This window comes from Salvia miltiorrhiza, chromosome 3 (genome assembly GCF_028751815.1).
Source record: "Salvia miltiorrhiza cultivar Shanhuang (shh) chromosome 3, IMPLAD_Smil_shh, whole genome shotgun sequence".
Taxonomy (NCBI): Eukaryota; Viridiplantae; Streptophyta; class Magnoliopsida; order Lamiales; family Lamiaceae; genus Salvia; species Salvia miltiorrhiza.
In genome coordinates, this window is record NC_080389.1 from 36748737 (window position 1) to 36820825 (window position 72089).

At 39.7% G+C, this 72089-nt stretch overlaps 1 protein-coding gene and 3 long non-coding RNA genes across 4 annotated transcripts; all 4 read right to left on the reverse strand.

The window, feature by feature from the left end:
* Nucleotides 1–21918: 21918 nt before the first annotated feature.
* LOC131016566 (uncharacterized) lies at nucleotides 21919–23068 on the reverse strand. Its single transcript, XR_009099080.1, has 2 exons — nucleotides 22768–23068; nucleotides 21919–22188 (listed from the first exon to the last, which is right to left on the reverse strand). It is a non-coding gene; the product is annotated as an uncharacterized LOC131016566 (long non-coding RNA).
* Nucleotides 23069–32294: 9226 nt separating this feature from the next.
* LOC131016563 (uncharacterized) lies at nucleotides 32295–33249 on the reverse strand. Its single transcript, XR_009099077.1, has 2 exons — nucleotides 33141–33249; nucleotides 32295–32588 (listed from the first exon to the last, which is right to left on the reverse strand). It is a non-coding gene; the product is annotated as an uncharacterized LOC131016563 (long non-coding RNA).
* Nucleotides 33250–42899: 9650 nt separating this feature from the next.
* On the reverse strand, nucleotides 42900–43855 carry LOC131016564 (uncharacterized). Its single transcript, XR_009099078.1, has 2 exons — nucleotides 43747–43855; nucleotides 42900–43194 (listed from the first exon to the last, which is right to left on the reverse strand). It is a non-coding gene; the product is annotated as an uncharacterized LOC131016564 (long non-coding RNA).
* A 24449-nt stretch (nucleotides 43856–68304) lies between these two features.
* LOC131018736 (uncharacterized) lies at nucleotides 68305–70553 on the reverse strand. Its single transcript, XM_057947443.1, has 4 exons — nucleotides 69821–70553; nucleotides 69575–69733; nucleotides 69102–69436; nucleotides 68305–69015 (listed from the first exon to the last, which is right to left on the reverse strand). Exons 1-4 carry the CDS (start codon nucleotides 70551–70553, stop codon nucleotides 68488–68490), a joined length of 1755 nt encoding a protein of 584 aa, XP_057803426.1. The 3' UTR covers nucleotides 68305–68487.
* Between the last annotated feature and the right edge of the window lie 1536 nt (nucleotides 70554–72089).

The following is a 72089-nucleotide window of genomic DNA, read 5'->3' on the forward strand; positions in this document are numbered from 1 at the left end:
TCTAAATACAAGCCCCGACTCATCACCGGCAATAAAGGGGTAAGTCAGTATCGGTTCTCTAGTGGAATGAACTGATATTTATAAATTAATTATGGTCTGGGCTGACCATAGATAAATTAATTTATTTGAGGCCCATCTTTATTCCTTGTATCTGGTCCCTGGGCTGGCCCAATGTCTCCTAGCCCTAGAAGAGCCAGAAATCGTCCCTCACAAGAAAGGAGCGCCCCATACGTATTTAATTCTCTATTAAATACAGCTGTCAGCTCTCAGGAAAATACACTGATAAAAATTAGGGTTTTTGAGAGCAGAGTGAGGCGCAGAAACGTGACTGATCTTTCTGCCTTGGGAATTTCCATAGCTCGTTGTCCATCCAACGTTGGGAATTGAGCGGGATACAGTCAAGAAGATCAGAGCTGGAGTCAGATTCTTTCGACACGATCATCAACAGTTTGTGCATCCGATTCTCAAGTAAGTTTTTCCTAACACCTGTGTGCAGCTGTTAAATTCATAGGAGCATGTTAGGATTTAATCGTTGTATGATAAATTAATAATAACCAAGAAACGATCATCGGGCAAAGTGGAACGTTAATTCAATTTAATATTCCTTCAATTGGTATCAGAGCCCATGATTAATTTCTTGGCTCTATTATTAATTTATGTACGATTAATAATGTGCGTTGTTTTTACTGCTGTTGTTCTTCGTGGCTTGTTGATTCGTGGGATACGTCGTTTTGACGTTGTAATTGTTTTTCACCACGAGAAAATCCGTGGTTAGACTAGATTTTCGAATTCTGTATTTTGTTTTCGAATGTAATCTGTAACTGCGAAGAACGAGGCGGAGAACAAGAGTTTTAGGAACGGATGCTGCTCTTGACTTTCCGGGCTCCCGCTGGTCGCCCGGCACCGGATTCCAGCAAGTGTCACCGCACCTCCGGCGAGCACCACCGCGCTGGACGCGCACAGACCCACTGGACTCGCGACTCTCTTTTTTTTTCTGCTGTCTGATATGTCGTCTGTTGCTGTGCCATTCGTCGACGTCAAGGGCTGAGGTTGCTCCGGCAATCTCTCCTTGCTTGACTGTCGTGCAACGGTGGTCGGCACAGGCACGACGTATGGTGAAAAATCGGCAGCGGAAAGGCCCTGAAATGTGGCGTCGTTTTGTGCTGCTGTTTTTGCGGCGGCGCGTCGCCACAGCAGCAGCCGCTCCGGCATGCTGTGCAGGGGTGTCGACGGTGACAGGGGCAGGGGTGGTCTAGGCGGTTGAAAAAAAAAAAGATGGCACAGCAGGATCAGAGACGGCGGGGCGGCGCCTGATATCGGCGTGTGCTGGTGCTGCTCGACGTTTGTGCAGCGCGGCGGGGAAGAGGCTATGCAGCGCCGCGGCGCGCAACCCTAGGCGGCGCCTGGTTCTCTGCAAGCCCTAGCAGATGAACAGTGTCTGCGAATTTGGGCTGCTGAATGGGCTTGGGCGGCTGGGCCGTGGCTTTTGGGCCCAAACAAGGGCTGGATCTGTTTTTCAGCCTTTTTTAGGCGTTTTTGGGCATTTTTTGTCCATTTTTTATTTATTTTATTTTCTTTTAAAATAGAATAGATGTTGGGTTTCCACGAATGGGTCACGAAGAATTTTTAATTCTTTAATTATGTTCTTTGCATGTCGTGGTTGTTAATCCCTTATGCTCTTTACCTGCTTTTGCACGTCTTTGTTTATTAATTGCGCTTAGACGAGCATGCTAGTAGGTTTATCGTTTTCCTAAGCATTTTTTAGAATTCTGCGAGCATGTTTTACATGTTGCGTTCTAGAAAAGCATGATTAGGATTATGTGCTTGAGCATGTGCAAACCTTTTGAAGTTAAAAAAACTAAGCAGTTTTAATAATTTTAAGCAATTAAAATTATTTTTAGACCTCCACATGCGGTCTCTAGACAAAGTGATTAGCAATGTGAGTAAACGTCCACCCATCGTGGCTTACTTCACATTTGTTTTTCATAAGTTTGTCAGAAGAGGTTTCTATAAAAATATTTAAACCATTAAAGTAGTGGGAGTTATGCAGTAAACGTCCACCCATCGTGGCTTACTTGTATAGTTTTCACAAGTACTTTGGAGAATGGAATTAAATAAGATAACCAAGAAAATTAAATTGAAAGCGACATGGTCCGCGTGAGTATGTTAATTTCGAGAATTTAATTTTCAAGGTTAAATTGTGGTCATTGCTTAGATATCATTTCAAGTACAATGTACAACTCCCCATCGGAGTCCCTTCTTGATAATGATATGGTCTAGTTAAGGTGCCAACTATTAATTTCCTTTGTCAAAAGGTTAAGTTGACATGTATGGAAATTAAACGACTAGGTTAATAGTCTGGTTGAGGAGTTTATGTGTAAACGTCCACCCATCGTGGCTTGCACATAGAATTCTTTGAGCCGTTGGAGGTTTCATTAATATTGTTTTATCAAAAGGTTACAATATTATTGTTACGAACTATATGAGTTTCATGTTCTTACATGTTTATTTGTTTACTTTCAGATATGTCTATGTCTCCGATAATTAACATTCTAGCAAACAATCCTCTCATCGGTCCTAATTATACCGAATGGAAACTCCATATTATGTACATACTTGACGCTGACGAGCACAGTTTTGTGCTTACCACTCCACGTCCCGCGGCCTTAACTGATGAGTTGACTGATGCGGAACGTGAGGCGCATAAAAGGTGGCACAAGTCGAATAATATGGCCAAGTGCTATATTATGATGACTATGTCGCAAACTTTGCAACTCCAGCATCAGGTCATGGATGACGCGGCGACCATCATGTTAAACCTCAAGGAGGTTTATGGGGAGTCCGAGAGGTCTGCTCGCTTTAACTTGATGAGAGAAATCTTGTCTTGTAAGATGAGCGAGGGCAGTCCTGTGCACGTCATGCATATGACAAATTTGTTTGACAGGCTTGATCTGCTAGGAGGGGGTATCGAAGGCGAAGCCAAGGTCGATATCATCCTCAACACTCTCCCCAAATCCTATGAGAACTTCCGTCTCAACGTCGTTATGAGCAAGGCCAACTATACTCTTAATGAGTTATTGAATGCTCTAGTTACGGCAGAGGGAGTCATGGGCACGCGCAATGGGAAAGAGGTCCTTGTTGCTGCCAAGGGATCTGCTTCTTCGTCGAAAGGCGGGAAAAAGAAGTGGAAAGGTCCAAAGGGCAAGCATGACCATGAGGCTAGTGGGAGCGGTAAAGCCAAAGCAGATGGCCCTACCGGCGGCGTGAAGAAGCCAACGGGCAAGGGAAAGTGCTTCAAATGCGGCAAGGTTGGGCATTGGAAGAAAGATTGTCCAGTGCTCAAGGCAAAGGGACAAGGTACGTCACAAGTTTTAGTAACTGAAACATGTTTAGCTTCGTTTTCTACTCATTCATGGGTAGTGGATACGGGGGCAACTGACCATGTTTGTTACACCTTGCAGGGCTTCAAGCCAACAAGGGAACTGGCAAGTGATGAGATCACCATCTCCATGGGCAATGCGTCGAAGGTCGCAGCTGTTGCTATTGGAGATTTATCTTTATGTTTTGGTGATGACATTTTAGTTTTGAGAGATATTTTATATGTGCCGGAGTTTCGGCGGAACATAATTTCTGTTTCAAAGTTGTTTTTGAATGGATATTCTGTTACTTTTGATGGGGGTGTCTCTATCATGAGAGATAACAAGATTATTTGTTCTGGAATTTTGAACAACTCTCTCTATACTATTACATGTCCAATGAATAACTCTGTCCATGTTGCATCTACATCACAAATTCTTCCAAATCCAAATAAGAGGAAGTATTATTCTCATGAACAATATACACATGCGTGGCACCTAAGGTTAGGCCACATCAATCTAAATAGGATCCAAAGGCTCGTTTCAAATGGAGTCTTGAAAGACTTTCAAGCTGTTCCATTTAGAACCTGCGAATCCTGTATAGAAGGAAAGATGACGGCAAGGCCTTTTAAGGCAAAGGGGAATAGGGCCTCGCATGTGTTAGAATTGATTCACTCTGACTTGTGTGGACCGATGTCCACAAAGGCTCGTGGAGGGTATGAGTACTTCGTCACTTTCATTGACGATTACTCAAGATATGGGTATATTTACCTACTTCAACGCAAGTCTGAATGCTTTGAGAAATTCAAAGAATTCAAGGCAGAAGTGGAGAAGAGATTGGGTAAATCTATCAAGTCATTGCGGTCTGATCGCGGTGGCGAATACCTCGGGAACGAGTTCTTGCAATACTTGTCAGATTCAGGGATTACATCCCAATTGACTGCACCGGGTACTCCCCAACAGAATGGTGTAGCAGAGAGAAGAAATAGAACTCTTTTGGAAATGGTAAGATCAATGATGAGTTATGCATCATTGCCTATTTCGTTTTGGGGATATGCCTTGGAAACAGCGGCCTACTTGCTGAATCTAGTACCATCCAAACCGGTTCCTAAAGCTCCTATCGAGTTATGGTCTGGGCGCCAGCCCAACTTAAGCCATATAAAGATATGGGGTTGCCCTGCATACGTGCTAGACAAGGAGGCGAAGAAATTGGAACCTAGATGTGAAGTAATGCTGTTTGTAGGATATCCTAAGGGAACGAAAGGTGGTTATTTCTATAATCCTAAGGATCAGAAAGTGGTTGTTAGCACCAACGCACGATTCTTGGAACAGGATTATATAGATAAACACAAGTCTAAGTCCGAGATTGTCCTTCAAGAAATCGAAGGCAATGGACAGGCGATTCCATCACCCCAGCCAAGTGTGCAAGTGAATGCACCACAAGACACTGCACGAACCATTGTCACAGCTGTACCACCACCGCTTCGTCGTAGTGGGAGGGTTGTAGTTCAACCCGATCGATTTATGTTCTTGGGAGAATCTTCGGATCTACTCCCTGTTGATGAACAAAAGGATGTCGACCCTGATAACTATAGACAAGCGATGAAAGATCAAGATGCAGATTCTTGGTACGAGGCCATGGTTTCTGAGATAGAATCCATGGGTGCTATGGATGTATACGAGAAGACCGAACTACCAGATAGCTTTTTAGCTATAGGTAGTAGGTGGGTATACAAGAGAAAGAGAGATTCGGATGGCGAAGTCGCAGCTTTTAAAGCTAGACTGGTGGCGAAAGGTTATACCCAGGAACAGGGTATAGATTATGATGAGACCTTTTCGCCGGTTGCCATGCTCAAGTCTATCCGAATACTCCTTGCCATAGCAGCCCACATGAACCTTGAGATTTGGCAAATGGATGTCAAGACCGCTTTCCTAAACGGTTTCCTTGAGGAAGGGACATCTATATGCAGCAACCTGAAGGGTTTGTGAAGAAGGGCGAAGAGCATCTTGTGTGGAAGCTTAAGAAGTCCATTTATGGGCTTAAGCAAGCTTCGAGGTCATGGAACAAACGTTTTGACGAGGTCATTAAATCCTATGGATTTACTCGTTGTGAGAACGAAAGTTGCGTGTACCGTTTAGATGCCAATGGTGACGTGGTTTTCCTTCCACTTTATGTAGATGATATCCTCCTCATTGGCAACAATGTTGAGCTATTATCGGACATAAAGAAGTGGTTATCCGAACAGTTTCAAATGAAAGACTTAGGAGATGCAGCGTACATCCTGGGGATCAAGGTCGTTCGTGATCGCCAGAAAAGGATGTTGAGCTTATCTCAAGCGTCTTACATTGATACTGTGATTGCTCGTTTTAGCATGCAAAATGCCAAGAAAGGCTTGCTACCTTTTAGACATGGCATTCCTCTGTCTAAGGACATGTGTCCTAAGACGCCTAGTGAGGTTGAGGAGATGAGGAAGATACCATATGCTTCCGCCGTAGGTAGCCTCATGTATGCGATGCTATGCACGAGACCTGATATTTGCTATGTCGTTGGCATGGTTGCAAGATATCAGTCGAACCCTGGACCAGGACACTGGACTGCGGTAAAGCATATTCTCAAGTATCTGAAACGGACTCGAGATTATAGGCTAGTTTACCAGTCAGACAGTCTATTTCCTTTGGGTTACACCGATTCGGATTTCCAGGCTGACCGGGATGAGAAGAGATCTACCTCTGGTTATGTGTTTACCTTGGGAGGTGGAGCCGTATCGTGGCGGAGTGCAAAGCAGAAGTGCATTGCAGACTCCACCATGGAAGCCGAGTATGTAGCTGCTTCGGAAGCTGCTAAAGAGGTTGTATGGTTCCGGAACTACCTCTTGGATCTAGGAGTGGTCCCTAATTTGCCTAAGAGTATCATAATTTATTGTGATAACTCGGGTGCAGTGGCAAATTCTAAGGAACCCAGGAGCCACAAGGCGTCAAAACACATAGAGAGAAAGTACCACATCATCCGAGAAATCGTAAACAGAGGAGATGTGCTAGTAGAAAAGATTGATACATTGGAGAACCTAGCTGATCCTTTCACGAAAAGCTTACCGCAAAAGACCTATGAGAAGCATGCTCGAGGGATGGGATTGCGGTTGATGCCACCCACTTAGAGAAAAACTTTCAGTATAAGTGGGAGAGATGAAGTGAAGTTTTGTAATAGCTAGTATTTAGACACATTGTATACTAAAAGTTTTGCTTTAGTATAAGTGGGAGATTGTTGGATTTGTATACTGAAAGCAAGAACTTTATGCTTGTATACAATGATTCCTGTTATTCACTATTCTTATCTCCTATCTGATTGTGTTCATGATTGCATATGTATGTTCTTTATCTCTGTATAAGTGGATTATATGGTGTGTTGTAGATCACAGAAGACCATATAATTGGAATAACCTTAAGAGATATAATATGATCACAGCCGAAATAACTCTAGGACAAGTTATTGGTTTAGGCTGCAGTATAGATGGAAGTAGTTTGTCTTGGCTACTTGTCTATACTGGTACGTCATTACGTATTGATAGGACCACAGTTTGAGATGTATTCTTCTATCTGACTTAAGTGAAGAATCAAGATCTCGGTGACTCATAAATCTTAATACTAATAAGTATTCAGATATATATGTTAACTCCTATATCACTTTGACTTACTATGGGTGAAAGTTATATACTAACTCGAGTACTCTGTATCTTGGGTGATAGCGGTTAATATATGATATTTGATTATCTGTATTAGTACCCGTATCCGGTATAGGATAATGACATCCCCTTAAGGAGCTCAATAAGGTTTATTGCGCTAAACCCTGCAGGTTGATTAAGTTCAGGCGTAATAATAAAGATTGAGTGGTACTGCTTAAGGAATTATTAAGAGATTAATTAATTTAAGCTGTCAGAGCTCTAATTAATTAATGGATGTCGGATATTTTAAATACGGAGATTTAATAAGTCTAAATACAAGCCCCGACTCATCACCGGCAATAAAGGGGTAAGTCAGTATCGGTTCTCTAGTGGAATGAACTGATATTTATAAATTAATTATGGTCTGGGCTAACCATAGATAAATTAATTTATTTGAGGCCCATCTTTATTCCTTGTATCTGGTCCCTGGGCTGGCCCAATGTCTCCTAGCCCAAGTAGGGCAGAAGTCGCCTATCACAAAGATTGCAGCGCCCCATACGTATTTAATTATCTATTAAATACAGCTGTCAGCTCTCAGGAAAATACACTGATCAAAATTAGGGTTTTGAGAGCAGAGAGGGGGCGCAGAAAAACGTGATTGGCTTTTCTGTCTTGGGAGTTCTCATAGCTCGTTGTCCATCCAACGTTGAGAATTGAGCGGGATACAGTCGAGAAGATCAGAGCTGGAGTCTGAATCATTCGACGCGATCATCAACCATCTGTGCATCCGATTCTCAAGTAAGTTTTCCTAACACCTGTGTGCAGCTGTTAAATTCATAGGAGCATGTTAGGAATTAATCGTTGTATGATGAATTAATAATAATCCAAGAAACGATAATCGGGCAATCGAGTATTAATTCAATTTAATATTCCTTCAGCTTTAACTTGATGAGAGAAATCTTATCTTGTAGGATGAGCGAGGGCAGTCCTGTGCACGATCATGTCATGCATATGACAAATTTGTTTGACAGGCTTGATCTGCTAGGAGGGGGTATCGAAGGCGAAGCCAAGGTCGATATCATCCTCAATACTCTCCCCAAAACTTTTGAGCACTTCCGTCTCAATGTCGTTATGAGCAAAGTCAACTACACTCTTAATGAGTTGTTGAATGCTCTAGTTGCGGCAGAGGGAGTGATGGGCCGTGGGAAAGAGGTCCTTGTTGCTGCCAAGGGATCTACTTCTTCGTCGAAAGGCGGGAAAAAGAAGTGGAAAGGTCCAAAGGGCAAGCATGACAATGAGGCTAGTGGGAGCGGTAAAGCCAAAGTTGATGGCCCTACCGGTGGCGTGAACAAGCCAACGGCCAAGGGAAAGTGCTTCAAGTGCGGCAAGGTTGGGCATTGGAAGAAAGATTGTCCAGTGCTCAAGGCAAAGGGACAAGGTACGTCACAAGTTTTGGTAACAGAAACATGTTTAGCTTCGTTTTCTACTCATTCGTGGGTAGTGGATACGAGTGCAACTGACCATGTTTGTTACACCTTGCAGGGGTTCAACCCAACAAGGGAGCTAGCAAGTGATGAGATCACCATCTCCATGGGCAATGCGTCGAAGGTCGCAGCTGTTGCTATTGGAGATTTATCTTTATGTTTTGGTGATGACATTTTAGTTTTGAGAGATATTTTATATGTGCCGGAGTTTCGGCGGAACATAATTTCTGTTTCAAAGTTGTTTTTGAATGGATATTCTGTTACTTTTGATGGGGGTGTCTCTATCATGAGAGATAACAAGATTATTTGTTCTGGAATTTTGAACAACTCTCTCTATACTATTACATGTCCAATGAATAACTCTGTCCATGTTGCATCTACATCACAAATTCTTCCAAATCCAAATAAGAGGAAGTATTATTCTCATGAACAATATACACATGCGTGGCACCTAAGATTAGGCCACATCAATCTAAATAGGATCCAAAGGCTCGTTTCAAATGGAGTCTTGAAAGACTTTCAAGCTGTTCCATTTAGAACCTGCGAATCCTGTATAGAAGGAAAGATGACGGCAAGGCCTTTTAAGGCCAAGGGGAATAGGGCCTCGCATGTGTTAGAATTGATTCACTCTGACTTGTGTGGACCAATGTCCACAAAGGCTCGTGGAGGGTATGAGTATTTCGTCACTTTCATTGACGATTACTCAAGATATGGGTATATTTACCTACTTCAACGCAAGTCTGAATGCTTTGAGAAATTCAAAGAATTCAAGGCGGAAGTGGAGAAGAGATTGGGTAAATCTATCAAGTCATTGCGGTCTGATCGCGGTGGCAAATACCTCGGGAATGAGTTCTTGCAGTACTTGTCAGATTCAGGGATTACATCCCAATTGACTGCACCGGGTACTCCCCAACAGAATGGTGTGGCGGAGAGAAGAAATAGAACTCTTATGGAAATGGTACGATCTATGATGAGCTATGCATCTTTGCCTATCTCGTTTTGGGGATATGCCTTGGAAACAGCGGTTTATTTGCTGAATCAGGTACCGTCCAAATCGATTCCTAAAACTCCTATCGAGTTATGGTCTGGGCGTCAGCCCAGCCTGCACCATATAAAGGTATGGGGTTGTCCTGCATACGTGCTAGACAAGGAAGCGAAGAAATTGGAACCTAGATGCGAATTAATGCTGTTTATAGGATACCCTAAGGGAACGAGAGGTGGTTATTTTTATAATCCTAAGGATCAGAAAGTGGTTGTTAGCACCAACGCACGATTCTTGGAACAGGATTATATAGATAACCACAAGTCTAGGTCCGAGATTGTCCTTCAAGAAATCGAAGGCAATGGGCAGGCGATTCCATCACCCCAGCCAAGTGTGCAAGTGAATGCACCACAAGACACTGCACGAACCATTGTCACAGCTGTACCACCACCACTTCGTCGTAGTGGGAGGGTTATAGTTCAACCCGATCGATTTATGTTCTTGGGAGAATCTTCGGATCTACTCCCTGTTGATGAACAAAAGGATGTCGACCCTGATAACTATAGACAAGCGATGAAAGATCAAGATGCAGATTCTTGGTACGAGGCCATGGTTTCTGAGATAGAATCCATGGGTGCTATGGATGTATACGAGAAGACCGAACTACCAGATGGCTTTTTAGCTATAGGTAGTAGGTGGGTATACAAGAGAAAAAGAGATTCGGATGGCGAAGTCGCAGCTTTCAAAGCTAGACTGGTGGCGAAAGGTTATACCCAGGAACAGGGTATAGATTATGATGAGACCTTCTCGCCGGTTGCCATGCTCAAGTCTATCCGAATACTCCTTGCCATAGCAGCCGACATGAACCTTGAGATTTGGCAAATGGATGTCAAGACCGCTTTCCTAAACGGTTTCCTTGAAGAAGGAAGGGACATCTATATGCAGCAACCTGAAGGGTTTGTGAAGAAGGGCGAAGAGCATCTTGTGTGGAAGCTTAAGAAGTCCATTTATGGACTTAAGCAAGCTTCGAGGTCATGGAACAAACGTTTTGACGAGGTCATTAAATCCTATGGATTTACTCGTTGTGAGAACGAAAGTTGCATGTACCGTTTAGATGCCAATGGTGACGTGGTTTTCCTTGCACTTTATGTAGATGATATCCTCCTCATTGGCAACAATGTTGAGCTATTATCGGACATAAAGAAGTGGTTATCCGAACAGTTTCAAATGAAAGACTTAGGAGATGCAGCGTACATCCTGGGGATCAAGGTCGTTCGTGATCGCCAGAAAAGGATGTTGAGCTTATCTCAAGCGTCTTACATTGATACTGTGATTGCTCGTTTTAGCATGCAAAATGCCAAGAAAGGCTTGCTACCTTTTAGACATGGCATTCCTCTGTCTAAGGACATGTGTCCTAAGACGCCTAGTGAGGTTGAGGAGATGAGGAAGATACCATATGCTTCCGCCGTAGGTAGCCTCATGTATGCGATGTTATGCACGAGACTTGATATTTGCTATGTCGTTGGCATGGTTGCAAGATATCAGTCGAACCCTGGACCAGGACACTGGAATGCGGTAAAGCATATTCTCAAGTACCTGAAACGGACTCGAGATTATAGGCTAGTTTACCAGTCAGTCAGTCTATTTCCTTTGGGTTACACCGATTCGGATTTCCAGGCTGACCGGGATGAGAAGAGATCTACCTCTGGTTATGTGTTTACCTTGGGAGGTGGAGCCGTATCGTGGCGGAGTGCAAAGCAGAAGTGCATTGCAGACTCCACCATGGAAGCCGAGTATGTAGCTGCTTCGGAAGCTGCTAAAGAGGCTGTATGGTTCCGGAACTACCTCTTGGATCTAGGAGTGGTCCCTAATTTGCCTAAGAGTATCATAATTTATTGTGATAACTCGGGTGCAGTGGCAAATTCTAAGGAACCCAGGAGCCACAAGGCGTCAAAACACATAGAGAGAAAGTACCACATCATACGAGAAATCGTAAACAGAGGAGATGTGCTAGTAGAAAAGATTGATACATTGGAGAACCTAGCTGATCCTTTCACGAAAAGCTTACCGCAAAAGACCTATGAGAAGCATGCTCGAGGGATGGGATTGCGGTTGATGCCACCCACTTAGAGAAAAACTTTCAGTATAAGTGGGAGAGATGAAGTGAAGTTTTTGTAATAGCTAATATTTAGACACATTGTATACTAAAAGTTTTGCTTTAGTATAAGTGGGAGATTGTTGGATTTGTATACTGAAAGCAAGAACTTTATGCTTGTATACAATGATTCCTGTTTTCACTATTCCTATCTCCTATCTGATTGTGTTCATGATTGCATATGTATGTTCTTTATCTCTGTATAAGTAGATTATATGGTGTGTTGTAGATCACAGAAGACCATATAATTGGAATAACCTTAAGAGATATAATATGATCACAGCCGAAATAACTCTAGGACAAGTTATTGGTTTAGGCTGCAGTATAGATGGAAGTAGTTTGTCTTGGCTACTTGTCTATACTGGTACGTCATTACGTATTGATAGGACCACAGTTTGAGATGTATTCTTCTATCTGACTTAAGTGAAGAATCAAGATCTCGGTGATTGATAAATCTTAATACTAATAAGTATTCAGATATATATATTAATTCGTATATCACTTTGACTTACTATGGGTGAAAGTTATATACTAACTCGAGTACTCTGTGTCTTGGGTGATAGCGGTTAATATATGATATTTGATTATCTGTATTAGTACCCGTATCCGGTATAGGATAATGACATCCCCTTAAGGAGCTCAATAAGGTTTATTACGCTAAACCCTGCAGGTTGATTAAGTTCAGGCGTAATAATAAAGTTTGAGTGGTACTGCTTAAGGAATTATTAAGAGATTAATTAATTTAAGCTGTCAGAGCTCTAATTAATTAATGGATGTCGGATATTTTAAATACGGAGATTTAATAAGTCTAAATACAAGCCCCGACTCATCACCGGCAATAAAGGGGTAAGTCAGTATCGGTTCTCTAGTGGAATGAACTGATATTTATAAATTAATTATGGTATGGGCTGACCATAGATAAATTAATTTATTTGAGGCCCATCTTTATTCCTTGTATCTGGTCCCTGGGCTGGCCTAATGTCTCCTAGCCCTAGAAGAGCCAGAAATCGTCCCTCACAAGAAAGGAGCGCCCCATACGTATTTAATTCTCTATTAAATACAGCTGTCAGCTCTCAGGAAAATACACTGATAAAAATTAGGGTTTTTGAGAGCAGAGTGAGGCGCAGAAACGTGAGTGATCTTTCTGCCTTGGGAATTTCCATAGCTCGTTGTCCATCCAACGTTGGGAATTGAGCGGGATACAGTCGAGAAGATCAGAGCTGGAGTCAGATTCTTTCGACACGATCATCAACAGTTTGTGCATCCGATTCTCAAGTAAGTTTTTCCTAACACCTGTGTGCAGCTGTTAAATTCATAGGAGCATGTTAGGATTTAATCGTTGTATGATAAATTAATAATAACCAAGAAACGATCATCGGGCAAAGTGGAACGTTAATTCAATTTAATATTCCTTCAAGAAATCCCTCTACAGTTTGAAGCAAAGTTGTCACAGCCCGCAATCCTAAGGATGGCTTAACCGGGGTTATGACTCGGGAAGGGGATTAAGAAGCGGGGAAAGAAAGGGGCATTTACTTAACAATCAAACATTTTACGAAAAGAGACATTTATTATATAACACTAGGATCATAACTGATCACTTGGACAAAAACAAGATGTTCGTTTGGGAAGGCTCGTCGAAGTGGATTACCCAACAAAAGAGTATCATACTTAATATAAAACATTAGCATAATCAGAGTATCTTGCAGCGGAAATACGTGTGAGTTATACATATGAAGATGTATACTCAAGGTTACATTATTATTTTATGTCAAAAGGTACATCCGCTCAACTCCACTCCATTCCATCACCCGCTCAACCTGCACATTAGGGAAAACAACATGCAGGACTGAGTAAAAATACTCAGTGAACATATGCCGAAAACATAACATTTTATCATAACATTTTATTGTACTGCCAACAGTAACACACAGGGTTTTACTTGAAGGACCCGTGCTTACTAAACATTTTCTTTCGTTTCATAAAGTTGGATGCGCATCCCATTTTCAGTCTATATGATCCATATCTGTTCCTTTTACACGCCGGGAAGGAGGCCTCCTTCCACGGACGCCAAGACCGGTCGCAAGCGACACACAGTCTCCATGAGTGTACACGTTAACCCTTACTAGCAAACCTTCGTCTAGCGTAGGGTCCGAATTCGATTTCCTTTATAGTTGGCGAACCAACACAGATAGGATACATATATAAAACATAAACATTTTTGGCAGACAATCATTCATAAACATTTCATTCACTTCATTTCATTTCATAAAGAACCGTTCATCATTTGATCATTTTCATAAAATCGAACTTAACAGTTATATCATGTCATTCATTTCATTTCGTATAAGAGGCCTGTATACAGGGGATCTCTATATACGTGTTTTAAGAAAGCCCACCTTATTCGTTCCCACTAGGGGCGTAGAGTTACCTCCTTCTTTAGCTTTCACTTCCCGTCTGGACCTTTATTGACGAAGAGTCGATAAGTTCGAGAAGAAAGTCGTGTAAGAAAGGAAGATAGGTCTCTAAACTAAACTATCTCCTTTAATGATTTTAGGGTTCTAGCATCCATATTAATCTTATCTCGTTCAAAACCTTAAACACAAAACATTTATCATATAACTAGCATTTAGGTTCGAAACTATTTATTCGAACATCAACATGCGCATCAATCCTAACTCGTTCTACTCACGCCATCAAGTCAAATATTCCGTCATTTAAAAACAAATCATATAATAACATCTAGACAAATTATATCATCATAGATCATGCTTTCTCATACATAAAACAATTTAATCTTTTTCAAATAATCCATATTAATAAGTCATTTGAAAAGAATTCAACAATTAAGAGTTTAACTCAAAAATATTTTATTTTAAAGACCGCTTATAAATAATTGAAATAAAAGGACTCCATTTAAATAATTAATTTAAAGGTTAATATATAATTAAATTAATCAAGCTCAATTTAAATTAATAATTAAGAGCTCAAATAATTTAAATGGATATAAGCCCAAATTAATTAGATAAATTAGATCCATTCAATTTATTTAATAAAGGCCCAAGCAATTAATTTAAAATAGGCCCAAGTCCATTAAATAAAAGTCTATCAGATTTTGGTAAAAGGGCCGAGCCCAAATTCTTTAATAAGAGAAGCCCATCAACTTAAATAAAAGCCCAAGCCCACTTTTAATTCTAAACCTAATTAAAACACACACTAAACACACTCAAACACACACATTCAAAGCTGCGCCTATCATCCTCTCTCTTTATCGGACGATCTGTCCGCCGCCGCCGCCGTTCAACGGCGGTGCCCGCCGGACGGAGGCCGGCGTCGGCTCCTCTCATCTCTCCCTGAACTCTCCCCCTCTCTTCTCCTCTATCCCTCTCGCCTCTATCGCTCATCTCTCTATCTCAAGACAGCCGGAACAAGGCGGCAGACAGCCACCTTCCACGATGCGCCGCCGCCTGGTTCTCCTCTCCGGCGACACGGCCGCCATCTCCATCTCCATCTCCATCTCTTCTATTTCTCTCTCTACACGCCCTGACTCTCTCCCTCTCTTTCCTCGATCTCCCTTCACCTCTATCTCTCTCTCTACACTCTCATACGCGCACGGACTCGGCGTAAGCCGCGCCGCCGCCGGAAACAAGACAGCAGACGTCCCACCGTGGTGCGCCGCCGCCTGATCCTTCTTCTCAGTCGGAGCCACCTCCGCCTCACCTGAAATCGGTAAACCCTAACTCCATGTTCTCTTTTCCTTTTTATTTTCCTCATCTTCTTCATTTTAATTAAAAGCTGAAACCCTCTCCTCTTTCCACTTTCTAGCAGAACAGAGCCAAGGCTCCGCTGCCTTCCGTTGACCATCGGCAGCCACCGCGGCTGCCGTCCCCTGACCTCGATTCACACACACACACAGCAGGGTTTCAAGCCAAGATGCAGTCGAACACTTAGCAAATAGGATTTGAGCATAAATCAAATACTGTAAATGATCAATTGTAAACTGTACACAAACATTCATTCATGTATATTAATCCTTCATGTAATTTCAGTTTCAAAATACATGTGTAAACGTATTGGTGATCGTTGGTTCCCTGTAAAATGAAATAGGGGAAAACCTTGGATTGGTGGTGAATGTTGCTTGTCTCTGCAGAATTGATATATCGCATAAGTTAGAATTTTTGTGAAGAAGAATTGAATGAGATGAATAATCTTCACTCTATTACCTTATAAAACTTGCTGCAGAGGTGGGAATGGGTGAGGTGAGATAGTGGAATAGGTTTTAAAGAAGCAAAATTCTATTTGGAGATTGACTTCAGAGGTGAAGAAAATTGTGAAGTAGTAGGTGAAGAAAATTGTGAACGTATTGGTGATTGGTTTAATAGAAGAATGAGAGGGATGTGGATGAATGAGAACCATATGTGCTTAATCTCATATAAACACTTTAAGATATATAAGCCTAATTCTCATTGAAGCATAAAATTCATTTGGGCTTGCCTCTAACATAAATTAAATAATTCATGGGCTCACTTTAACAATCAATTAAAAGATCTATATTTAACACTTCAATGTTAAATCCTCGGTAATAGATTAATGGACTCAAAATATATTTTGAGTGCATCATCCATTGAAAATAAAAATGAAAATAAATCATCACGTATATAAATCATCAAATTCATATAAGTTCATATTTTATTAATGGATGCCGAACCCTAATTGTCATAATAAATCCTTAATATGTCATTAGAAGATTTTAAATCCTCAATTAAAAGTTGGGTCATTACATACTATCCCCCTTAAAAGAAATTTCGTCCCGAAATTTGTACCGCAGAAAACAACTCTGAGTACTTCACTTTCCTGTTAGACCGTAGTCTATTCTTGACCATGATATATTCATAGGTCCCTTACTATCGGTATCGACTTAGTCCTTAGTACCTGAACTTCCCGATCTAAGATAGATTTGGATCTTCCTTCGTAACTCAAATATTGACTAATAACAATATTGTTCTTATGGATCATATGCTTTGAATCGTAAACATTTTTCTCTAATTGCGACACATGGGATACATTACGCACATTCTCAAAGCTTAGCGCTAACGCCAAACAGTAAGTTTTTTTTTTGGGCTCATCCTTTCTACAATCTCGTATGAGCCTATAAAACGGGGTTTAGGTTTACTCTTCACATTGAGTCCAATGATTTCTCTTGATGGAGAAACTTTTATGGAAATTATTTCTCCACTTTCACATCATAGGTCAATTCATCATTTGTCAACATATGACTCTGTTAATCATGGCCCCTATTTTATTCACTATCAAATTTTGACGGATGATTTCAATCATCTAGTCATTTCATCTCAACAAAGTGGTGATCTATATTTCCTCGCGTATAACGCCTCATTTGGCAACCTATCGATAGTCGATTGATAACTGATATTATATGTATCACAATGAGTGGGAAAAACATGTTCTCAGCTTTCACCCCGGTTTAGCTCAATCGTCCTTAACATACCTTATTAGAAATTTCTATGTCATTTAAGCGGAACTATAACGACTAATATCTCTAAAGCATTCTTAAGGCAACTTAAACAGTTTGTAAGGAGACCTACCATTTCGAGCATGTAGGCAGGTAGCCCAAAACGCCGTTATAAACTTTTATTCATTCTTCGACGGAATCTCGAGTCATGTGGGCATTCACTGCCCCCTTTCGTGACAACCTTTGCTTAAGTCTGAAGGGTTCGAAAAATCCATCTCGACAAAGAAATCCATTGGTTCGTTAAGGGCTCGGTTTGTCCCAAACACGACATTAAGCTTGACTTTATGAGCTCGAAGACTCAAAGTAACGATATGATATGTTGTAAAACCTTCACTTGCTAGCACGCAAGACATATTTCAACAAATGAGGTTACATCTCGTTTCATTTCTCCTAACTAGAATTTTTCTAGATCTTAATATATCTTAGTACTTCCTGGTGACAGTATATGGGTGCCATGGCTTTATCTTATTCTTAAGTTCATTGTCATGGAGATGCATATCTTCCTTTCAAAGAAGATAGCATTATCTGATTCGTCGTTGTAATTCTTGAAATTTCTTATCCTTATTCTTACTCGTAACTTCTCATCCTTCCTTCGTGCTCCTACCACAATTTTCCTCAAGCTGGGTGGTTTAATCACTTCTATCATCATCTTATCATATCTTAGACGAGGCCTTCCAGCTCACTGTATCATCTACTACATTGGTCTTGTCCATGTGATGGTTAATACCAAAATCATAATCTTTTTTCGGGTTCAACCCATCCTCTTTGTCTCATCAGCTACTACAAATTCCTTATCAGGTTTTAGAATCTCTAGCACTACAATTCAAAATCATCAAAACTCTTTATCATTAAACTATCATTTATACTCGACACCAATTGTTCGAGTGTCAGATACCAACATTTATGTGCGTTAATCATAACTCTCACACTCACTCCATTTAGACACATAATCGATATCAGACTCAAATAATAAATTATATCTTAACAATTTATCATGCTCATAGTTCTCGATTAAATCTCGGACTTTGTAATTAAATACTAAATTCCAACTATAATTAATTAACATGCTTCTCTAATTTATTTATCTCATTTAAACTAATAAATCTAATCCATGCTAATTTCTCATACTTAGCCATTTTATATGCATTTCTCATGCAATTCAAAAAAAAAAAAAACTCAATAACTTACTAATCATGCTCATCTCATAAATACTCAAATAATTCATATAGTCTTACTAACATAGCATTAACTCATATGCATTGCTAGTTCACTTACATGACTTCACATACTCCACATATCTCAACTTAATAAATCATCGAATAGTTAGAAAATTTGTATTTAATGGAAATAAATTCCAAAAATTTAAATACAAATATTTTTAATTATTCTAAACACATTGGCATGCTCAAAATAACTCAATTAAAATTGAGCATCGCTCGTCTCTGGCCTTATGACTCACGGCCTTCATCAAATTTGAACCTTGGTGTTCAAATTAATCTAAGTAAATTATACGTGAAATATTTAATAAATATAAACTCAAATCATTCAATATGTTCCAGAAAATGCCACTTCCTTGAGCAAAACTCACACCTACTGATTTTGCATAAATTCGTTCACCCAATAGTACTTGTGTACATGGTCCCTAAATGTTCCTTATGTTCATCTTCATTCTTGGAGTCACTAAGACGAACTTATCCAGGTGAAGGTAGAATACTCTATCAATGATGTCTATGAATATATCTGGTCATTTTGTTAGCCTGAATGGCACAACTACAAACTTGTAGTGGTCATATCCCGTTCTAAAATTTGTCTTGAGTATACCTTCTTGTATGACTTTTAGCTGATGATACTCGATCCTCAATTCGATCTTGGAAAACACACTTGCATCCTTGAGTTGGTCGAACAATTCATCTACCCTCGGTAAAGGATATTCATTCCTGAGTATTAGTTTGTTCCACGCTCTATTGTCTGTGCGCCTTTTTAAAGTACCATACTTTTTCATAACATACAAAATATGCGCTCCTGATGGGAATGCACTAGACATGATCAAACTTAGGTCTAGTCGTTTTCTGCAATTGGATCTTTAGGCTCTCCAACTCCTTTGGAGTCATCTTGTTCGATGCTTTTGATACACGTGTCGATCTTGGTACTAGGTCGATGGTAAATTCTACTTGTCTGTTGGGTGGCAGTCTTGGTAAGTTTTCCGGATAATCATAATGGAACTCACGTATAACTTCTATGTCCTCAACTGTCCTTTCGGTTCTAGCTCCTCCGTTTAGGTATACAAGGAAAGCTTGGTAATGTTTCTTATTTATCACCTTTATGGCTTGTATGTATGAAATAACTGGTATCCGCTCCTTATACTAATCTCGTGAAAACTTAAAGCGTCTATTCCTGGAGGTTTGAAGGAGATTTCCCATTCATTGCATAAATCATAGCATATAGTTCTCAGCTAACCAGTCCATTCTTAGGGTTACATCTACGTTCCATATTGGTATAACATCAAGTTATTCGCTACCACCTTAAGTGATCCTACATTCAATTACAGGTTCATATAACTACGTGTCACTATCGTCGTTCCTTCTATGGGTGAAAAGTTTTTCATGTCTTGATCGCTTTGTTCAGTTTGAATTTGTGTCGGTTGATCCTCGAGCATAACTACCTTGGCGTCTAGAGTTTTGTTGAGCAATTCAAAGTACGTAAACTCACTGTGGTTGGCGAATGCCATTCTTATCTCATACTTTAGGCCAAGGCGAAACTTCTTCGGGAGTTTTTTTTTTTTTTTTTTTTCATTGGTGTCCACCTATTGTGGGGCATAATGGACATGCCACAACAAATGTGGTCATACTCGGTCATAGATATCCTGTTTTGCTTTAGATTGAACATTTTCGTTTCTCTCCTCCTATCGCAGATATTAAAAAAAATATATATGTAATATGTGTCCGTCTTAAAGTCTTTCTAAGACAAGTTTGCTAACCACATTCTTGAGTCATTGCTTTTCTTTTGGCCTCCCACCAAAATCTGTAGATCTAGTCAACTGGAACGCAACACATGAAGTCTTTCTTGTGCGGTACAAAGAAAATCAAAGGTTTTCTTCATCGTCTTAATCTAGAGTTTACCCTCAACTGGATTCTTGGTTTCATAGCTATAACAAGCTTTACTCGAGAAAAAGTTCATCCATCTTTCGTAATGGTTTATTTTTGTCCTCATCTCGTTTCTAGCTTCTCATCTACCAGACATTCTATTTTTTAAAAAAAACGATCATCAATACATTCCTTTTCTCATATCACATGTGTAACACTTTTTCCATGATTCCATCGTGAAATCAGCATAGACAAAATAACTCAAGTCCTTATTCTCAAACCTTACGGTTTGTACTATAAATTGTTAACAAAAGGAGTGGTCGATAATAATCAGAGGAGAAATACTAATCTCAACTAATTTAGACACAACTGAAAGTCAATTAACCATGCTATAGTTTGGGTGACTTACTAAGTCAATATACTAACGCTTCTTAGTCGTATACATCAAAAGAATCTACTAGAACAACTCAAAAGTTGCAAAGGCTCAAATCTCGAATGATATAAAGTGTTGCAGAAAATTTGTTCAAGAGACTCAAATAAATAACCAGAGGGTAGAAAGGAGTAACTACCAGGTCGAACAAAATGACCTCGAGTGGGAACCCATCTGATTTTTAAACTGAAGTTGAAATACAGGGTTTATAAACCCAAAAGACATCTACTGAGATTTGGATCATGTGGACTGGCCAGGTCCAACATAATCACTTCCCAGTTACACGGGAAACATCATCCCGAACTTGGTAATTCTGGGTCTTCTAAACCCTCAAGATACTATATATAACAAAACTTCAGCTCGTAACAGTAAGCTAATAGCTGAAGCATAGGGTCCTATCTCTTAGACTTATATTCTGAACGTTCAACATTCTTCCATAAGTAGATATATTACAACATAGTAATGTAACAGTCCAACCATATTCTTTCTATAACTCATCATGAAACAAAGTTAATTCGATGTTCCTGTCATGTGTGAACTTTCGAACGTAGAGACTATGCTTAAAACCCTCGTGGTGTAACGTCCATCTTGAAGTTGTCTCATGCCACCTTTCGTTGACTTACTTTCAACGTGGCACGTATCTTTTCAGTATATCTTTGAGTTTCAACGAAACTACAGTCTCCCGAAGGAAACCAAAACACTCGAGGTGTTCAATCATTTTTCTCATTCAACATATCAACCATCTAGATTATAGGAATATCCTATTAATCCATCAATCTATGTTCTTTTCCAATTATGATCATGTAACCCATAGCAATCTATGTTCCTTGGAAAACGTGTCCATGTCCTTTCATTCATACAATCGTATCAACATAATATGCACAAATTGTGCCATAAAAAGGTAAAGCATCAACATATCATTCATAACATGCGTTTCACAATCGCATCCTTGCAACTGTTTAAAACCATAACATAATTAAACATTGTAACTTCAGTTACCTTTTTCTTTGATTGAGCGTGATGCAATGGAGTGTTGAGCGGTGTCGTTTGAACCCATATAAGTCTAATGACTCGATCTAGGCTTTACTTTGAAAGGAACTTCTAGGGTCCAGAGCAAACGAACTGCTCTGATACCACTCTGTCACAGCCCGCAATCCCTAAGGATGGCTTAACCGGGGTTATGACTCGGGAAGGGGATTAAGAAGCGGGGAAAGAAAGGGGCATTTACTTAACAATCAAACATTTTACGAAAAGAGACATTTATTATATAACACTAGGATCATAACTGATCACTTGGACAAAAACAAGATGTTCGTTTGGGAAGGCTCGTCGAAGTGGATTACCCAACAAAAGAGTATCATACTTAATATAAAACATTAGCATAATCAGAGTATCTTGCAGCGGAAATACGTGTGAGTTATACATATGAAGATGTATACTCAAGGTTACATTATTATTTTATGTCAAAAGGTACATCCGCTCAACTCCACTCCATTCCATCACCCGCTCAACCTGCACATTAGGGAAAACAACATGCAGGGCTGAGTAAAAATACTCAGTGAACATATGCCGAAAACATAACATTTTATCATAACATTTTATTGTACTGCCAACAGTAACACACAGGGTTTTACTTGAAGGACCCGTGCTTACTAAACATTTTCTTTCGTTTCATAAAGTTGGATGCGCATCCCATTTTCAGTCTATATGATCCATATCTGTTCCTTTTACACGCCGGGAAGGAGGCCTCCTTCCACGGACGCCAAGACCGGTCGCAAGCGACACACAGTCTCCATGAGTGTACACGTTAACCCTTACTAGCAAACCTTCGTCTAGCGTAGGGTCCGAATTCGATTTCCTTTATAGTTGGCGAACCAACACAGATAGGATACATATATAAAACATAAACATTTTTGGCAGACAATCATTCATAAACATTTCATTCACTTCATTTCATTTCATAAAGAACCGTTCATCATTTGATCATTTTCATAAAATCGAACTTAACAGTTATATCATGTCATTCATTTCATTTCGTATAAGAGGCCTGTATACAGGGGATCTCTATATACGTGTTTTAAGAAAGCCCACCTTATTCGTTCCCACTAGGGGCGTAGAGTTACCTCCTTCTTTAGCTTTCACTTCCCGTCTGGACCTTTATTGACGAAGAGTCGATAAGTTCGAGAAGAAAGTCGTGTAAGAAAGGAAGATAGGTCTCTAAACTAAACTATCTCCTTTAATGATTTTAGGGTTCTAGCATCCATATTAATCTTATCTCGTTCAAAACCTTAAACACAAAACATTTATCATATAACTAGCATTTAGGTTCGAAACTATTTATTCGAACATCAACATGCGCATCAATCCTAACTCGTTCTACTCACGCCATCAAGTCAAATATTCCGTCATTTAAAAACAAATCATATAATAACATCTAGACAAATTATATCATCATAGATCATGCTTTCTCATACACAAAACAATTTAATCTTTTTCAAATAATCCATATTAATAAGTCATTTGAAAAGAATTCAACAATTAAGAGTTTAACTCAAAAATATTTTATTTTAAAGACCGCTTATAAATAATTGAAATAAAAGGACTCCATTTAAATAATTAATTTAAAGGTTAATATATAATTAAATTAATCAAGCTCAATTTAAATTAATAATTAAGAGCTCAAATAATTTAAATGGATATAAGCCCAAATTAATTAGATAAATTAGATCCATTCAATTTATTTAATAAAGGCCCAAGCAATTAATTTAAAATAGGCCCAAGTCCATTAAATAAAAGTCTATCAGATTTTGGTAAAAGGGCCGAGCCCAAATTCTTTAATAAGAGAAGCCCATCAACTTAAATAAAAGCCCAAGCCCACTTTTAATTCTAAACCTAATTAAAACACACACTAAACACACTCAAACACACACATTCAAAGCTGCGCCTATCATCCTCTCTCTCTTTATCGGACGATCTGTCCGCCGCCGCCGCCGTTCAACGGCGGTGCCCGCCGGACGGAGGCCGGCGTCGGCTCCTCTCATCTCTCCCTGAACTCTCCCCCTCTCTTCTTCTCTATCCCTCTCGCCTCTATCGCTCATCTCTCTATCTCAAGACAGCCGGAACAAGGCGGCAGACAGCCACCTTCCACGATGCGCCGCCGCCTGGTTCTCCTCTCCGGCGACACGGCCGCCATCTCCATCTCCATCTCCATCTCTTCTATTTCTCTCTCTACACGCCCTGACTCTCTCCCTCTCTTTCCTCGATCTCCCTTCACCTCTATCTCTCTCTCTACACTCTCATACGCGCACGGACTCGGCGTAAGCCGCGCCGCCGCCGGAAACAAGACAGCAGACGTCCCACCGTGGTGCGCCGCCGCCTGATCCTTCTTCTCAGTCGGAGCCACCTCCGCCTCACCTGAAATCGGTAAACCCTAACTCCATGTTCTCTTTTCCTTTTTATTTTCCTCATCTTCTTCATTTTAATTAAAAGCTGAAACCCTCTCCTCTTTCCACTTTCTAGCAGAACAGAGCCAAGGCTCCGCTGCCTTCCGTTGACCATCGGCAGCCACCGCGGCTGCCGTCCCCTGACCTCGATTCACACACACACACAGCAGGGTTTCAAGCCAAGATGCAGTCGAACACTTAGCAAATAGGATTTGAGCATAAATCAAATACTGTAAATGATCAATTGTAAACTGTACACAAACATTCATTCATGTATATTAATCCTTCATGTAATTTCAGTTTCAAAATACATGTGTAAACGTATTGGTGATCGTTGGTTCCCTGTAAAATGAAATAGGGGAAAACCTTGGATTGGTGGTGAATGTTGCTTGTCTCTGCAGAATTGATATATCGCATAAGTTAGAATTTTTGTGAAGAAGAATTGAATGAGATGAATAATCTTCACTCTATTACCTTATAAAACTTGCTGCAGAGGTGGGAATGGGTGAGGTGAGATAGTGGAATAGGTTTTAAAGAAGCAAAATTCTATTTGGAGATTGACTTCAGAGGTGAAGAAAATTGTGAAGTAGTAGGTGAAGAAAATTGTGAACGTATTGGTGATTGGTTTAATAGAAGAATGAGAGGGATGTGGATGAATGAGAACCATATGTGCTTAATCTCATATAAACACTTTAAGATATATAAGCCTAATTCTCATTGAAGCATAAAATTCATTTGGGCTTGCCTCTAACATAAATTAAATAATTCATGGGCTCACTTTAACAATCAATTAAAAGATCTATATTTAACACTTCAATGTTAAATCCTCGGTAATAGATTAATGGACTCAAAATATATTTTGAGTGCATCATCCATTGAAAATAAAAATGAAAATAAATCATCACGTATATAAATCATCAAATTCATATAAGTTCATATTTTATTAATGGATGCCGAACCCTAATTGTCATAATAAATCCTTAATATGTCATTAGAAGATTTTAAATCCTCAATTAAAAGTTGGGTCATTACAAAAGTAGCAGACATTGGTATCTAAAATTTGATCAACATATGGTTAAAATAGGATACACTAGATCATTGCATGATAATTGTGTATATGTAAAGCATGCTGGAAAACAAATTGTGTCATTTCTACTTTTATACGTTGATGACATGTTGATCGCTAGTAAAAGCAAGACGGAATTGTTCTTACTCAAAAGGGATTTGGAGTCCAGATTTGAGATGAAGCAGTTGGGTGAGGCGAGAAGAATCTTGGGGATGGATATCACCAGAGACAGGAAGAATGGAAAGTTATGGCTTACTCAAGAAAGCTATATTCAAAAGGTCATAAAGAGGTTTAAGATGCTTGAAGCTAAAATTGTATCAGTTCCACTTGGGCCTCATTTCAAGCTTAGTGAGGAACAAAAACCAAAATCTGATGCAGAAGCAGATGAGATGAAAGGTGTACCATATTGATGAGCCCATGTTTGTGCTCGTTTTTCGTGTCTGTTTTAGGTCTAGATAGAGTCTTTTTCCTTTATTTTAGTAGAGTCAGTCGCCTGGGAGGGCGTAGTTCCAGGGCAGGCCCGATCTTCGGGCAGAAGGTGCTTTTAAGGTATATTGCTGCTGCATTCCGCGAAAGAGGCATGAGTTTGAAGTAGAGGAGTTTGGGACACTCAAAAGCTTGTTTTGAAGACCAAAAGTTCAAGAAGCAGGATGTTGGGCAAACCGACCCTTTGCCCATAAGTACCGCGCAGGATCCAGTTGCATCGGAAGAAGGTTCTGGGCATAATGCGACTTCGGTTCGGGGAAGAAGTATGAGCACAGATACAAAGCCAATTGGAGATTGAAGCAGCAGGTTACAAAAGCTTGGTTGAAGTTTGGAGTTGCGCAAGTCAACATAACGCTTTGCCCATAAGCACCACATGGGATCCAGTTGCACCAGAAGAAGATCGAGGGCAGAAGGTACCGACGGGGCAGAGAAGAAGAGTGCAGGAGATGGAGTACATAAATTCGTGTTGAGGGCAAAGGCACAATCTGATAAGAAGATGTAGATAAGGAAATAAATCCAAAAACCTTATCCCTTGAGGTTTGGATAAGGAAAGAATCAGCCTCCAGATCTGGATGCAATCTCTGGCAGAAGGAGCCCTAATTCCAGCCCACTCCTTTGGGCCCAGCATGCGTAGCCCTAACTCATGCCTATAAATACCACATAGCTGTGAACCATTCAGAGGTGGAGTAAGAGGGGAGAGGACGAATTTTGAGAGACCACTGCTGTAGTTTTACTTTCCATAGTTAGGTAGGAGTAGTCGCCCCTTATGGGCATAGTTGTTTAATTTTCTGTTCATGTTTTCTGCGGCACTTTTGGCCGTAAGTACCCTTTGCCTTAAGTAAATTTCTATTTCAGTTTTTACTTTATATTTTCCTTTATGTCTTTTACCTTTGTTATTTATTTTATGTCTAGCTAAGTTTTATATTCTGATTTGGGCGAGATAATCTAAGCCTGAACACTTAACTCGAGAGGTCTAATTTGGGCATAACAACTGTATGAGCATATTCTCGATACACTAGGTTTGATTCCAATAAGGTTGTAACAACTTGGTTAATTAACTGATCACTAGTTAACTAGGACGTTTTGGCCACAAGTAAACTTTGAGCAAAGGCGAGATGCCATCGACCTCCAAAATAGTACAACGAGTGTTGGAGCCGTGACTGCAGTGAAATATCTGCGTAAGAGTCAAGTGGGTCTATCTAATTCTTAAGGCATTCTGGGCAAAGCACAACTAGCGATAGGCCATCGCAGAGAGCGTGGATGTTGCCCGGGGTAGTTGATTTCTATTAGCTGAACCTTCTAAGGAATCATAAACTAAAAGGATAGATTGGGCAAGGGGTTTTTGCGTGCGTGACGAGTGACAATAGGGGCGCAACAATTCTTATGCCTATAACCACTGGTATGCGAGTATAGTAATTTATCTTTGCACCAATGATCGAGTACCTAGTTCATGTTTAGTGATTCGAACCCAAATCAGGATTGTTTTGTTATTTGATTCATTTACCTTTGTTATTTCAGTTTTAGTTGGAAACCCTGTTCTGCCCATAAGCACGTTGTGGTCAAAACCCGTCAGAATACAAACCCTTTTTAGTTATACCCTTGCAGGAGGAGTTACTGCTCAGTTCCCTGTGGATTCGACTCTGGACTTACCACTAGCTAGTCTAGTTGTGGGCATAGGATATTTTATTTGCGCGAAGCTCAAACGACGGCTTCGTCAAATATGCAAATGCAGTAGGTAGCATTATGTACACAATGGTGTGTATGAGGCCAGATTTAGCTCATAGTATCAGTGTGTTGAGCAGGTATATGGCCAATCCAGGTCAATCCAGGATTGAAAAGGAAACTCATTGTTAGGTTTTGTAGTTTCAGACCATGCAGCTAATCTGGATAACCGAAGATCTCAATCTGGCTATATATTTTCCTTACTTGGATCAGCTATATCTTGGAAATCATCATTGCAAAGTGTTGTTGCACTTTCTACTACTGAGGCTGAATATATGGCGTTGACAGAAGCAGTAAAGGAAAGTCTTTGGTTGAAAGGAATGATCAAAGAGTTTAGGATCATTCAAGAATCTGTAGATGTGTATTGTGATAGTCAAAGTGCCTTGCACTGATGAAGCACAGTGTCTTTCACAAATGGTCCAAACACATTGATGTTTGGCACCATTTTGTTAAAGTCATTGTGAATAAAGGTTTGGTTAATGTTCTTAAGATAGGAACGGAAGATAATGCAGCAGATGCTTTAACCAAGACTTTGCCAACTTCAAAGTTTAGGCATTATCTTAGGTTGGTGAATCTGCTATTACAGCAGAATTAGCAAGCTGTGGAGGATGCCCTGTAATGGGGCTTATTGAGGGGAAATCGATGATCTCTTATGGTCTGCTCTTTTGTCAAGGTGGAGAATTGTGGAGCTATTGACTGCAAAAGCACACTCGAAGGTCTTATGAGCAAATACTGGAAGTTGGGGTACTAAAGAGTTAATATCAGCTCATTTAGTTATAACGGTCCAGTCAATACGATGCCGTTTTCTCTTCGAGTTGTAATCTTCTACAATTTTAGTTTTAATCTCTGTAATTCGAATTTTGTTTTCTGAGCTTAGTTTAGCCGAGAGAAAATCTTTTCAATTTTGAGTGATACACATTGTGAGATAGGGAAATTGATTAGAGTTGTAACTCTCAGTTGTGTTTCTTGAGAGTGTTCTTGTATATTCGGTTATCTTCTCCGGTGGTATTAATAAGAGTGCGATTCACCCTCCGTGGATGTAGGCTATTAAAAGTCGAACCACGTAAATCATCCGCGTCTATTTAAATTGTTCTTGCTGTGGTGTTTGATTTCTGGTTTCAATTGTAACAAAAATAATTTTTTTTTATCCGGCGTGAATCGTCTTCATTACTAAGTTCGAAATTACTCTAAACTTAGCTATGAGGAAATGAGATATTACAAATAATTAATTTATATTTTTATTTATAAGTTATAATTTATTTATTTTTGTTATATGAGAAAGGATATAATAGGAGAATATCTCTTTTAGATATATTTTCTTTTTATATTCTATGATGCTTTACTGTTTTAGGTTGTCCAAGAATTTAATTTAATTATATAACGATTCTTAGGCAAAAAATATAGCCAATCCTTTCGTGTGATATCTTACCATCAACCCACAATCTTGGCCCAATTCTGATAACAGTCATTCAGACATATTCTGCTATATATGACAAATAATCAATTCTCATATTTTGCAGTTTATGACGAATCCTCAAATCTGACAATTCTTTTTAGGTAAATTTCTTTTATGTTCATTAATGCGTGTTTTGCTTCCCCAAAAAAGAAAGATATCACTATATTGATTGGGTTGTGATTGAGGACACTTGATTTAAGCAATGAAGTTAAAATATTAGTAATTTTTTTCTTATAAAAGATTGTCTATTTATGTCTGATCCATATAGTGTAGACTATATTTTTCTTTATTTTAATAATTATTGCATGGATTGTAATTTTACTTATTTAATTATTTAATTTAATTTCTACCAAGTTGGTTGTAACTCAATTTACTAATCATTGTATACATTCAATTTTATGATATATGGATGGTATCTAAAATATATTTATATAGTTAGCATCGTGGGCTTCTTATCTTGCTGTTTGGCGTTTTAATGTGCAATTAGTCATTCAATTCGTTTTTTCTTTTTAAGAATAGTTTTAATTGTAATGTAATTGTCTCTGAAGCTTTCTTTCTTAGTTATTTATGCTCCCATGAACTATTGTACCTGTATAAAAGGAGTCGAAAGAAATCCCAAGAGGAGATGAGCCACAACATGAGTAAAGTGATTCTGTTTTTTAGCTTGATGGTTGGTCTTGCTCAAAGTCGAAAATGCACTTTCCTTACACCGAGATTCCACATCCATATTATAAACGAGCTTCCTGATAAATCTAAATTGCAAGTGCATTGTGCATCTAAAGATGACGATCTTGGATTTCATTCTCTCAAAGAACATGAGGATTATGAGTGGCAGTTTTGTTGGAATTTTTGGGGTACCACTTTGTTCCACTGTGATTTGCAATGGGGAAAAAAGAAGGCGGGATTTCATGGGTTTGATAAAGGTTTAGGACTTATATGTCCAAACCATGTATGTAAATGGACAGCAAAGGTCGATGGTGTTTATTACACTGGAAAAAAAGCTACGGTTAAGAAATTTGAATGGAAATAATACAGATAATGAGCATGTATTTAAGTTGAAAACTAAATAAGATTCCACTTGTCACGTATTTCATGGGATATTATGTCTAATGTATCGATTCTTTTCAATTGTTTTCTACATATTTTTCGCATTATTATTATTATTATTATTATTGGAAACCTATATATAGTTGTCACCTTTGGGGCGCACAGGATAAATTCACACGTTTATTGCGTGCAATAACTTGTAAGTCATACAAGACGGATAAATTATATTTGAAAAATCAAGTGTGATAGGCTCAAGCATATAAAGATATGATCAATACTCAAGATCTGAGGTCATGGGTTCGGGTTATTGTCTTATTGTATTTAAATTTCTTTATATAATTGTGTAATTGATAAAAAAAAAAGGGATATGATTGGTGAGTTTTGAACTTGAGAGACTTTGCAACACAAACTTCTTATAAAATAGTTGTTACATATATAAGATGCAATAATATAGTATATTAGTATTCAACTTCTACGTACCTTAGAACAAACATGAATACAAGTGGTTTATATTAGCAAGTTATAATTAATGTTTCGAAATGGCTTTAATTGCAGAAAACATATTTATTTTATTTTAATTTATTTTTATTTTTGGTCTTATATAGGTGGTGTTGATTATTTTACATGTTCTGTTTCAGATTCAATCTTGCTGTCACTTTTTTTTAATACTTGTAGACATGTAGTTTTAAAAAAATATGCTTGAGAATATCATTGTAATGATCTTATAATTCGTAATTCTAGCAAGTAAACGTATTCTATGTACGCATGGAATTGGATCTAATTACACCAAGAAAAGTTCTCTTTAACGGAAATAGATTCCTAAATACCTGCAAATATATTCGTATATCACATACGCTTATATAAGTTTGAGCTGTCACACTTAATTTTTAAAGTGTAATTTAACAATGATCTGTAGGTTGCAGTGCAAATTCTTATGAACCTTAATAAAAGTGTAATTGATAAATAAGTGTACAATTGTAGATTGAATCAAAGTGGTGATGATCAACATGATAGTTTGAGAAAAAAATGGAAGGCCAAAAGAAGTTCTAGCTTTGCGGCTCTTGAGGTCTAGATTATGACGAATATACATCGGCCCATTATCCATTCGCAGTTTTCTATAATTTTGGACTTAAGAATTGATTAAAGAAAAAATTGGAACGTTTACTTTCTACCATATGGCTTATTTTAAGGTGAATCGAAATAGAAAGGGCATTAAGATAAGGTCTTGTGATTGTATTGTATTTGTCATTTAAGCCTTTGATTTGAATTCAAAATGGTAATAAAGTTTTTTCTTCGAATAAAAACAATAATGTTGGCGGATTAGGAGGAAGTAGTTTTGGAGCTCGCTTTAAAATTGACATCATTTATGCTACTATTTGACGAATTTGTTTTGAAATTAATTGATTTCGCTTTATGATCTACTTAATTTCTTTCACTATATTTGGTGGCTCAGGGAATTTGATTGACAATGATACTAAACAGTTACATTATGATGAGCCACACCCACAAGCCATTTCCCTATTAGTAGGCCACGGTTGTCGATTGGCATTATACATAGATCTGTTAATGAGCTAAATGTTTGGTTGGATTTTAAAACTAATGTTGAGTCGGTGTATAGGAAAGGTTGCTCTAGGAGTGCTAACGTTTCTAATCCTACTTCGTGTTTATGCCATAAATTTCTTGCTCATAACCTGTTTGGTTGTATTAATTTCATGAATATTCTAATAATGAATGTTGGATCCTTGAGGGTTGAAAGGACATGTGTATGGGGAAATACACTTGTAGGTTATTTTTCAAATATTTACTTAAAACCAACACCTTTGTTCAGAAAGACAGTTTTACTACTTTGACTTTGTACGCTTCGGTTGACAAGAGGTGGCGACTGATACTGAAATATAGGTTCAGTGAGTGACTTCTGTTAATTAAGCTTGTCAATTAACTTCAGTCATAAGTAAAATAGAGTAGAGTTACTTATGTAACTGACTATCGAAATATTGATCAGTTAAAGGTTAACTCTAGCAGTGGAATATTAAACTTAGTGAAATCGCCTTTAACCAATGCCTCGTCCAATCCATCCTGAGCCACCAGCCATTGATCCTGCGAAGACTCCTCGCCGCGATTCTCTGCCGCCGAGCTGAGATCGCCGCTCCTCCTCCTCCTCCTGCAGTACTTGGTGACGACTGCGTACATAGTAGCTGACGAGGAGGAAGGAGAGAGAGAGAGAGAGAGAGAGAGAGAGAGAGAGAGAGTGTCGCAGCCCGACATCTAGCCAGTGATAGCGTAGATTGGGTATCGATACGACTAATAAAAAGATAGGGTAGAACAAAGGAATCTGAAAGACTCGTCAAGCGGAAGCTACTAATAATTCAAGTAAAAAAAAAATAATATCATCAATCTTAAAAGAAACATTATCAGCTTCATTCATTCAAATGTATCAAGGTTCTAGTCAACATAAACAAAGGGAGTATAGCTAAATAGTTACAATGATTCATATTGTTCAGGGTAGCACAACATAGCGTGATCAGACTATATGTATGAAGACATATAGCTGAGAGTAACAATCCTAATTAAGTTTCAAGAACATAGTCTTCAACTATTCGCACAACCGTATAGAAGTAAAATACGGTACTCAAAAGGGTCGTCTATGAACAACAGCCCTCCAGCGATTCCCCAATCTCTCTCCTTGCTCATCCTGCACATTTAGAAATACATGCAGGGCTGAGTATAAATACTCAGTGGACATAAGCCGAAAATAAACAATCTCGCTCTTAGAGCTATACATTTAACTTGCCATTTAAACATCACACAGGGGTTTTTCCTTAAAAGAACCTGTGTAAGCAATTGAAAAAAATTCAAGCATCATAAAGTAATGAAAGATAGACTGCAGTCATAAATACTTAGCATGTAGTACCACTTCTACAACTCATCATCATCATCATGGTACTGAGAAGTAGGCCTCCTTCTCAAGCACCGTAACCGGCCGACCTGACAGTCGGCTCACGGTCATTTCTGACCGGCCAACCCGGTATACAGCTCACGGTTACCTCTGTGTACACAATCCCGCCTTTGGCAGGACCCGAAATCGTCTCATCTCATCAGTAGAGGGTAACATACAGGCTCGTCGTCATCAAAATTCGGCAAGTTAATTAGTTCAAACATCAATTTATCATCTTAAAACTTATAGACATCATCAAAATCATCATTTAGAAAGCCTGTAATAGAGGTATTAGAAAGTAATGCCCACCTGGAAATCTTAGCTTTGGTACTAGTACTTCGGAGAAATCCTACTTATGCCCTTGACTCGCGTCTTCAGATATCATCGTTGGCATAGACGATCATGTAATAAAATAAACGTCAATTAGACAAAACCTCACTAGGTTTATTATTCTTATCTAAGTAGTAGTCTTCCTTTGCTCCCTTATAACTAATCACTCTTCGTAACAAAACTCTCTTATAATAAATTCTAAATATTCATCATTTTTATTTCCAATGCATCACCAAATTTTAAGTCTAATTAGTTCATTAAGGAACGACTCCTAAATACTCAAACCCATCTATCAATCACATACTAAAGTTGTGAGGTTATAACACATTCTTTAACAAATATCTGATAATTCGCATAATGCTTAATGACTTCACCATGTGGTTAAATCTCTCAAGAGAACCGAATTTGGTTAAGTACATTTATCTCGGAAAAGTATTACATCTATATACATATATAAACATATATATATATACTCCATTAGCCTTTTTATGAATTACTAAGGTGTATAGTTATCACCATTAACACATGCAATTTACTAGATCAAAGTAGGTGTAATTAGTGAAAGACCATACTTGACTTTATATACTCTGTCCCAACTTCAAGTAATAAACTGCTTTACCTCGGAACTCTCCTGGGTTTGGGACTCATATCATTTGAAACCTCTTAACGTCTAGTTTCATTTAAAAAAAAGTAGGTTGCAAAACTCTATGTGGTTTAGGAGATACGATCATTTTCCTACAGTCTACCATATTCGACAGTTTTGTGCAACTGAAAGTTTTGATTTTAGAAAAATAGTAGATCTTGTCAAAAAGACTTAAACTTTTATGGGTAGCTAGCTAACATGTTCATCTTGTTCATATAAAAATTTGGAAACCATAAACTCACGAAAAATTACTAGAAAAGTGATTCTAGTATCTGTTTCCTCCACCCTTTCGGTAGACAGTTGCAGTTGGAGACTCATAATTTAAAAGGTTATCAGACGATGCTCAAATGACCTCAAATTTTACATGAACTTTCCTAACACTTATATATAATTACCATAAAATTTTCAAGATTTTTGGGTATCAAAAACCCCGTCGAAAACAATCAAGTCAGTAGCTTAAAAGCTAGCCAATTAACTCATCAACTAGTCCATCCTAAACGTATAGCCAAGCATACTCTATTTTCTTGTCAACCCAATTCATCATAATCATTATTAAACATTTCTAATCATCATTTTAATCCATCAACAATCATAACTTCAATCTCATAGGCTCATTTCATACTCAAATCCTTACTCTCTTCATGAATCTTATCTTCCAATCATCACACAACCTAACACTTTTATATACCAAAACTTAAAATCAAATCATGCTTTTCATTCAATGACCAACAAATAACATCTTAATAGCATGCATATACTCTCCATTTTAAAGTTAGAAGACGACAAAATTTTATAAGACTTCCAACCCTAGTGATCTTCGAAAATTACCAGCTCGAATTAGGAGTTGGTTTCATGCTTCACTCATCTATATACATGCTCATAAAGCCTAGATATAAGTAAATTCATGTGTTTAGAAGCTTACTCTTATGATCTGTAACAAAAAGTATAACTCCTCTTCCTTGACTCCTAGCTCGAACCTTCACCCGAGCTCTTGTTCTATGGATTTACGAGTGTTTTTAGCTAGATTTAATCGGTGGTTATGGGATACACGTAACTTACGAAGCTTTTTACCAGCTCATCAATGGCGTTGGTAATGACAGTCGAGAGAGAAGAGAGAGGAGAGAGAGGAAAGGGACGTCTGTTATGGGGGATGAAAGAGAAAGGTGTTATATATATAACCCCATTTACTTAGCCAACAAGTATTGGATAAATAACACATGCTTAATTATCCACTTGCATAAAATATCTTATCCGATAACTATGCTTATCCACTTGCTTTGACTTCTCTCTCTCTAAAGTTAGTTCCGCACCAGAGCAGAGAAATGGTGATTTCTCTACCAATGCAGAGGAATGGCTTCACCTATGGCAATTCCAGAGGAAATGCCTCACCTCTGGCATTTCCATAGGAATTGCCTCACCTATGGCATTCCATAGGGAATGGCCTCACCTATGGCATTCCATAGGGAATGACCTCACCTATGGCATTCCATAGGGAATGGCCTCACCTATGGCATTCCAGAGGGAATGGCCTCACCTATGGCATTCCATAGGGAATGACCTCACCTATGGCATTCCAGAGGGAATGGCCTCACCTATGACATTCCAGAGGAATGACCTCACCTATGGCATTCCAGAGGGAATGGCCTCACCTATGGCATTCCATAGGGAATGACCTCACCTATGGCATTCCATAGGGAATGACCTCACCTATGGCATTCCAGAGGGAATTGCCTCACCTCTGGCATTTCCATAGGGAATGACCTCACCTATGGCATTCCATAGGGAATGACCTCACCTATGGCATTCCAGAGGGAATTGCCTCACCTCTGGCATTTCCATAGGGAATGACCTCACCTATGGCATTCCATAGGGAATGGCCTCACCTATGGCATTCCATAGGGAATCGCCTCACCTATGGCATTCCATAGGGAATGGCCTCACCTATGGCATTCCATAGGGAATGGCCTCACCTATGGCATTCCAGAGCCCGCATCCCGAGCAGAGCTCGCAAGCCATAGCAAAACTCTTAGGCCAAAACAGATCTCCAAGGCCAGAACTCGGCTAACATACTATCAAAAGAAAAGATATCATTAACTTCATCCTCGTTCAACCATCATCTCTATACATCTTTATTTCCTCAAAGTATTTCATTCTCTAATTCCATCATCGAAAATATAATAGCTCAACCATTAGAAATCTTATCTCATCAATAACTTATTTTTATATCTCAGTACTCTTAAAACACAAGGTACTTATAATAAGGAAAAAAAAATGCGGGGTGTTACATCCTACCCCCCTTAAAAAAAATTTCGTCCCGAAATTTATGTTATTTACCTTCGGGAAAAAGCTCGGGGTACTTCTCCTTCATCTTCTGCTCAAGTTCCCAAGTTGCTTCTTCTTGGCCATGGTGTCTCCATTGGATCTTCACCAAAGCAATTGATTTGTTTCGCAACTGCTGTATCTTTCTATCCAGAATAACTTCTGGCCTCTCCTCATAGCTCAAGTCTGGTTCCAAGGATACTTCTTCTTGGTGAATGACGTGTTTTGGATCAAACACGTACTTCCTCAGTTGAGATACATGAAAAACGTCGTGGACGTTTGCGAAGTGTGGTGGCAACGCAAGTCTGTAAGCAACGGGGCCTACTTTCTCTAGTATATCATACGGTCCTATGTATCTCGGTTTGAGCTTTCCCTTCACACCGAATCGATGCACTCCTCGAGATGGGGAAACTTTCAGAAAAACTTTATTTCCCACATCGAAATGAATCTCCGTTCTTCTAGTATCTGCGTAGGACTTTTGACGATCTTGGGCCTCCTTGATTCTCTGACGAATCTGTCGCACAGTAGAAATCATTTCTTCTACTGCTTCAGGTCCAAGTACCTTTCTTTCTCCTACTTCGTCCCAATAGAGCGGAGATCTACACTTCTTCCCATACAAGGCTTCATATGGCGCCATGTTAATAGTTGACTGGAAACTATTATTATAAGCAAACTCAATTAAGGGCAAAACTTGTTCCCATTGGGTCCCTTTGTCTAGCACAACAGTTCGGATCATATCTTCCAGAACTTGTATAGTCCTTTCAGATTGTCCGTCTGTTTGAGGATGAAAAGCTGTACTAAAATTCAATTTAGTACCCAACTCCTTCTGCATGCTTATCCAAAATCGTGAGGTAAATTTGGAATCTCTGTCGGATGTGATTGTCAACGGTACTCCATGCAGTCGTACTATCTCTCGAACATAGATCTGAGCTAGCTTGTCAGATCCATAAGTAATCGAGATAGGTACAAAATGGGCACTCTTAGTCAATCTATCAACAACTACCCAAATGGCTGTGTTACCTCTTTTCGACTTTGGCAACCCAGTGACAAAATCCATAGCTATGTGATCCCACTTCCACTCGGGAATCTCTAATGGGTGTAGTTTGCCATAGGGTCTTTGGTGTAGTGCTTTTACTTGTTGACATGCCAAACATTTTTCTACGAAAGCTGCTATCTCTCTCTTCATTCCTTTCCACCAAAACCGAGTTTTCAGATCTTGGTACATCTTCGTGCTTCCTGGGTGTGCGGTGTAGGGAGTGTCATGAGCTTCGCTCAAAATTTCATTCTTCAACTCATCTTTGTCAGGCACACACAATCTTCTTTCGTATAAGATGGCATTGTCTGCCGCTTCTTGATAACTTTCCATTTTCTCAGTTCGAATCTTCACACGCAATTTCTCCATTTTCTCATCTTCTCGCTGCGCCGCGATAATCTTTGATCGCAAATCCGGTGCAATACTCAATGTGGCCAATACAACCTCTGTCGTTTGTGGTGGTAATATAACTTCTATTTTCATCCTCTCAAATTCTTTTATCAAGTCCTTTTCGTGGGTAAGGAGAAATCCCAATTCTACTTGATTACTTCTACTCAAAGCGTCAGCTACAACATTAGCCTTCCCAGGGTGATAATTTATCCCACAATCATAGTCTTTTACTAACTCGAGCCATCTTCTCTGTCGCATATTGAGATCTTTTTGCTCGAAGAAATATTTGAGACTCTTGTGATCGGTGTATATTTCACACCGTACTCCATAAAGATGATGTCTCCATATCTTCAATGCGTGCACCACTGCTGCTAATTCTAAATCATGCGTTGGATAATTCATCTCGTGTGGTCTAAGTTGTCGTGATGCATAAGCTATCACTTTTCCATCTTGCATAAGTACACATCCTAGACCATTCTTTGACGCATCTGTGTAGACAGCGTACTCTTTATCTGCCCTTGGAACAGCTAGCACTGGAGCAGTGGTGAGTCTCTTCTTCAATTCCTGAAAACTTCGCTCACACGTGTCAGTCCACTCATACTTGACATCCTTCTTTAGCAGGTGCGTTATTGGCTTAGCTATTTTTGAAAAGCCCTCAATGAATCTTCGGTAATAACCTGCTAACCCTAGAAAACTGCGTATTTCATGCTGCGTAGTTGGTGATCTCCATTCTTGTACAGCTTGTACTTTTGTTGGATCTACCTCAATTCCCCTTGCAGAAACGATATGGCCCAGAAAATTGACTTCCTTAAGCCAAAACTCGCATTTGCTAAACTTGGCGTAAAGTTTCTCAGTTCGCAACTTTTCTAACACGATCCTTAGATGTTCTTCATGTTCCTGTTTACTTCTCGAGTAAATCAAGATATCATCGATGAAGACTACCACGAACTTATCTAAGTATTCATGGAAAACACGGTTCATGAGGTCCATGAACACGGCAGGGGCATTCGTTAGTCCAAAAGGCATCACTATAAACTCATAGTGTCCATATCTTGTACGAAATGCCGTTTTCGGAATATCCTCTGACCGTATTTTCAATTGATGGTATCCCGATCTTAAATCAATCTTTGAAAAAGTTTTCGCTCCCTGTAGTTGGTCGAACAGGTCATCTATCCGGGGCAACGGATACTTGTTTTTCAGCGTCACCTTATTCAACTCACGATAATCGATGCATAACCTCAAGCTGCCATCTTTTTTCTTGACAAAAAGAACTGGTGCTCCCCATGGGGAAACACTGGGTCGAATGAAACCCATGTCCAACAATTCTTGCAATTGCAGCTTCAACTCATGTAACTCTGCCGGTGCCATTCTATAAGGTGCTTTTGATATTGGCGCGGCTCCGTGCTCAAGGTCGATCGTGAACTCGAGTTGTCGATCAGGTGGTAATCCTGGCAAGGCTTCAGGAAAAACGTCTTGGTACTCCCGCACGACTGATACGTCGTCGATGTTTGCCTTGGATTCCTTGTTTTGATTTAAGTATACAACGTAAGCAGTTGTATCATTCCTTTCCAAAAGCTTTTTGGCTTGTAGCGCTGAGATGATTGGCGTCTTTTTCCATTTCCTCTCAATGCCAATAAAAGAGGTAGACTCTTGGCCGGGAGGTTGAAATGATATGCGTCTATCCTTGCATTGAATCATCGCGTGGTTTTCCTCTAACCAATCCATTCCCAATATGATGTCCAAATGCCACATAGGCATTACCCTCAGGTTTCTAGCCTTAAGCTGTATTGATCCCAACTTAAATTCTAAGTTAGGACACACACGTGAAACCGTAAAAGTTCTGCCAATGGGAGTGGTTACCCTTAGATGTTGTGGAGCAGGTTCTACGTTCAGTTCTAACGTATCCACACACGGAATGGAGATAAAAGAATGCGAAGCTCCAGTGTCAAACAATATTACTATGGGTACTCCTTTTAACTCACCCATACCTGCTAAATTTCCTTGATTCCCATCCTTTGCTTTCTGATCAATGGCAAACACTCTCTGGTGATGTCGCTGATTCGCCTGCGGGGCTAGAGGTCGTCTTCCCGCCTGATGTGGTCGGTAAGCTTGTTGTTGGCGCTGTGGCGGTGGTAACGGTAGATGTCCTTCCATAGCCCTAAGCTGTGGCTGGAACTGTTTTGGTCGCCCTCCGCCTCCACTTTGCTGACGATTGGGACATTGATTAGAATAATGTCCTGCCCTTCCACACGTATAGCAGTTGTTCGTTCCGATCTTGCATTCTCCCAAATGTAGCTTGTTACATTTCGGACAAGGTGGTATCCCTCGAGGTCCTTGTGGTGTTGCCGGAGGTCCAGCATAAGGTTGCTTATCTCTGTTTTGAAAATGTGGTGGTGCATTCTGGTACTGCCATGGCTTTTTAAATTCTTGACTTCGGTCATCCCATTTCCTCTTTCCTTTCTGTCCCTGTCCTGAAAAAGGTTGATTTCCCCTTTGAGGATTCGGATTCGATTGAGGCACAGAGATTTGATTCGTCTTTTCTGGCTGCATTGCCAGTTCCATATCCAATGCTCGATTTAAAGCTTCAGCATATGACAGCGCACTCTGACTTGCCAAGACAACTTGTATCTCTTGTTTTAGTCCAGAGCAAAATAGCTCTGACATCTTCTCGTCCGTATCTACTCGATATGGTGCATATCGAGCCAAATCACAAAACAGACGATCGTACTCAGCGACTGTTTTGTTTCCCTGCCTCAAATTTACAAATTCCGTTTCCTTCTTCTTTCGATAGCTTCGCGGCACATATTTTTCACACAGCGCTATCTTAAATTGCTCCCAAGTTAGAGCAGCCATTTGTTCTGGGGTCATGGTTTTCTGCTTCGCTTCCCACCAGAAATCCGCTGACCCTTTAAGCTGATACGACATACACATAAGACGCTCAAGATCATCACATCGCAGAAATCTAAAGATTCGCTCCATACTCCTTATCCATTCTTCAGTTTCCGCAGGATCTCCAGACCCATTAAATGTTGGTGGATTTTGCCTCAAAAAGAGTTCTTCTATTCTCCTTTCTGGCTGTGGAGGGGGTGGTGGTGGCGTAGGTTCTCTTTGTTCCTCCTCTTCCTCTTCTTGATTTCTATATCTTCTTCTTGGCGGCATTCTTAAAAAGAAAACATACATCAACTCTTAAACTAGTTCTTATAAAACACCAATCTTAGGGTTCTTACTCAACATCATATTACTTCTATAACATTACATCTCTTAGTGCAAATCTCTTTTTGTATTTAACATCATTATATGAAAACATAAAACAAAACTCTTATTTATAAAAGACCCTCGGGCCATCATCATATATATATGAAAATTGCCTCTTACGAGGACTTTTACAAAATGGGATATATACAGCAAAAAGTCCCTAATACATACTATGACGCTCCATCAAAACAGTCGTCATACGTACTAGGCATCTATATATGTCAGATACTGAAGATACTGATATACTCACTATACTATGCATCTCTATCTATATACATCTATCTACATATAAGCATCTCCATCCCATCATCATATGTAGCTACTCTCACTCAAACCCATCCAGTCCCACCGAAAGCATCACCGGATACTCTACTTCCCGCATCATCTACTGTCATATCCTCTCTGGGCTCAATCTCCTCATCCTCACTAGGCTCAGTCTCCTCACTATCATCATCATCCTCTGTCTCATCCTCCACATCTGTGTCTACCATCGGGTAACAAACAGGTGGCTCCGGAATAGGCTCCCATACATCGACTCCATCAACAGTGGTCCGACGTTGTAGTGGTCGGGTCTGTCCATGCCCCACTGTCATCTCTGGCGTCTCCTCGTCTGGGTCCTCATCATCACTATCAATCGGAAACGGATGAGACGGTCCCTCCTGTGCATCTCTGGATGGTGGGTATAGAATAGGATGCATATAATGCTGAAACTCAAGTGTGCCAGGCTCAGGTAGAGGAGTAACCCTCGGGTAAGGATCAAAAGGCACATACTCGGTACAAGGCATCGGAGATGGAATAGGTGGTATAATCTCTGAAGGAGGCAATGAAAATGGTGATGTCGCTGGGGCCGGCTCCCAAGGAGGCAGATCAGCACTGGGAAAGGGTATCAGTGTCAAGTAATGAAATGGATCAAAATCCATATATGGCGATCCAGTCTGCAGAATACCCGACTCCGGAACAGCAGAATCCGGGACAATAGGCTCAAATGCAATGGCCTCATCAGGCATAAATGGCTCCGGAATATATGGAACCTCATCAGATGGGGGTGCAGGTATAATCGGGAAAGGATCTGTCGAAGGAGGGGGTGCATCATATGGTGGTGATGGGGGATCATCAAACACAAAGTAACGGTGACTAATCGTCGCTACAAAACCCCTAAAATCTGCACGCTCGAATCGTCCATACTCATCCCTAACGACACACTGCGGCACCAGTGAAGCCGCCCAATCCTGCCATCCAGGTGGTAACAGTGGAATCAAAAGGGTGATAGCTGTCGCGTCATCAATCCCATATGCGGTAGTCTCCAGCCATCGTCTATGGTAGTGTGCTACAAACTCACCCAATGTGTCACCCTCCTGCGGCCTAATATCTCGGAACCATCGACACATCATCTCTTCTAAATGTCGTTGCATCCTGAAATAAAATTTTTAACTTCTATCACATCAAGGATAAAGAACTTACTTGATATATCTCAAACAATGACATACTCAATCTTGCTTGGTACGGTGGTGCATTGGCTATTCTAGCCTCAATATTTCTCCATTTATTCCAAAACCACTGGCTCACATCATATTCCACCACCTCAAGCAGTTCCATCCATCAAAACATTACATATCTCATTAGTTCATCACTATCAATATTCATATTCGACATAAAGGCAGTACAATAATAACTCTTACCTCGATAAGCCGGAGGAGATGGGGCGCTGAGGTGTTGTTTTAGACTTACTCTCAATCTTATTTTCACTATAGCCTAAGGATTCAAGGTAGGCTAGACTCATTCTCAAGGTAGGACTTCGTCTTATGAGTAAATGAGTTCAAAAGATTTACTCACCTCAAGGATAGTTGAAACCAATCATTTGACTCAATCGAGAAATTTTAACTCAATTAAAGAGTTTGAACTTAATCAAGAATGAAACTCAGAGCAGACGACCTGCTCTGATACCACTCTGTCGCAGCCCGACATCTAGCCAGTGATAGCGTAGATTGGGTATCGATACGACTAATAAAAAGATAGGGTAGAACAAAGGAATCTGAAAGACTCGTCAAGCGGAAGCTACTAATAATTCAAGTAAAAAAAAAAATAATATCATCAATCTTAAAAGAAACATTATCAGCTTCATTCATTCAAATGTATCAAGGTTCTAGTCAACATAAACAAAGGGAGTATAGCTAAATAGTTACAATGATTCATATTGTTCAGGGTAGCACAACATAGCGTGATCAGACTATATGTATGAAGACATATAGCTGAGAGTAACAATCCTAATTAAGTTTCAAGAACATAGTCTTCAACTATTCGCACAACCGTATAGAAGTAAAATACGGTACTCAAAAGGGTCGTCTATGAACAACAGCCCTCCAGCGATTCCCCAATCTCTCTCCTTGCTCATCCTGCACATTTAGAAATACATGCAGGGCTGAGTATAAATACTCAGTGGACATAAGCCGAAAATAAACAATCTCGCTCTTAGAGCTATACATTTAACTTGCCATTTAAACATCACACAGGGGTTTTTCCTTAAAAGAACCTGTGTAAGCAATTGAAAAAAATTCAAGCATCATAAAGTAATGAAAGATAGACTGCAGTCATAAATACTTAGCATGTAGTACCACTTCTACAACTCATCATCATCATCATGGTACTGAGAAGTAGGCCTCCTTCTCAAGCACCGTAACCGGCCGACCTGACAGTCGGCTCACGGTCATTTCTGACCGGCCAACCCGGTATACAGCTCACGGTTACCTCTGTGTACACAATCCCGCCTTTGGCAGGACCCGAAATCGTCTCATCTCATCAGTAGAGGGTAACATACAGGCTCGTCGTCATCAAAATTCGGCAAGTTAATTAGTTCAAACATCAATTTATCATCTTAAAACTTATAGACATCATCAAAATCATCATTTAGAAAGCCTGTAATAGAGGTATTAGAAAGTAATGCCCACCTGGAAATCTTAGCTTTGGTACTAGTACTTCGGAGAAATCCTACTTATGCCCTTGACTCGCGTCTTCAGATATCATCGTTGGCATAGACGATCATGTAATAAAATAAACGTCAATTAGACAAAACCTCACTAGGTTTATTATTCTTATCTAAGTAGTAGTCTTCCTTTGCTCCCTTATAACTAATCACTCTTCGTAACAAAACTCTCTTATAATAAATTCTAAATATTCATCATTTTTATTTCCAATGCATCACCAAATTTTAAGTCTAATTAGTTCATTAAGGAACGACTCCTAAATACTCAAACCCATCTATCAATCACATACTAAAGTTGTGAGGTTATAACACATTCTTTAACAAATATCTGATAATTCGCATAATGCTTAATGACTTCACCATGTGGTTAAATCTCTCAAGAGAACCGAATTTGGTTAAGTACATTTATCTCGGAAAAGTATTACATCTATATACATATATAAACATATATATATATACTCCATTAGCCTTTTTATGAATTACTAAGGTGTATAGTTATCACCATTAACACATGCAATTTACTAGATCAAAGTAGGTGTAATTAGTGAAAGACCATACTTGACTTTATATACTCTGTCCCAACTTCAAGTAATAAACTGCTTTACCTCGGAACTCTCCTGGGTTTGGGACTCATATCATTTGAAACCTCTTAACGTCTAGTTTCATTTAAAAAAAAGTAGGTTGCAAAACTCTATGTGGTTTAGGAGATACGATCATTTTCCTACAGTCTACCATATTCGACAGTTTTGTGCAACTGAAAGTTTTGATTTTAGAAAAATAGTAGATCTTGTCAAAAAGACTTAAACTTTTATGGGTAGCTAGCTAACATGTTCATCTTGTTCATATAAAAATTTGGAAACCATAAACTCACGAAAAATTACTAGAAAAGTGATTCTAGTATCTGTTTCCTCCACCCTTTCGGTAGACAGTTGCAGTTGGAGACTCATAATTTAAAAGGTTATCAGACGATGCTCAAATGACCTCAAATTTTACATGAACTTTCCTAACACTTATATATAATTACCATAAAATTTTCAAGATTTTTGGGTATCAAAAACCCCGTCGAAAACAATCAAGTCAGTAGCTTAAAAGCTAGCCAATTAACTCATCAACTAGTCCATCCTAAACGTATAGCCAAGCATACTCTATTTTCTTGTCAACCCAATTCATCATAATCATTATTAAACATTTCTAATCATCATTTTAATCCATCAACAATCATAACTTCAATCTCATAGGCTCATTTCATACTCAAATCCTTACTCTCTTCATGAATCTTATCTTCCAATCATCACACAACCTAACACTTTTATATACCAAAACTTAAAATCAAATCATGCTTTTCATTCAATGACCAACAAATAACATCTTAATAGCATGCATATACTCTCCATTTTAAAGTTAGAAGACGACAAAATTTTATAAGACTTCCAACCCTAGTGATCTTCGAAAATTACCAGCTCGAATTAGGAGTTGGTTTCATGCTTCACTCATCTATATACATGCTCATAAAGCCTAGATATAAGTAAATTCATGTGTTTAGAAGCTTACTCTTATGATCTGTAACAAAAAGTATAACTCCTCTTCCTTGACTCCTAGCTCGAACCTTCACCCGAGCTCTTGTTCTATGGATTTACGAGTGTTTTTAGCTAGATTTAATCGGTGGTTATGGGATACACGTAACTTACGAAGCTTTTTACCAGCTCATCAATGGCGTTGGTAATGACAGTCGAGAGAGAAGAGAGAGGAGAGAGAGGAAAGGGACGTCTGTTATGGGGGATGAAAGAGAAAGGTGTTATATATATAACCCCATTTACTTAGCCAACAAGTATTGGATAAATAACACATGCTTAATTATCCACTTGCATAAAATATCTTATCCGATAACTATGCTTATCCACTTGCTTTGACTTCTCTCTCTCTAAAGTTAGTTCCGCACCAGAGCAGAGAAATGGTGATTTCTCTACCAATGCAGAGGAATGGCTTCACCTATGGCAATTCCAGAGGAAATGCCTCACCTCTGGCATTTCCATAGGAATTGCCTCACCTATGGCATTCCATAGGGAATGGCCTCACCTATGGCATTCCATAGGGAATGACCTCACCTATGGCATTCCATAGGGAATGGCCTCACCTATGGCATTCCAGAGGGAATGGCCTCACCTATGGCATTCCATAGGGAATGACCTCACCTATGGCATTCCAGAGGGAATGGCCTCACCTATGACATTCCAGAGGAATGACCTCACCTATGGCATTCCAGAGGGAATGGCCTCACCTATGGCATTCCATAGGGAATGACCTCACCTATGGCATTCCATAGGGAATGACCTCACCTATGGCATTCCAGAGGGAATTGCCTCACCTCTGGCATTTCCATAGGCAATGACCTCACCTATGGCATTCCATAGGGAATGACCTCACCTATGGCATTCCATAGGGAATGACCTCACCTATGGCATTCCAGAGGGAATTGCCTCACCTCTGGCATTTCCATAGGGAATGACCTCACCTATGGCATTCCATAGGGAATGGCCTCACCTATGGCATTCCATAGGGAATGGCCTCACCTATGGCATTCCATAGGGAATCGCCTCACCTATGGCATTCCATAGGGAATGGCCTCACCTATGGCATTCCAGAGCCCGCATCCCGAGCAGAGCTCGCAAGCCATAGCAAAACTCTTAGGCCAAAACAGATCTCCAAGGCCAGAACTCGGCTAACATACTATCAAAAGAAAAGATATCATTAACTTCATCCTCGTTCAACCATCATCTCTATACATCTTTATTTCCTCAAAGTATTTCATTCTCTAATTCCATCATCGAAAATATAATAGCTCAACCATTAGAAATCTTATCTCATCAATAACTTATTTTTATATCTCAGTACTCTTAAAACACAAGGTACTTATAATAAGGAAAAAAAAAATGCGGGGTGTTACAGAGAGCGAGCGCGAGTGGGGGAGGAAGGAAAGGGAGAAAGACCGAGAGAACGTAGTGAGATTAGGGGTGGGTAATTTTTTAATTTTAATCTTAGGGGCAATTTAGTCATTTAATACAAAACGTGGGTATTTTTTAAGTTTTATTTGAGTGGGTAAATTTTAAGTTTGCTAAAAAAAAGTGGCTACTTTCATATATTGACTCAATATGCAATGCATAATAATTTAAATAATTAAAATTTACAAAAGGCTTTACAAATGATTTATTGGAATTAAAATTGTGGAGCTATTGACTGCAAAAGCACACTCGAAGGTCTTATGAGCAAATACTGGAAGTTGGGGGACTAAAGAGTTAATATCAGCTCATTTAGTTATAATGGTCCAGTCAATACGATGTCATTTTCTCTTCGAGTTGTAATCTTCAACAGTTTTAGTTTTATGCTGTGTAATTCGAATTCCATTTTCTGAGCTTAGTTTAGCTGAGAGAAAATCTTTTCAATCTAGAGTGATACACATTGTGAGATAGGGAAATTGATTAGAGCTGTAACTCTCAGTTGTGTTTCTTGAGAGTGTTCTTGTATTTCCAGTTATCTTCTCTGGTGGTATTAGTAAGAGTGCGATTCACCCTTCGTGGATGTAGGCTATTAAAAGCCGAACCACGTAAATCCTCCGCGTCTATTTCAATTGTTCTTGCTGTGGTGTTTGATTTCTAGTTTCAAATGTAACAATTTGGCGTCGTCCGGTGGGAAGCGAATCCACGATGTCTGCAACAAGATTTGAGGCTGAGAAATTTAACGGCAAGAACGACTTTAATTTATGGAAGATTAAAATGCGTGCATTGCTGATTCAACAAGGATTAGGCGACGCATTGAAGGAGGCGAAAATGGATCTGATAGCGAAGGATGAAACTGATGGAAGTTCCAAGATCAATCGTGAGGAGTTCGATCAAAGGGCGCATAGTTCTATAATTCTCTGCCTCAGTGACAGAGTTCTACGTGAAGTTTGCAAGGAGACTACCGCGTTCGAGGTTTGGAACACACTCAATGCTCTTTATATGTCCAAAACCATTGCAAATAGATTGTATGTAAAGCAGTATCTGTATCAGTATAAGATCTCTGATGATAAAGATTTAAGTGAGCAATTAGATGATTTCCAAAGATCCCTTGATGAATTAGAAAACGTTGATGGTCAAATTCAAGATGAAGACAAAGCAATATTGTTGTTGAATGCTTTGCTAAAGTCCTATGAGCATCTCAAGGATGCTATCTTAGTTGGGAGAGAAAATAAGATAACCCTAGAAGAGGTGATAGGCATTCTGAAAACCAAAGAATTATAGAAGAGTTCGGCTGGAAAGATGTCATCACAGACAGAGAGTTTGAACATTCAAAAGAGGAAATCTGGAAAATTCCAGAAAGGGGGTCAACAATCAAATAAAGGAAATCAATCTAAGCAAAAAGATGGTGATGGTGATGAAGTCAGGAAATGTTTTCATTGCAACAAAACTGGACATTTAAAGAAAAATTATTTTGCATGGAAAAAGAAACAGCAGAAACAAGGTGCTCAGGTCCAGAACTCAGCAGATGTAGCTGAAGAAAAGCAAGACCATGAAGTCTTGAATATCATGAGTGGATTAGCAGGAGACTCATGGATCATGGACTCGGGTTGTTCATTCCACATGAGTCCTCATAAGGAGTGGTTTCTGGACTTAAAGAAATGAGATATAGGTTCTGTGGTACTTGGTAATGACCATTCATGCCAGGTCAAGGGAATTGGAAGTATCAAACTAAAGTTACTTGATGGATCAACAAGAACACTCACTAAAGTGAGGTTCATTCTAGAAATCAAAAGGAACCTAATCTCTCTTGGAATGCTAGAGAGAAAGGGTTATGATTTTGCATCAAAAGCATGATCAGTATATGTTATGAGAAACTCCACAGTACTGCTGAAGGGAACAAGGAAAAATGGGTTGTATCATCTTGATGGTATGACAATTGTGGGTGAATCTAGTGTAGTATGTCAAGATAAAGGAATGTTATGGCACATTAGAATGGGACATCTCAGTGAATCAGGAATGAATCTTTTGGTTAAGAAAGGACCACTGGATGGAGGTGATGTTTTCAAGTTGGACAAGTGTGAGCATTGTATACTGAGCAAAAGCAAGAAGATGGCATATCGAACTGGAAGACACATTTCACAAAGGCCTTTAGACTACATACATGCAGATTTGTGGGGGCCTAACAGAGTGAGTACTTTGGGAGGAGGAAGATATTTCCTATCCTTGATGGATGACTACTCCAGAAAACTATGGGTATACATTTTGAAATCAAAAGATGAGGCCTACTCAAGGTTTAAAGAATGGTGTGAGTCTGTTCAAAATGAAAAGGGTTTGAAAGTAAAGTACTTAAGGACTGCCAATGGCTTGGAATTTATGTCAGGAGATTTTAAGTCACTTTGTGCAGAAAGATGAATTAAAAGGCACACCACAGTACCCAAAAATCCTCAGCAAAATGGAGTGATAGAGAGGAAGAATAGAACCATCCTTGAAAGAGTGAGATGTATCATGTTTACATATAGTGTTCCTAAGAGTTTCTTGGGAGAAACACTGAGTACAGCTACCTATTTGATAAACTGAAGTTCTTCATCTGCTATAGGAAATGAAGTTCCAAAAGAGAGATGGCAAGGAAGATCAATTTCCTATGGATATCTAAAAGTGTTTGGATGTCAGGCTTATGCACACATTAAGCAAGACAAACTAGATGCAAGAGCCAAAAGGTGTATCATGTTGGGATATCTAGAGGGTACCAAGGGTTATAGACTATGGTGCATAGAGCCAAAAGAAAAGAAAATTCTGATAAGCAGGGATGTCATTTTTGATGAATCAAAAATGCCATATTTGAAAACTGAAGTTCAGAATAGTTCAGTAAACAAGGTGACTGAGAAAGAATAAACTCAAATTGAGGTGGAGCTAAATGAAGGCAGCACAGATTCTTCATTTCAACAAATTTTGGATGATGAAGAAATAGAAGGAGATACAACAGAATTAGATCAAAACCATCAAAATGATGGTTTTGATCAGTTGGCAAGGGATAGGCAAAGAAGAACAACTCAACCACCTATTAGATTCAGAAATGATGATCTAATAGCCTATGCTCTCATGGTGGCTTCTGAAACTCTATATTCAGAGCCAAAGAGTTATGCTGAGGTCTTGACAAGTACAGATAAGGAGAGATGGCTAGTGGCCATGAGAGAGGAGATTGAATTGATTGTAGTTAAGATATTGAGATTTAAAGCAAGGTTGGTACTTGGATGCTTGTTGATAGACCAGTAACACAAAAGACTATAGGATGTAAGTGGGTATTCAAAAGAAAGATTAAATTGATTGTAGTTGAGATATTGATATTTAAAGTAAGGTTGGTTGCTAAAGGCTATAATAAAAAGGAAGGTGTTGATTATAACGAAGTATTTTCACCTGTTGTCAAGCACAGTTCTATAAGGATATTACTTGCTTATGTTGCTCAGTTTGATTTAGAGTTGGAACAACTTGATGTGAAGACGGCTTTTCTTCATGGGGATTTGAAAGAAACTATCTACATGGAACAGCCTGATGGATTCTCAATGCTAGGAAGTGAGGATAAGGTATGTTCACTAAAGAAATCCCTCTACAGTTTGAAGCAAAGTAGCAGACATTGGTATCTAAAATTTGATCAACATATGGTTAAAATAGGATACACTAGATCATTGCATGATAATTGTGTATATGTAAAGCATGCTGGAAAACAAATTGTGTCATTTCTACTTTTATACGTTGATGACATGTTGATCGCTAGTAAAAGCAAGACGGAATTGTTCTTACTCAAAAGGGATTTGGAGTCCAGATTTGAGATGAAGCAATTGGGTGAGGCGAGAAGAATCTTGGGGATGGATATCTCCAGAGACAGGAAGAATGGAAAGTTATGGCTTACTCAAGAAAGCTATGTTCAAAAGGTCATAAAGAGGTTCAAGATGCAAGAAGCTAAAATTGTATCAGTTCCACTTGGGCCTCATTTCAAGCTTACTGAGGAACAGAAACCAAAATCTGATGTCGAAGAAGATGAGATGAAAGGTGTACCATATGCAAATGCAGTAGGTAGCATTATGTACACAATGGTGTGTACGAGGCCAGATTTAGCTCATAGTATCAGTGTGTTGAGTAGGTATATGGCCAATCCAGGTCAATACCATTGGGAAGCTATGAAGTGGATAATGAGATATCTTAAGGGTTCATCAAATTCTGGGATTTTGTATGAGCAGAATAAGGATTGGAAAGGAATTTCATTGTTAGGTGTTAGGTCCAGAGGGTCTCGAATAGGTGTATAGGGGGGGGGAATACACCTATGGGCTATTTTTCAAATCCTCAATCAGAGGGATCTCAGTCAGAGATCAAAACGAAACTTTGCATGCAAACACAGACTCCTGTTTTACTGAAAACAGTTTTGACCAAACAGGATTGACGACTGATACTGAAAGCTCTTCAGTAAAGAGTTCTCAGTTAAGTTGTTGGAACTTAACCGATGCACGTAAGGGCTTCAGTCGTGTTTGCTAAGACAGAGATGATAACACTCTTTCTGACTATCAAAAGATAGATCAGTCAGACTGATATCATACGCAGCGAAAATTAAACTTAGTTTTGCAATAGCCTCGGTGAAGCACGTTGTTGGTTGTTAGGTTACTCTTTGCAGTTAATCAGTGTTCAGTTTATCAATTGAAATAACACAAGTAAGAATGTAAAACTGAAAGCTGTAAACAACACAGAGACTTTTACGTGGTTCGGAAAAACCCTTTCCTACATCCACGGTTGGTTGATCAGACCAACAATCCACTCCGCAAGTGCTTAACAGGTGCACTGCAAACCAAACCGTGTGCTTGCCGGGTGCACACAACCGTACCACTGAAGAAAACCCTTCTTCAGGACCCACGCTTCACTCGCGTCAGATTTCTCTGCTCAGCAGAACCCGTGCTAAGACTTCTCACTCAGAGTCAGAGTACCTTTCTGAACTCCGAATCACTCAAACACTCTTTTGGGGGGAGGTTTGAACGAGTGCCAACTTCACTACAAAGAACAAGTTCTTTGAAGCAAGTTTGACCTTTGGTTTCTGGGTAAACAGAGGTTTGCCTAAGGTCTAAGAGAATATGTGTAATCAGCAGTGACTGATTTTAGCTTTGGAATTCTCTTCTTCGATTCAAGCTTTGGGGAGATTAAGCTTTAGGCTGAGTAGCAATTTCGGCAGAGCTTCAGCTTATATCGTTGAATCGATGAAGGTTGAAGTGATTCTCGAGCACTATTTGTAGGAGAACTCTTGAATAGATCCGTTGGCGTAGAACGTCATCAAGATTTCTTCCGTTGGAGAGCAATTCAAATTTGGGCTGAGGCTTCAATCTTCGAAGTTCCTTGTCTGGGTGGAAACGACTCTCTTGATGGACAGGAGATGTGACGTCTCTGAAAAGTAACCACCAGATAGGAATGACCTCTGCAGAGATAAGGATATCCTGAGATCTCTGCATTTAATGCGGCTGTACTTTGTGAGTACGTAGCTTCCTCTGAACGTTGGAAGATCAATCCTAGGAAGAATGTTCAACTGATACTTGACTTTAGTATCAGTCCATTGCGCGCATTAAGTAATCAGTCTTCAACTGATTCTTCAACTGATACTTCAGTTGGTATCTGCAGTCTTCAGTCTTCAGTCCTTCGTTCATCAGTCTTCAGTCTTTAGTCTTCGACACCGCAAGCTAAACTAGAACCGAACTCTAACACTTGAGTTCAAAGCAATTCTAGTATATTACAATTAAGTCCTATGAATTTTGGTATCATCAAAACAAGGGTTAGGATATTCCACAAGGTTCCCAACATTAGGTTTTGTAGATTCAGAGTTTGCAACTAATCTGGATAACCGAAGATCTCAATCGGGCTATATATTTTGCTTATTTGGATCAGCTATATCTCGGAAATCATCATTGCAAAGTGTTGTTGCACTTTCTACTAATGAGGCTGAATATATGGCGTTGACAGAGGCAGTAAAGGAAAGTCTTTGGCTGAAAGGAATGATCAAAGAGTGTGGGATCATTCAAGAATCTGTAGACGTGTATTGTGATAGTCAAAGTGCCTTGCACTGATGAAGCACTGTGTCTTTCACGAACGGTCCAAACACATTGATGTTTGGCACAATTTTGTTAAAGACATTGTGAATAAAGGTTTGGTTAATGTTCTTAAGATAGGAACGGAAGATAATGCAGCAGATGCTTTAACCAAGACTTTGCCAACTTCAAAGTTTAGGCATTGTCTTAGGTTGGTGAATCTGCTGTCACAGCAGAATTAGCAAGCTGTGGTGGATGCCCTGTAATGGGGCTTATTGAGGGGAAGTCGATGATCTCTTATGGTGTGCTCTTTTGTCAAGGTGGAGAATTGTGGAGCTATTGACTGCAAAAGCACACTCGAAAGTCTTATGAGCAAATACTGGAAGTTGGGGGACTAAAGAGTTAATATCAACTCATTTAGTTATAACGGTCCAGTTAATACGATGTCGTTTTCTCTTCGAGTTGTAATCTTCTACAGTTTTAGTTTTATGCTCTGTAATTCGTATTCCGTTTTCTAAGCTTAGTTTAGCTGAGAGAAAATCTTTTCAATCTAGAGTGATACACATTGTGAGATAGGGAAATCGATTGGAGCTGTAACTCTCAGTTGTGTTTCTTGAGAGTGTTCTTGTATTTTCGGTTATCTTCACCGGTGGTATTAATAAGAGTGCGATTCACCCTCCGTGGATGTAGGCTATTAAAAGTCGAACCACGTAAATCCTCCGCGTCTATTTCAATTGTTCTTGCTGTGGTGTTTGATTTATGGTTTCAATTGTAACAAAAATAATTTTTTTTTGTCTGGCGTGAATCGTCTTAATTACTAAGTTCGAAATTACTCTAAACTTACCATCGACCCACAATCTTGGCCCAATTCTGATAATAGTCATTCAGACATATTCTGCTATATATGACAAATAATCAATTCTCATATTTTGTCGTTTATGACGAATCCTCAAATCTGACAATTCTTTTTAGGTAACTTTCTTTAATGTTCAGTAATGCGTGTTTTGCTTCCCCAAGAAAGAAAGATATCACTATATTGATTGGGTTGTGATTGAGGACGCTTGATTTAAGCAATGAAGTTAAAATATTGGTAATTTTTTTCTTATAAAAGATTGTCTATTTAAGTCTGATCCATATAGTGTAGACTGTATTTTTCTTTATTTTAATAATTATTGCGTGGATTGTAATTTTAATTATTTAATTATTTAATTTAATTTCTACCAAGTTGGTTGTAACTCAATTTACTAATCATTGTATGCATTCAATTTTATGATATATGGATGGTATCTAAAATATATTTATATAGTTAGCGTCATGGGCTCCTTATCTTGCCGTTTGGCGTTTTAATGTGCAATTAGTCATTCAATTCGTTTTTTCTTTTTAAGAATAGTTTTAATTGTAATGTAATTGTCTCTGAAGCTTTCTTTCTTAGTTATTTCTGCTCCCATGAACTATTGTACCTGTATAAAAGGAGTCGAAAGAAATCCAAGAGGAGATGAGCCACAACATGAATAAAGTGATTCTGTTTTTGAGCTTGATGGTTGGTCTTGCTCAAAGTCGAAAATGCACTTTCCTTACACCGAGATTCCACATCCATATTATAAACGAGCTTCCTGATAAATCTAAATTGCAAGTGCATTGTGCATCTAAAGATGACGATCTTGGATTTCATTCTCTCAAAGAACATGAGGATTATGAGTGGCAGTTTTGTTGGAATTTTTGGGGTACCACTTTGTTCCACTGTGATTTGCAATGGGGAAAAAAGAAGGCGGGATTTCATGGGTTTGATAAAGGTTTAGGACTTATATGTCCAAACCATGTATGTAAATGGACAGCAAAGGTCGATGGTGTTTATTACACTGGAAAAAAAGCTACGGTTAAGAAATTTGAATGGAAATAATACAGATAATGAGCATGTATTCAAGTTGAAAACTAAATAAGATTCCACTTGTCACGTGTTTCATGGGATATTATGTCTAATGTATCGATTCTTTTCAATCATTTTCTACATATTTTTCGCATTATTATTATTATTATTATTGGAAACCTATATATAGTTGTCACCTTTGGGGCGCACAGGATAAATTCACATGTTTATTGCGTGCAATAACTTGTAAGTCATACAAGACGGATAAATTATATTTGAAAAATCAAGTGTGATAGGCTCAAGCATATAAAGATATGATCAATACTCAAGATCTGAGGTCATGGGTTCAGGTTATTGTCTTATTGTATTTAAATTTCTTTATATAATTGTGTAATTGATAATAAAAAAAAAAGGATATGATTGGTGAGTTTTGAACTTGAGAGACTTTGCAACACAACCTTCTTATAAAATAGTTGTTACATATATAAGATGCAACAATATAGTATATTAGTATTCAACTTCTACGTACCATAGAACCAACATGAATACAAGTGGTATTAGCAAGTTATAATTAATGTTTCGAAATGGCTTTAATTGCAGAAAACATAGTTATTTTATTTTAATTTATTTTTATTTTTGGTCTTATATAGGTGGTGTTGATTATTTTACATGTTCGGTTTCAGATTTAATCTTGTTGTCACTTTTTTTTAATACTTGTAGACATGTAGTTTTTAAAAAAATATGCTTGAGAATATCATTGTAATGATATTATAATTCGTAATTCTAGCAAGTAAACGTATTCTACGTACGCATGAAATTGGATCTAATTCCACCAAGAAAAGTTCTCTTTAACGGAAATAGATTCCTAAATACATATATTCGTATATCACATACGCTTATATAAGTTTGAGTTGTCACACTTAATTTTTCAAGTGTAATTTAACAATGATCTATAGGTTGCAGTGCGAATTCTTATGAACCTTAATAAAAGTGTAATTGATAAATAAGTGTACAATTGTAGATTGAATCAAAGTGTTGATGATCAACATGATAGTTTGAGAAAAAATGGAAGGCCAAAAGAAGTTCTAGCTTTGCGGCTCTTGAGGTTCAGATTATGACGAATATACATCGGCTCATTATCCATTCGCAGTTTTCTATAATTTTGGACTTAAGAAATGATTAAAGAAAAAATTGGAACGTTTACTTTCTACCATGTGGCTTATTTTAAGGTGAATCGAAATAGAAAGGGCATTAAGATAAGTTCTTTTGATTGTATTGTATTTGTCATTTAAGCCTTTGATTTGAATTCAAAATGGTAATAAAGTTTTTTCTTCGAATAAAAACAATAATGTTGGCGGATTAGCAGGAAGTAGTTTTGGAGCTCGCTTTATAATTGACATCATTTATGCTACTATTTGTGTCACGGAGCCTACTCGACTCAATTAAGGATAACTAAGCCGGGAGGCCGCGACGAAGGACACAGTTATCGACGGCGAAAGAAAGGGAGTTTCTGTCACGACCGGACTTTATTAAGGATAAATAAGCCAGGAAAACGTAACTAAGGACACAGTTATCGACGGCGATAAAAAGGGGGTGAACAAATAATAGAGGATCGAACTAAAATTTGTTTAAAGAAGGGAAAATTTATAATACACCTGATGTTTAGTCACAAGACTCGAACAGACTTGTAGGTTCAGATAAAACTGGCTTAACTGAAAGAACATAAAACCTAAGAGTACGCAGCGGAATAATATAATCTGATTACATGTATGAAGACATGTATCCAAGAGTTCATTCATTAACTTGTGACAAAAGCTCCGCTCTTCACTTCATCTCCATCAGCCACTGCTCAACCTGCACATTTAGAAATATATGCAGGGCTGAGTACAAAAGCACTCAGTGGGCACGTATGCCTAAATATAAAAAAATACATGCATCATAAAACTGTAAATTGTCATGCCATCATAAACAGTACAGCAAGGGAGTTTTTGTGAAATAGGCCCAAGCTTACTAAATTCGTTTGTGATTCTTAAAGTTCGTCTGATCAGACTAAGTTCTCTTGTATTCTATCATATCTGGAACTGTGTGTCGGAGAGGTGGCCACCTCTCACGAACACTTGACCGGCCAACCCGCTAGATGACTCACGGTCATTGGTGTACACTAGTCAAGGCAGGATAGCTATCAACTGCTCAAGACCCGAATTCGATTACATCATTGGCAAAGCCAAAGCAGATAGATATCATACTAAAACTCAAACATTTTATGGCAAGACAATACTTGAAATAACTTTAATTCAAAGATTTTGTAACGAAATAACTTGTTCAAAGGTAGCATTAAACTCGTTTGATAGACATATAAAACTGAAATTAACAGTTAAATCATCTCATGCATTTATCTGTATAAGAGGCCTACGACACGCAGGGGATCTCCATATACGTATAGTGAAAGTAATACCTACCTGATCCTCAGTGTGGAAGAGAGGTGAACTTAAGCGGTGGTACCGTCCTGTGAACCAATTCCTACAAGACGAGTTCTTAACTCTTAGCACATATCATGGATAACAAAAACCGTTGTCTACTTGGGATCTCTAGGTCAACCTATTCCCGGACTTACAACGCAAAATCGAACTAGGGATTATGCATTTTACATACGTTAGCTTATCTTGATGCCTTATCTAGGTTAACTCACTCATTTTCATGAAAACTTTGCACAAAACATATCCCAAACTCGTCATGCACATATACATAATATTTAATGAAACATCCTTTAAAACCAACTTTCAAACTTAGAAAATAATTCAACAACTTGAGCTTTTAAGGGGCTGTTTTGCAACAGACACCAATTCTGCCTCGGATCTCTAAATGAGGCTCCAAAGGACATTCTGGAAACTAGACATTTCAAGGATCATTCTCCAATTTGAATCAAATGAAACAGAGTTCAAATGAGCAAGATATGCCCACTCAAAGATGGGTACTTAACAAGCAAAAATCTGGAAATTTCAGATTTCCAGATTAGAACCAAGTCAATGGGCCTTCTTTAAAAATTCATATCTCCCATTACAAAAGGCCACTGGGAACTCCAAGGGTCAATCTGAAAACTAGGGAGAGAGTGTGACACTCTCCAGTTGAATTTACCCCAAGAAGATTCATGGTTTAGGAGATATTAACATCCAAAGTTTAGTGCACAAAAAGAGTTCAAGTTCGGCAGATTCAAAGTTTAATTCAGAAAACCCACTTTAGGCTTTACCAAAAATTCTACAAATGAACAAATAAGTTCCCAACATGTCAATGGATATTCAATATAAAAATGGGCTTGAGAATCAAAGATTTAGGTTGGCCTTTGCCACCTCAAAGTCGTAGGTTTGTAAAACCTACTGGAGGATACACAGAATAAGAACTAGACTTCAAAGAATTATACCGGGCATTTCCCTCATCCAAAAATAGTGAGGCCAGTTTCAAACGAAAGATAAGGGAGTCTGGAGTATCATATTAATGTTTCAAAGGGTTTTACCGATTGAAACGTGACTTATGGCCTCCCAAAGATTGTTTACCAGAAATGCATTCCAGACGGGCAGTGATGTTTAACAATTCATAAATAAATCATAAGAGCTCTAAAAATTCTGAAAATATACATAGTGTAGAAAACATATAAAATATGATGCATAATTAATTTGGAAATTTTTGGGCACCGTTTGGACGGCTGAAATTGCCTTGCAAAATACTGCCGGAGCAGTGTGCTTATGGCAGATTCGCAGCTTTACCTCGTGCACGATTTTTCACCCAATAAACTCTACCAAAATAAACATCCAAGACCATAAAACATATCCTCACACAATATAGCACACATATGTGTAAAAATCCGTGGTCTTAAAGTATTTTCAGTTGAGAAGACAAAAGAAGACTCACCTTCGAAGCACAACCTTCACTCTAACTTTACGCCCTAGTTTTCCCATGCTCTCCCTTGCTTTGACACTTCTCTTGGGACTTCAAGGGCTTCTATGGAGTGTGATAATGGTGGGAGAAGAGTCTTGGGAGTGGGGGAGATGTGGAGGGACGAAAATGGAGGGGGGAGAAGAGAGTGAGAGCACTTTCTTGCCTTAGCACTTTCTTGGAGTGAAAATGAATGGAATGGGAAAAGTTTGCAGCCACTCTTGCTTTTGGGGAGGCTATGCACGAAAATTTAGGGTAGGATAGGGTGGGGGTGGCTGCCACCAATGGAAGGTACCTTGTGGCATGCAATTTTGTAGTTCCAATGCCAAGTCATGATGGTTCTTGTCCCCTTTTGAATTTTCCTTCTTTTCTTTACTTGTAGCGTTGGCAAGCGTTGGGATTGGGTGGCGTGAGTGGTGAAGTGATCTAAGAGAAGATCTAAATAAAATCCTTCAGTGTCGGTCACTCTCAGTATTAAAATACTGGTTTCGTGCTTGCTAACATCGATAAATGCTAAATTAAATCCGTAGATTCAATCCGTTCGTCATTCTAATACTTAAATTAAATCCGTAGATTTAATTAGCTTCAAAGTCGGAAATAATTAACGACTTAAGTAATAATGTGAAATAAACTCCATCTTGATAAATAACCCAACTTAGCTAAGTTGGTTATAACTCGGAAAAATAATAATTCATCGACTCAAGGATTCTCATCGCGGTCTTAAACACGCGAAGATAAATAAATGCATACTTGCTAGTGTAGTGACTCTGTCTCCAAAATACGAAATTCATAAACATAGATGAAAACATAAAACGCTTCAATTACTGGCAGATAGAAAATTTAACACACAATACTGTAATTAAAATACTGATAAAAGAGCGGGTCACTACAATTTGACAAATTTGTTTTGAAATTAATTGATTTCGCTTTATGATCTACTTAATTTTCGTCACTTTATTAGGTGGCTCAAGGAATTTGATTGACAATGATACTAAACAGTTACATTATGATGAGCCCCACCCACAAGCCATTTCGCTATTAGTAGGTGTAGTGGTCAAAATTTGTGTGGCCCACTTAAATTAATATTCGCAGCCCAACAGTTAAGTCGGTTCAAGAACTGGCTCAATTTTAATCAAACCCATATGCTAAGCCAACCAGGCCCAAAGACTCAAACCCTAGAAAGGGCAACGATTTGGGGATGAAGGCAGGAAGAGAGAATGAGCGTCAATCCCATGAATATCGGAACAGCTAGGGTTTAAGGAGACGTGTCAGCTAAACCCTAGCCGTCGGACTACACAATATAAATAAATATCAACTAGGTCAATAGACCCATCCAATCATTCATACTCTAATCACTGCTACCTGCACTGATACTCTACACGATTTGCTTTCTTGCTCAATTAATCCGCCTCCACGCTCTCACGGTCTGAAGTTCAGAACAACCCTGACCCGTCAGGCTGACTAGTCCGACCAACCAGACCGACTACTTCAACCTTACTCTATCATTTCATTAATTTTACGTTTTATTATTATTTTTACGAATTCTGTTAAATATCTTTTATTGTTGAACTGACTTGAGCGTCGGAGGCCCTTCCATCGACACTCCCACCGGTGTTCCTAGAAGGGCTCTAACGTGTTTGTGGTTCTCAGGTTGCTAGTGCCCGCCGATCCGGACGTACCTGACGTCCTATTTCGTGGTTGTTGGATCCATCCCCAACAATTTGGCGCCCACCGTGGGGCCCTAGCAATCAAGCGAATCAACGCACTTTCCACAGATCTCTACGAGCATCAATCATGTCTGACGGTCGTGACGGATCCGAAACTCCCGACGCTCCCCACGTGACTGCTCAGGCTGACCTAGCCGCCCAGATCGCCGCCCTGACTGAACAGATGAATCAGGAGCGAGAGAGATGCAAAAAGTTGGAAAGGGAGAACGCCAACTTGTATGACCGTCTCGAAGCTATGGAGCCTATCGAGATCATCGAACCTCCCGGCTTCCGAGCCCAAGTGTCTTCCATGCAGCCTCTGGGAGATACACCGATCACTCACAAGGATGGATCCAACCACCTCGTGACGGATCCGTCATCTTCGGTAAGAAACCGTAATGTAGTTGGTAACCAGACTGACCCTGGTCGTGTGACTTTGAATGCAGGTATTAACATGACAACATCCACGCTGGAGCAAGTGCGGGAACTTGGTCAACTCAACCCGGACGCCAGAACGTCAGGAACACTCCGACAAGATGGAACAACCATCACCGGAGGACAACATGCTCGAACCATCTTCACCACGCCGGGCGTAGCAATGAGCAATGCCGCCGTTGGAGGCGCACAACCTACCATACTAGGGCTACATCAGACGGCCACGCCGCCAACCCAGGTTAACCAACAGCCTGACAGACACGGTCCAAGGGAGTTCACCCAAGACCAGCTGTTCACCAATGAATTCAATCAACCAGCCACAACCGGCCCATACGCAATCAGAGATGAAGACTTGGCGAGAAAGCTGGCGGAAATGGAGGCCTTGATCCAACGAATTCTCGGTGTCCCGGCACCCATCCACAAAAGTTCAGAGAACTGCTATGCCGACTCGCCATTTGTGGATGAAATTGCCTTGGTGGAAATGTCCATCAAGTTTAGCTTTCCGAGCATGCAAATGTTCGATGGCACGACGGATCCGACCGACCACATCGCTCAGTACAAACAAAGGATGTTCACTGCCGTAATTCCTCGTGAATTGAGGCAGGCCTGCATGTGTAAGGGGTTCAGTTCTAGTCTGACAGGACCGGCCCTCCAGTGGTACACTAACCTTCCAAATTATTCTATTTCAAGTTTTGCTCAACTAACAGATATATTTGTGCAACAATATGCTAGTAGCAGGAAACTTGAAAAGATATCGGAGGATCTTTACGCCGTGGTGCAATAGCGTGGCGAGTCTCTTCGAGACTATATCAGCCGATTCAACAAAGAGAAGGTGTCCATCACCAATTGCAACACCCAAACAGCGGTCACCGCCTTCCAAAAGGGTTTTCTACCCAACTCAGACCTCTACAAAGACCTCACCAAATACCCTTGTAGAACAATGGAGGACGTCCTTGCCAAGGCATGGGCACAAATCAAATGGGAGGAAGATCAATACAGCCACCACCGATCTTCACCAAGCAGAAACAGTAGAAGAGACTCCAGGGTGGATAAGAGGACAAATGATAGGCGGTCTGAGCCTTACCCATCTCCACGACAAGAATACAGAAGGAGACAATATGACCAACCTTACAAGACGCGACCACGTGAAAGGGCCAAGATACCAGAGTACAACTTATCTATCTCGCCAGCCGAGGCGGCCTTAGCTCTCAAGAATCTAGGCAACAAAGTCAAATGGCCGGAAAAGATGAGGGCACCAGCCGACCAGAGAGATAGATCCAAGTGGTGCGAGTTTCATGCTGACCATGGACACCGAACAGAGGATTGTATTGCGCTACGATTGGAAGTGGCGCATTTACTCAAAGAAGGTCACCTCACCGAGTTTCTAACAGAGAAGGGCCAACACACTCTAAAGCATGGAAGTGATAGACGAGACGAGCGCAGAGAAGTCACCCCACCCAACCCGCCAAACCATGAGAGAACAGTCAATGTCATTTCTGGCGGATCAGAAGTTAGTGGGATTACACATTCCGCTGCAAAGAGACATACCAGGCAAGCCAGGTCTAGCAGAACGGGGGAAAATGTGACTGGTCAAGCTATGGCAAACCAGCCAACACAGACAATCAGCTTTCAAACTACGGAATCAGACAAGCTTCTTAACCCTCATCGTGATGCTTTAGTTATTTCTGTCTATATTGCCAATTGTTTAACGAAACGGGTATTGATCGATAATGGCAGCTCTGCCAATATCATGTTTATTAATGCTTTCAGGGAGATGGGTTTGAACGAGTCAAACATAACTAGGAAGACTGCTGTCCTCATAGGCTTCAGCGGTGAGAGCAAAACAACCGTGGGGGAGATCGACCTACCCGTCTATGCCGAAGGGGTCAATTTGTCAACAAGATTCTTGGTGATTGATGCCCCCTCCGCGTTCAACGTCATCCTCGGTCGCCCATGGATCCACGACATGGAGGCGGTCCCTTCCACCTTTCATCAAGTGGTGAAATTTCCAACCAAGTGGGGCGTCAAGGAGATCAGGGGAGAACAAAAGGACTCCAGATCCTGCTACCAGACCACCATGAAGACAAAACATGCTTTATAGCAACTACAGGAAGATGGTTCATCCAACCCCAGGACGGACCAATCACCACAGCTAGAGCAACATGTGCAGCATGAACGACCAGACCAATCCGACAAACCCGAAAATTGAAAGCGATCTACCAGCTTTGTTGAAGAAGAAGCCGTGGAGATAGATGAAGTCCAAATCAATACAGACTATCCGGATCACAAAGTCCGGATAGGGGCACAACTCAATCCTGAATTGAGAGAGAAGCTTATTTCATTTCTTGCTGAGCATTATGATTGTTTTGCTTGGTCCCATGAGGACATGACGGGGATTGATCCGAACATTATTGTTCACAGGTTACAGGTAGACCCAGACTATCCACCAAGGAAACAAAAACGAAGAAAATTTGCTCCTGAAAGAAACCAGATCATCAATGAAGAAGTCACAAAGCTCTTACGGAACGGACTCGTCCGAGAGGCCCATTACCCCGAGTGGCTAGCTAACGTGGTGGTAGTCAAGAAAAAGAATGGAAAGTGGCGAGTGTGTATCGACTTCACAGACCTCAACAAGGCATGCCCAAAGGACTCGTTCCCGCTACCACACATTGATATGCTAGTAGATGCGACAGCCGGCTATGAGTTGCTGAGTTTCATGGATGCATACTCTGGATACCATCAAATTCGAATGCACCCTGACGACGAGGAGAAAACGGCATTCATGACCAACATAGGGTTGTGGTGTTACAAGTATATGCCATTCGGACTGAAGAATGCTGGAGCTACCTACCAACGCCTAGTCAACCGGATGTTTGCGAATCTGTTGGGACAAACAGTGGAAGTCTACATCGACGATATGCTGGTCAAGTCCATCCATGCGAGGGACCACATAGACCACCTGAGGGAGACATTTGAAATTCTTAGAAAATACAATATGAAGCTTAACCATACTAAATGCTCTTTTGGTGTCAATGCAGGAAAAATTTTAGGTTACATGGTCACCCAACGGGGTATAGAGGCAAACCCAGCCCAAATCAATGCCATCTTGAGTATCCAATCCCCCACATGCGTTAAAGATGTTCAGAAGCTAACGGGAAGGATAGCCGCTCTAAGTCGTTTCATTTCAAGGTCATCCGAAAGATGTCACTCATTTTTCAACACCTTAAGGAGATCAAAAACATTTGAGTGGACAGAAGAATGCGAGGAATCACTAAAACAACTCAAGCAGTACCTGACCAACCCGCCATTACTCGCAAAACCAAAAGACCACGAAGCATTGTTGGTTTATCTTGCCGTATCCGATACGGCCGTCAGCGCCGTGTTGGTCAGGGAAGAAGACGGAAAGCAGTCACCCATCTACTATGTGAGCAAATCTCAGATCGATGCGGAGACCCGATACGGTCAATTAGAAAAGCTAGCCCTTGCGTTGGTTCACACAGCAAGGAAGTTGCGCCCATATTTCCAATGCCACCCAATCATAGTCGCCACCACATACCCTCTGAAGGCCATACTCCACAAACCTGAATTGTCGGGTCGGTTGGCGAAGTGGGCAGTGGAGTTGAGCGAATACGACATTACATTCAAGCCACGTACCGCTCTTAAGTCCCAGGTATTAGCAGATTTTTTAGTTGATTTTACACCTAACCTTACCTTGCAGGCCGACAAGGAAATCTGTTGCATGACCGAACAACCCGACCAAGCTGGAACTTGGAAACTATATGTGGACGGGTCAAGTAATATGCGAGGAAGTGGACTAGGTCTGTAACACCCCGATAATTTAAATTTATTTTATAAGTTTAATTAATAGTATTTTCTTGTATAGCTTATTTTTTTTTTAATAATTACATGATACATATAGATATGCACCATTAATTTTATCTAGACTATTATTATTATTATTGTTATTATTATTATTATTATTATTATTATTATTATTATTATTATTATTATTATTATTATTAATGTTTCCTAATAGGACTAGAACTCTTTAAAGACTAGTATAAATATGAGATCTATTTCAAACCCTAAAACACGTTTACACGCAAATACGGTCAGCTGTTTTCTCCTCCCGACTTATTTCTATCGGTACACATTTTTTTTACTCTTTTAATTTTTTTTACGCAAAGATTTCCTTAATTGCTTTAGTCTGTTCTAACCAGTAAGCTTTTGAAAATATTTAATAATTGAAAATATTTATTAGTTAATTTGTCCTCTTTTCCACTCGTAAAAATCGATGTTGCTTACGTTTTGTATTGCTACATCAAAATATACTATTTCGAATATTCTATTTAGGTTTATATTGATTGGTTTTGTTTTGTAATCTATGATTTAGTAAAATAGTTCTTTCGCATATACAGAGATAGTTGGAATTCCTATAGCTTTTGATGTTTTTCTATAAAGATTTTTCATATAAAAATTCAATTCAAATTTATTTTGTTATTAGTGCGTTTTCTTTTCGTAGCTTTATTTCTTAATTATAAATTTTGGTTAAGAATGATGTTTATGAGTGGAGCCTATCTTTGTAGTCAAATGCTAGTCTGCTAACTTATACGTTTGATTAATGTATCAAATTTTTTTTAAATGAGTTTAATTAGATAGTTCAATTCCACTATTCTTATATTTCTGCAAATTACGAAACAGTGTTAATTCATAAGTTTTCATAATATTAGTAAGACAGAACTTTTGCTTTTCATATATATATACACGCATATATACGATTATATTATAGATTTGCTTATAGGATTTTTAGTTAAAGTTAGGATTCATATTGAAATGTTTTATTTATTTAATTAGGTGTGGTGCAATTAGGATCCTCGTGCCGGTTTTGATTGAATTTATAAGTCTCGATATTAAGGTGAGGGATTATATGCTTGTGGTTATATTCATGTATGTTTTTATATGCTCTTAGTTCATGTTTGATTATACTTGCTCAGCCATGTAGAAATACATGTTCAGAATATCAGCCATGTTGAAATACATGTTCAGCCATGTAGAAATACATGTTCAGAAAATCAGCCATGTTGAAATACATGTTCAGCCATGTAGAAATACATGTTCAGAAATTTAGCCATGTTGAAATACATGTTCAGGGGCTCTCAGTTCGCCCATCAGATTATCAGTATATGTGTATGATAATGTGAATCATTTGCATGTTTAAGCATATATGAATATTTGCATGGTTTCTCACTGAGTATATTTTCAATATGCTCACCCCTTATCTTCTCAGTTTTGCAGTTATGGAGTTGAGGTGGTCATGGAAGTCGAGAATGACTAGAGATTTAGTATTTCCATAGAAAAATTTTAGTTGAACTTGTTAAGTTTAGTTTATTGTTTTATTTTTTTTATTATTTTAAATTTTGATAGTCAAGGAATTTTATTTTTAACTATTAGTTCTTCAAGTTTTTGGTTTGAAAAGTTTATGAAAAATCGGGGCGTTACAAGGTCTGGTACTCATCTCACCACTAGGAGACGTGATAGAACAGTCCATCCGCTGTGAATTCAAGGCGACCAACAACGAAGCAGAGTACGAAGCCATGCTAGCTGGACTCGGATTAGCTAAGGAAATGGGGGTAAAATGCATTAAAATATTCAGTGACTCTCAACTTGTAGTTAACCAAATGCAGGGTACTTTTCAAGCTAAGGACGCTAAGATGTTGGCGTACTTGGGCAAAACGAAGGAGCTTCAATCAAGCTTTGAAGAGTTCACCATAAACCAAGTGCCAAGGGGGGACAATGGTCATGCTGATGCTTTAGCCAACCTCGGATCAGCGATCCAGACCGCAAAACCTAAAACTATAACGATCACTTATCTTCAATGGCCAGCAATTCAAAAGGAGGAGACAAATGAACAGGTCAGTGAAGTATCAACAGAACGGACCTGGATGACCCCAATAATAGAATACTTGGAGAATGATGCACTACCGGATGATAGGAATGAAGTGCGTCGCCTTAAAGCTCAAGCAGCTCGATTCTCCATCATTCGAGGTAAACTATACAAACGATCATTTTCCGGTCCATATTTGAAATGCATTAACCCTGCAGAAGCAAGATACATATTGTCCGAGTTACATGAAGGTGAATGTGGAAACCACTCGGGTGGGAGAAGTCTTGCACATCGTGCATTAACAAGCGGATATTACTGGCCCACTATGAAAACAGATGCAGCTGACCATGCTAGAAAGTGTGATAGATGCCAACGATTCGCCCAAGTGTCACACCTGCCCCCGGAGCCCATGACTGCTATCACATCACCATGGCCATTCATGAAATGGGGGATGGACATCGTAGGCAAGTTACCTGTTGCACCCGGACAGAAGGTGTATATGTTAGCTGTGACCGATTACTTCAGCAAATGGATTGAAGCGGACTCTTTCCACCAAGTTCGTGATAAAGAAGTCAAGGGATTCGTATGGAAGAATGTGATCTGCCGATACGGGGTGCCCAAAGAAATTGTCACGGATAACGGATCCCAATTTATCAGTGCAGACTTCCAAGATTTTTGCAAGTTCTGGAATATAAAGCTCAATTTTTCAACACCAAGGTATCCCCAAGCAAACGGACAAGCAGAGTCTTCCAACAAGACCATCATGAACATCTTGAAGAAACGACTAGAAAAAGCCAAGGGAAGATGGGCAGACGAGCTACCTGGCGTGCTCTGGTCTTACCGAACAACTACAAGATCATCAACAGGAGAAACGCCATTCTCTCTTGCTTATGGAATGGAGGCAATAATTCCAACTGAAAGCGAAGTGCCCACCGCCAGATACGAACTGACAACGGAGGATGAAAACCCAGAGGCTATGTGCCACGAATTAAACTTCCTCGATGAGAAACGGAACAGAGCAAACATGCGACTAGCCTCGTATCAACAAAGTATTGCCCGACATTACAACAAACACATCCGTACCCGCACGTTCAAACCCGGCGACTGGGTGCTACGAAAGGTGTTCCAGAACACCAAGGAGACAGGAGCAGGCAAACTAGGCCCAAATTGGGAGGGACCATATCTGATCACTAAAGTGGTTGGGCATGGAGCATACAAACTACAAACGACAGACGGACGTGACATCAACAATAGTTGGAACGCTATCCATCTCAAACAGTATCACACTTGAACTCTACACTTCTACTATACTTCTATTTTCTTAAGGTCTCACGAGACCCACTCAACCTACTACACGACTACTGACCTTTCCATGCAGGTCAGAACTACATTTGGGCTTGATCCCTTTAAAGGGTATGTAGGCAGCTCCAAGGAGCGCAGCCCCCACCCCCCACCAACCCTTTTTCAACTATCATTCCCAACTTGTTGAATATATCATTGGACAAGATCCACCCTATCAACCATACACCCACATACTTCCATAAGTCACAAACAACATCACAATATTATCAATACTTAGAAAAATCAACTCAAAATCAAATATCCCAACTTCATAACATTCAAGGGTTCAAACCCTCTAACTGGTCGGCTATGCCGAAAAATTCTAAAATACAACGACAACACTAAGTTTGAGTCTAGTCTCCAAGTCGACCAAGACCCAAACTGGGGGACAAATATAGATAGAAATCCGTACAGATAATCTTAAAAACCAAATACAACCAAACATATCAAGTTTAAGCAAGTCTACATAACGATAAAGATAAAAACACCAATCAAGGATCAGTGGAACCATGGAACATGCCAGCAGCATCCTCGGCATCCAATCGACCAAGAGTAGCGGTTAACTCATTAGCTTTGGCAGCCGCCCGAGCCCGGATAGCAGCAGCCTTTTCAGCCCTTTGTTGCAACAGTTTCTCCATTTCAAGGATACATCTATCTATATCCCACTCACCCGACTTACCATCACAAAACTCTTGATAAATCTCACCGCGAATCAAGACCTCTGTCTCTAACCCAACATCCTCCATCATATTCTTCAATTGTACGATCTCAAACTCAAGATCCCTCACTCGAGCACTGACAGCCTCCAAATTCTCAAGTACTTCATGAAGCTTCCCGGCATCTTGCTCGTGGGACACCACTTGTTCCTGCAAGCCCTTAATCACATTGTCCAATTCGACCTTGCACTTCTTCAAATCACGATTCTCCTTCCTACAGTCGACCTGCTCGGCACGAAGTTTCATCAGTTGTTTCTCAAGCTCCTTCACCTTGTCCCCCAAGTAAAGGATACCCCGTGTACCCTACAAGACATAGAACAATCAACACGATAAGTTGTTACAATTTGAACAAAAAAGAAAATGAACGACACAAAGCAACATAACCCTACCAATAATGAATGGGAAACGATAGCCTCCATAGCCGAGTCATAGCCAGCAGCATCCAACCGAGCACGATCCTCAAGCAGCGGAGCACAAGGCGTATAAGCAGCAGCATCCACAGGGAACTTCATAATGATTGAGCCACCAGACTGATCAGAGACGACGGATGATACGGATCGCTTGCCCCTCCCGACAGGCGAGGGTAGAGACACTGCGTCCAAGAGATCAGTCGTAGGTTCCTCACTTGAGCTAACCATGACTTTCTTTTTCTTCTGTTGGATGCGCTCGTATGCAGCCCGACTGCCTTTTGGTTGGTAGAATGGAAGGTCTGCCATCGCTTGGTCTACAAATACGCGCTCAGCAGGGGTCAATTCAAATAATAATGGAAAACCTTCCACTTCACGACCTTGCCTTAGAATTTCCAAAGCTCTAGCTACTAGAGCAATACGAAATCGAGCACGACTAGGTGGACGAACAATACCTTCGGTACGAACAGGAATCTCACACCACAAAGAAGAACCCCTAAGATTGTCCTCCGACAAGATCACCCGCCAGTCACGATCTTCCTCCGGGAATGAGTAAAACCTTTGTGCCCTTTCCGGTAACCCGCATATAACTGGAAGACTCCCGTTGATCTGACCTGCATATAAAAAAAATGATGATGCCTTATTAGATAACAATTTCATAACAACACACTTCATAACAACAAATAAACCCAAATACTCACGCGGCTTGGACCAAGCAGACGGAACCTTGTAACCATCTTGGATCCCTAAAGCCTCGACACTGATAAAAAAATATTTTTCCTTCCACTTTGTACGATCCTCCGGAAGGTTAGTAATGAGCATTGGGGCATCAGAACGGGAGTTAAACTGATAATGACCCTTATCTATACGGGTCTCACCCAACTGGTAAGCATACAAGACATCATACATATTGATGTCAAAACCCTTCCGTTCTGCAAACACTTCCGCGGCCATTAGGATCCTCCAAGTATTAGGCATCAGTTGACTCGGAGAAATTCGGTAGTAGTTACAAAGCTCAACCACCAGACGGGGGAGCGGGAGACGAAGGCCCAAAGTAAAGGGAAGCTCGTACATACAGACCATACCCTCAACATCCCAATTAGGACGAAGTGATGTATCAGGAGCATGCAAACTTGCCCACTCGGGGATACTATAAGCCCGACGGATCCAACGTAACTGATCCTCAGAATTTATCTTAGAAGCACGATTGCTTTTTGGAAGAGTGTCACCCATCTCTTGAGAACCCACAATGGGACCAAAACTATTCACCCCAAACCCGACTCTAGATTTTTTAGCAGGAAACTTAGCCCAACCGGACCCAACCACATTTCCCGTAATGGCAAGACACATCGCGCTCTCGCCATCACCAAATATCTTAACGGAACTACCCGACGAACCTGTGTTGTCCCTACTTCGGTAAGACATATCAGACATCTTATAAAGCAGCAAGTTTGAGTGTAAAAAAGCCCCACAGCTACCAACCAAGCAACAACAAGTAAGAACAAATCATAGCCAAGGTGCAACTCATCAAGCAAGCCCGACATACTAACAATCACAATCAGGTAAACTATCCACAAGCACGTATCAAACTACAATTCAATCCAACCAAACGGACAAATACAAAAAGTTGTAGCAACCAAACAAATAATGTAACCAAGCCAACCCGACGGAGGCTAGGTCATAAACATTCAACATATAGAATCAAAGCTAAAAATAAACAACGAATCGAGCTAGATCAAAGCAAAATACGACAAAAATATGAAAACGACATGCTCGAGAAAACTTAACAAAAATACAAAGAACATTCGAAGAATCTCAAGAACATTCAAACTAAATAGAAGAGAACCAACCTCTTAGAATTCTCCTCCAAAAAAAAATCTCCACTCTAAAATCTACAAGCTCTCAAAATCCTTCAACAATCAAACAAAAATAATTTGATAAAAATACAGGGAGGAGTTAAAAAGCTTCACTCCCTTTGTTTTTGACCCAACACTGCAAAATTTTACTGCGTACCTGGATACATGTTGAGAGAGTTTCCCTCTGTACTGATCCTTTCTATCCTTCCTACCCAACATGTCAACACAAGATATTAGAGGCACGCTATCCAACCCATCCTACCCAACATTTCAGTAGAGGATGTTAGAGGCACCTTATCCCACACATTATTCATGCAGGGCAACAACATGGAATGTACGATGAGAAACTAAAATAAAAGGTACCCAACCTGCCCAAAACAACTCTACCCGACACGATATGAGGAGAAAGCAAATAAAGGGTACCCAACCCTCCAACCCGTCGAATCCTTATTTTCAGCTGTCAATAAATTCTCATATTTATCATATCCTTCAACACTCATCAACAATTTGAAGAGTACTATGCCTAGTCTACAAGTTAAAGTAAACAAACAAGATATCACATGAAAGATATACAGAGATGCTGCAGCATCGAAAATCGCCCACATATTTTTTTTCAAAAGAGTCTCATATATGTTATTTACATATTCCAGTTACAAATGAAAATGAAAATGGCTCCCAAATATGAAGCAGTCAAAAACAGAAGAAATCTCGCAATCTCCACACAAAAAAAAGGGAAGAAGAAGAAAGGAAATCGAGAAATCTGCAAAGAATCTGCCGTTTCCTCGCTGCTCTCGGCGGTCTGCAATATTACGACTATGCTCTCTAGATTCCGGCGAACCACCGGCCTCTCCTTTCGTTCAAAAGACTGAGCCCTAGCCCCCTTTGCAGTCAAAGGTTCGCTCACCGCCGCCTCTGCTGGAGAATCTTTCCTCGAACCAACAGCCGCCACCCTACTGAAGAAACGGCAATACCATCTCAGATCAGTGTACCCACGGCGCGACCAACCCAGATCCGCCACCACTTCAGTTCGGCGGACGAAGGGCATTACTTTCGTTCAGTCAAGCCACGCCGAGCTCCGCCTCGTTTGCGCCACCGGCGTCGGCTCTGAGTTCGC

What these genes read in the sequence shown, in the direction of transcription:
- LOC131018736 (XM_057947443.1), bottom strand. Translation starts at nt 70,553, where the DNA reads ATGTCTGATATGTCTTACCGAAGTAGGGACAACACAGGTTCGTCGGGT. An exon ending in GTCTGCTTGGTCCAAGCCGC is followed by an intron (nt 69,734 to 69,820) that starts GTGAGTATTTGG and finishes TTTTATATGCAG; the next exon opens with GTCAGATCAACGGGAGTCTT. An exon ending in GATTCCTGTTCGTACCGAAG is followed by an intron (nt 69,437 to 69,574) that starts GTATTGTTCGTC and finishes GCGTATTTGTAG; the next exon opens with ACCAAGCGATGGCAGACCTT.